The 72089-nt window shown below is 46.2% G+C and overlaps 1 non-coding gene and 2 pseudogenes across 1 annotated transcript; all 3 read right to left on the reverse strand.

Annotated features, from left to right (window-relative positions):
* Positions 1-39490: 39490 nt before the first annotated feature.
* On the reverse strand, positions 39491-39682 carry LOC148516722 (U2 spliceosomal RNA). Its single transcript, XR_015879390.1, has one exon. It is a non-coding gene; the product is annotated as a U2 spliceosomal RNA (small nuclear RNA).
* Positions 39683-41603: 1921 nt separating this feature from the next.
* On the reverse strand, positions 41604-41781 carry LOC148516723 (U2 spliceosomal RNA; annotated as a pseudogene).
* A 243-nt stretch (positions 41782-42024) lies between these two features.
* LOC148516724 (U2 spliceosomal RNA) lies at positions 42025-42128 on the reverse strand (annotated as a pseudogene).
* Positions 42129-72089: the final 29961 nt, after the last annotated feature.

Here is a 72089-nt window from a genome sequence, read left to right on the forward strand (position 1 = left end):
CAGGTGTGCTAAACTCTGATAACAAAGACAGGGGGCACAAGGTGGATGTTTAGTTACATGTGGTGTTACCGGTGTGCTAAACTCTGATAAAGAAGACAGGGGGGCACAAGGTAGATGTATAGTTACAGGTGTTGTAACCGGTGTGCTAAACTCTGATAAAGAAGACAGGGGGGCACAAGGTAGACATGTAGTTACAGGTGGTGTTACCCGTGTGCTAAACTCTGATAAAGAAGACAGGGGGGCACAAGGTAGATGTTAAGTTACAGGTGGTGTAACAGGTGTGCTAAACTCTGATAACAAATACAGGGGGGTACAAGGTAGATGTATAGTTACATGTGGTGTAACAGGTGTGCTAAACTCTGATAAAGAAGACAGGGGGGCACAAGGTAGTTGAATAGTTTCATGTGGTGTAACAGATGCGCTAAACTCTGATAAAGAAGAAAGGGGGGCACAAGGTAGACGTGTAGTTACAGGTGGTGTAACCGGTGTGCTAAACCCTGATAACAAAGACAGGGGGGCACAAGGTAGATGTGTAGTTACATGTGGTGTTACCGGTGTGCTAAACTCTGATTACAAAGACAGGGGGGCACAAGGTAGATGTATAGTTACATGTGGTGTTACCGGTGTGCTAAACTCTGATAAAGAAGACGTGGGGGCACAAGGTAGATGTATAGTTACAGGTGGTGTAACAGGTGTGCTAAACTCTGATAACAAAGACAGGGGGGCACAAGCTAGATGTGTAGTTACATGTGGTGTTACCAGTGTGCTAAACTCTGATAAAGAAGACAGGGGGGCACAAGGTAGACATGTAGTTACAGGTGGTGTTACCGGTGTGCTAAACTCTGATATAGAAGACAGGGGGGCACAAGGTAGATGTATAGTTACAGGTGGTGTAACAGGTGTGCTAAACTCTGATAACAAAGACAGGGGGGCACAAGGTAGATGCATAGTTACATGTGGTGTTACTGGTGTGCTAAACTCTGATAACAAAGACAGGGGGGCACAAGGTTGATGTGCAGTTACATGTGGTGTTACCGGTGTGCTAAACTCTGGTAACAAAGACAGGGGGGCACAAGGTAGATGTATAGTTTCAGGTGGTGTTACCGGTGTGCTAAACTCTGATAACAAAGACAGGAGGGCACAAGGTAGATGTATAGTTACAGGTGGTGTAACAGGTGTGCTAAACTCTGATAACAAAGACAGGGGGGCACAAGGTAGACATGTAGTTACATGTGGTGTTACTGAAGTACAAAATCTACTGAACAAAGACAGATAGTACATAAAAGGTGTTTGACCTGATAACAAAAACTGGAAATACGAGGGTAGTTTTTTGTATTTTTTTATTTTGACAGACGTGTCACAATTTTAAAGTGAAAGAAAAGAGTTAATCTCATTTGTTTTTTACAGGGCAACACCGTCTAAGTACTTGTTAGGGATTGGATAGAGTTCATGTTAGTGATATAGAGGGTTTGAGCAAGTGATTTGAATGTGCAGTGGTTGATTGTAGCCTGCAATAAGCTACATAGTACCAGTGGTGTAACTAGAGCATTTGGAGCCCAGGGCATCGTTTAAAATGGAGCCCCCCTCCTCCCCCCCGTATGCGCGCGGTGAAGGTGCATGCGTCAAAAAATGGGTGTGGTCACAAGGGGCCGAGTCACTTAACAATGGGGCGTGTCAACAGGACACATATACCCCTTTCTCGTCACTCTTAATATTCCTTTCCATATGCACTTTAACCCCTGTAGTGCTCCTTATACTGTCCGCCCTATGCTGTGCCCCCAGTAGTGGTCCCTCTTATGCAGGCCCTCAGTAGTGCCCCTTGTACAGTGCCCACACTTGTGGTGGCTCTTATGCAGGCCCCCAGTAGTGCCCTTGTACAGTACCCCCAGTAGTGGTCCCCCTTGTGCAGCTCCCCATTAGTTCCCCTTATACTGTGCACCCAGTAGTGGTCCCCCTTATGCAGGCCACCAGTTGTGCCCCTTATACAGTGCCCCCAGTAGTAATCCCCTTTATGCAGCCCCTCAGTAGTGGTCCCCACTATCCATTGCCCCTTGTAGTGGTCCTCCCTATTTAGTGCCCCCAGTGCAGTGTCCCTTGTGCCTCCAGTAGTAAGCCCCTTATATAGTGCCCCCAGTAGTAGACCCCCCTTATGCAGTGCCCCTTATATAGTGCCTCCAGTAGCAGTCCCCCCCATGCAGTGCCCCCACTTGTGGTCCCCCTATGCAGTGCCCTTTATATAGTACCCCCAGTAGTAGTCCCCCCATGCAGTGCTCTTTATATAGTGCCCCCAGCAGTAGTCCCCCCTATGCAGTGCCCTTTATATAGTGCCCCCAGTAGTAGTCCTCCCCATGCAGTGTCCTTTATCTAGTGCCCCCAGTAGTAGTCTCCCCAATAGTGGTCCCTGATGGAGTGCCCCAGTAGTAGTAACCCTGATTAGTGCCCCCAGGAGAGGTCCCGCAGTGGTGCCTCCAGTAGAAGTACCCCCAATTAGTGCCCCTAGTAGAGGTTCCCCCCAGTGGTGCCCCCAATTACTGCCCTTAGTAGTAGTCCCCCCGATTAGTGCCCCCAGTAGAGGTCCCCCCAGTGGTGCCTCCAGTAGTAGGCCCCCCAATTAGTGCCCCCAGTAGAGGTTCCCCCCAGTGGTGCCCCCAATTACTGCCCTCAGTTGTAGTCCTCCCGATTACTGCCCCCAGTAGTAGTCCCCCTGATTACTGCCCCCAGTAGTAGTCCCCCTGATTACTGCCCCAGTAGAGGTGCCCCCCCAAATACATAACAAAAAATAAAAATAAAAATAAAACTTACCTGCATCCACACTCCTGCTCCCGCTCCCTCCGCCGCACGTCCACATGTCAGCCCTCCCGGGCTGGTGTGCTCTGCATTATGGGAGAGACGTCATGACATCTCTCCCATTACCCACTGCAGGAGCCAGCTCTTGCAGTGGGTGCTGCATCAGCCAATGAGAGTCTATCTGACTCTCATTGGCTGCTGTTTAACACACACATTTCTGCCAGCACTGGTGGAGATGTGTGTGCAGCAGCAGCAGCCAATGAGAGTCTGTCTCACTCTCATTGGCTGCTGATTAACACACACATTGCTGCCGCGTGGCAGTGATGTGTGTGTTAGCACAGCCTGAGCCTGCCCGCCTCCCACCCTCCTCTTGGCGTTATTGGGCAAGTGCTCAGGGGGAGGGAAGGGGCTTGGCTGTGCAGCACAGGACCGGCGCTGGGAAGCCTAGCGCTGGTCCTGTGTAAATGTGTAGTGCTGACCATCACCACGCCACCCCACCCTACCCCCCCCCCCTGCACCGCTGGTCCCACAGCACCCAGGGCATGTGCCCCGCTCACCCTGCCCTAGTTATGCCACTGCATAGTACGGGGGAAGGGCGTATGAAGCATCTGGATGGTAATGATTGTTTGAAGATGGTGAAGGAAATAGTTTGGTGAAATAGAAAGCTGATAACAGGGTAGTTTACCATAAATTGTAGTGTATCCCACTAACATGCTTTTACCTAGGAATAAATGGTATGTTTCTCATTGCAAGTGTAAGGCTTATTTGAGACTAGGAAGGCAGTGTTCCCATTTCAAGGTCAAGAGATTGGCTATTTGAGAAAAAAAAAAGGAAAGAAAAGTTTTATTTTTGCAGAGAGAAAAAAAAAAGAGAAAGACATTTCTTGTGTATGGCATCGAGTGAGTTGCCAAGAGTTAAGAGGGTAAGAGGGTAGTCATTTAAAAAAAAAATGTTTAGAGCTGGCAGCAGAGGATGGGGAATGAAATTAGCGTAATGCGGGATCTAGGGATAATAATAAATAAAATGCATATGTGATTAGGAATGACAAGTATGTATGCAATTATGAAAGACTTGTATGATGATGAGAGTGTAAAATGTGTCTATAAATGCTCACCAGAACCCAATGTCTGGCACACTTAATCTGTTTTAAGAAGCTTTTAAAGCAGCAACTATTTTATCCAATTTGGCCAAATTTATTTAATCAAACAATTGTAATTTTGTACAGTGTAGCAATAAGAAGCTACACAATGACACCTACAGTACAGTGTGGTATGGCAGTCAGCCAACGGCACCCCCTTGCCCTCATAGCTCTCTCCTCCTTCTTCCTTCCCCTGCCCTCATTTCCCAAACCCCCATGATCTATTTCCTATAGAAATGTTATTGGTCCTGTTTTGTCTTTTTATCCTGTTTATTTCAAGATTTGAACCTCAGAGACTGATGTCTCTGATGATGACAATGCAGACGTAACGCCTGAGCTTATTGCTATATCTATGTTTGCTTATTTTAGTCAACAATTTGTTTATGACCATTCCCCAGAAGTGAACTGTTAGATCTGATGCAGCTGATGCAATTGATGACCATTACTGATGTCGTGTCCTTCCTGCAACTAATCTCACTATCATTAGCAGTGTGTCCTGGATACCTTGTATTTATCTAACCATTTATTGTTTGTGAGTACTTCACAGTTTCCTGATGAAGTGACCCAGATGTTGCCACCGAAATCTGTCATAATGTGCAGCATCATTCATAGCAAAGAAATTGTGCACTAATTTGTGTCCATATATAGTATCCTATGTGTTGTTAAAGTGATAGAGATACACAATTACAGGGAAACACTAACATTAAGTACAAAGTTAGCTAAGGTGGGTGTGGGGACTGCCATGAGTTGGCTGGGGGCTTTACCTCTGGTTTTGTATAGCATTCACACCACTCCAAAACAGCCACTTAACCTGTGCCTTATGAGCTATGTTTTGGAAAACTGCCTATCCTTATTGTAAGTGCAGCAACAGACTTGTCATTGTTATATGATTTAACTACGGACTATGTTATACAATTCTCACAGCATCTGAAGACTTGACAAGAAAAGCAAGGAAAGCTTATGATGAGACTCCCATAGGGACCTTGTCATGGAGTCCAGCCTGGAAACTATGTAATGGTGAGAAATTTCTTATGTTCTGGTTGTCTCATAGATTGATGGCAAGGCCCATTCCAGGTTCTGCTAACAACCTCCATGTGGCTGAAAAGGACAATTGGATTCACGCATCTCACTGCAAGAAGGTTTCCGACCTGGTGGTGAGGTCAGTTAAAGCAAAAGAAGACACAGATAAAGACATTGACTGTGATTTAAATTTAACAAACTTATTTGAGGATGGGCCTGAACAAAGTCAGAGTTCAGACCAAGACAAGGTTCACAGAATCTGGGACATTATTAGTAGTGTTATGCGGATTGTGGACAAAGAAAAAGAAAGATGGCTATGTGTGAACAAGCCTATGTGCATCCATTAATTGAGGCAGTTATTTTTGTTGCATTTTTAAAATTTTTATTTTTTTATAGTGCATAAGGGCTGTCCAGTACTGGTGTCTGATGAGGACGGTGTGGAGAGTTATCCTAGGGGTACTGCCAGGGTCATAGTGGCAGACTCCAATCCTATTTTAAAACCCATAATTATAAGGGATAGGGTATTGACGGTCATAAAAGATGCACAAACTCATTTTACTACTGATGCTCCCAGGTATAGGTACGGATCAGAGGATGGTCAGAAGACCAAGGTGTAAAATTCCTAATAGCCCATATGTAAAAATAATTATAAGGTTTAAAAAAGAAATATATTAAAAGTAACAAAATACAGGTAAATAAGGACTCATACTGGCACTAGGTATAAGATACATCTAGTGAAATATCGGAAAAGAAGAGCCATTTCGGTGAGGCAAAGGTGTGAAGGTTTGCCTCACAATTCCAAGGTGTATATGTGAATATTGTGGTTTAAATCAGAGAAGAGGTGTATACAATGATGCAAAGACAGCACCTCTATACTAACTGACACTTCTTCCCTGGACACTTATAATGCGCTTATAGGAAAAACAATAAGGTTGTTTGTTGGGTATGTAGTCACCATGTCATTCAGGGAATGTTGTGCTAATGTTTATCTCATTGCATTCAAATCAAACAACACTTCACTCACTATGTGGAACTCACACACCTGAACCTAATAATGTCACAGGTTCCCTATGTTTAAAATTAACAAGGTATCCAAGGTATGATCAGGACAACATCATGTGTATTAACAAAACAGTACAGCTGAAGGTACTTATTTGGGAACCAGTATTTGTAATACAATCTTACAGAATGAAACTTGTTTAGGGATCTTTGAGAAATTATGAAATACTATAATGAAGAATGCGTGAGTGCATTAATAAACTGTGTAATAACAGAAGGAGTGTAGGGGTACAATAAAACAGCCATCGTATTGCAGAATGTGACAAGCAAGAAGAAACCATGGATGAAACAAGTGTCCATTGTAATGTTCCTTATAGTGCTTTCTCCCCCGTCCCTAACACCCCAGCACCAGTTATACACTCCCCCCACCCCAGCACCAGTTACACACTCCCCTCTCCCCAACACCACAGCACCAGTTACACACTCCCCAACACCCGAGCACCAGTTACACACTCCCCCCACCCCAGCACCAGTTACACACTCCCCCCTCCCCAACACCCCAGCACCAGTTACACACTCCCCCCTCCCCAACACCCCAGCAGAAGTTACACACTCCCCCCTCCCCCAACACCCCAGCACCAGTTACACACTCCCCCCTCCCCAACACCCCAGCAGAAGTTACACACTCCCCCCTCCCCAACACCCCAGCACCAGTTACACACTCTCCCCTCCCCAACACCCCAGCAGAAGTTACACACTCCCCCCTCCCCAGCACCAGTTACACACTCCCCCCTCCCCAACACCCCAGCACCAGTTACACACTCCCCCCTCCCCAACACCCCAGCAGAAGTTACACACTCCCCGCTCCCCAAACACCCCAGCACCAGTTACACACTCCCCCCTCCCCAACACCCCAGCAGAAGTTACACACTCCCCCCTCCCCAACACCCCAGCACCAGTTACACACTCCCCCCTCCCCAACACCAGTTATACACTCCCCCCTCCCCAATACCCCAGCACCAGTTACACACTCCCCCTCCCCAACACCACAGCACCAGTTACACAATCCCCCCCTCCCCAGCACCAGTTGCACACTCCCGCCTCCCCCCTTACCAACACCCCAGCACCAGTTACACAATCCCCCCACCTTACCAACACCAGTTACACACTCCCCTCTTACTAACACCAGCAGCATCTACAAACATGCCCCCTTAGCAGCACTATTTAAATAAAAAAAAAAACTTCCTTACCTGATGCCGGTCACTGCTGGTCTTCCAATCCAAACTCATCACAACAATGCCTGGAGGCTGAGCCTGAGAGGCTCCACCTCCTTGAGCTCTGCTGGGAGCTTCCCTGCATGGCTGCTTTTGCTCCTGCTATATTGCCAACTGCCAGTAGAAGCAGTTGCCCGGCAGCAATCAAAATAAAAAAAATGGCCTGAATGACAGGAGGGGGGGGGGGGGTCGCGGGAGGGGGCGGGGCCTGCGGTTTGGAGTCGGGGCCTCAGAAGCTCCGGGCAGGCTGCTGCTAACAAGAGTATACAGCACTGAGCCGGAACATCCAGGAGGGGAGGCGGAGCTGTGAGCGTGGCGCTCCTTTCCAATCCTCCCCCTCGGTGATGAGGTTACAGTGCTGGCCCATCATCTGTATGCAGCAAATGGCTGCAGTCAGCTGGTGGCCCCCCTGGACTTAAATTGTGCCGGCCCGGGGGGCAGATGGTACCCTGCCCCCCGGTCCAGTGTGTGGGCATAGGGTTTATAAATGGTTACCGGTGAATTCTTTTGGAATGGGTCATATAAGAACATTGCTACCTGATGCAAAGGTAATACTACAGAAAAATCTAAAAGAAACATATGAAATAATTACTGTGTAAGAACGATAAAAAAAAATAAAGATACAAATGGTATATGAAAAGTACAAGCACCTTTTTACACTGTCCCAAGTGTACAAGGTTGGTTTGGGATTAAGTAACAATAACATTTGGTACATAGGGAATTAATAAACCATATCACAGATATATATATATATATATATATATATATATATATATATTTATACACACATGTGACAGTGTTTTTAGATTGTGGTAAGAGCGTTTCAAGCAATAAAACACTGAATTAAATGCAGCACACACTACCTTACAGCTGCAACTTCAGGATCCTGTGTCACATTACAAACAGTATATGAGTTAAAGTGTTGTACATACATCACAAATTTTTCCTGATACTGAAAAATATAATAAAAGAAAGGTTGAATTAAATTAATTGGGACATTTAATAAAAATGAATTTACTGAATAAATAAATGTGAGGGGTGTGGTTCCTGACAGCTGGTTCACCTGGTCGAACCCCAGTACATGGTTCGCATGGGTTGGAAATTGGTTAAGCGATATGATGCACATATTGGGAAGGTTAATATTTTTTGTCTTGATAATGTTGTTGATTTTCTATATATTAGTGAAATGCTTCAAGAAGATTTTCCAATGCAATAAATCAGACGATGCAATTTATGAGAGATATGAACTTTCTTCGGAATTATATTCAGAATGTTCAGAGGATGGAGCTGATAACACAGAATTATGTGGATGTACATGTTCCGTCAGCAATTCACGAATATATGCATGCTTGTGTATTATACTATTTCTTTTCTTGCAATTAAGAGTATATAGAAGTAGTTGAGAATATATAAATTAGTTTTGTGAGTTGCAAAAGACCGTATTTGTTGAATGGCCTCAGCCTAGAGTGGATAAGGCCTACCCTTTCCCTCTAAAGTAAATAAGTGCATGGCTGATGCAGCAGCCATCTTGTTTAAAATTTTAGTTAAAGGTATGTTAGCCATTTTGTTCTAGCAATAAGGGTCATGGGTTTAAAACGTGTCAGTTTTAGCGTGAGCAGACTAGTAGGCAGCAGGTCTCAGATTTTATAAATAAAAAGAGTTAAATCAAGATAACCTTGGTCTGCACGAAGCAGCAGCTGAAGGCTACATGAGAACAGAAACTGAAGATAACACAGCATAAGTGTCAATATTATGATTAAGACACCCATAACCAATTATGGGTTAGCACGTACGAATATTAAATAAATTAATATTCCCCATTGGGTTAATTGGAGGTATGGACAGATTATAGTATAAAGTATTGAGCAGAGACAGGGGAGCACTCGGAGGAAGGAGGAGAGAGCACACAACGAGGGTGCCAGGTGCCGTTGCCATACGTATGTATGAAATTGGCTGACTGATGCTGCACTGGGTGTCACAAATGTATTTTACAAGTATTCCCTACTGCTGCTAATATAACCTAAAGGCCCCCACACATCAGAATGATCGTTCCAACCAGCCAACCAGCTGGCTGGTTGGAATGATAATCGTCTAGTGTGTGGGAGCAAACGATAGTCAGCAATTTGCTTCCACACGCTGAAAAATGCCCAAAAACGGTCGTTCCAACTAGTTGGGGAAAATCAAACATGTTTGATTTTCACCAACTATTGTTCTAGTGTAGGGGGAAAGTTCCCCTCAACTGAATGATAAGTAGGCGGACACTGGCCGGGAGTGTCCGCCTACTGCTGTCACTCACCTCTGATGACTGCCCCTCGGAGATCCGCCGGTACCGCTGCGACCGCTGTCTCTCTGCTGGGGGGAGACATCCGGGAGCCGTGTGCTGCCATTAGCCGCCCCTGCAGAGGAAGCGCCACTTCAGCGCTCCTATTCTTCCCCCAGTAGATATACAAGCGGCACCATTAAACCTCTCCCCCCTGTGCAGGCGGCATCTCAGCTTCGATCGCCCCCACCAGCAGCACCTCTCCTTCATGTGTTCGGAACACAGTGTTCGTCCTCTTCCCCCCCCTCCCGTGCAGGCGGAACTCCGATCCTCCCCCCTTCTGGTACAAGCGGCACCTCTTCACTAATGTGTCTCGCCGGTGCAGGCAGAGCTCCGATCCTCCCCCCATATGGTACAAGCGGCACCTCTCCTCCGATGTCCCCCCCCTCCCACCTTCTAAAAATGGTGACTCTCCTCTGATCCCCACAAGCAGCACCTCTCCTCCTGTTCCCCCCTACCGCCCCAGTACAGGCAGCACTGCACATCGAATTCCCCCCAGTACAGGGGGCACTGCACCTCAAACCCCCCCTATCAAGACAAGCTGCACTGCACATGTTATACTTCCCCCCATTAAGTAAAGCTGGCACTGTGAACCCCCCTCCACCCAGTTCAGCTGGCAAGTGAGTAGACCCCCCCTGAAGCTGGCGCTGAGCACATTTCCCCCAACCCACTAAGTACACCTGGCACTGTGCACCCCCCTCTGCCAGTACAGCAAACTCAGGAGGGTCATACCGGAATTGGTATTAAATACCGGCTGACGCATGGCCGGCAGTTTGATTCTCGGCAGCGTCAGTCCGACAGATGCAGAGATCCTGACAGTGGCAGCCCGACAGCACTGGAAATCCCGATCGTCCCTAGGTAAGTACAAACTAACCTAACCCCCCTAACCCTAACCCTCCTTAGGGGTGCCTAACCCTAACCTCCCCCCCTTGTGCCTAACCCTAATTCCCCCTCTAAGTGCCTAAACCTAACCCCCCCTTCCCCGCTGCCTAAACCCTAACCTCCCCCCCGGGGGTGCCTAACCCTAACCCCCCCTTCATCTAGCCTAACCCTAACCCTCCCGGGGGGGTGCCTAATCCTAAATCCCCCCCAGGTGCCCTAAACGTAACCCTCCTCCCTGCGGCTGTCCGTTCGCGGCGCCCAGCATCCCTTCGATCGGGATGCTGGGTGCTGGTCTCCCAGCGTCGGAAAGATGACAGGCGTCTAGATTTAGATGCCTGTCACTTTACCCTTGCTGGGATAAAGCAATCGGGAAGCCGGCTGTCGGGCTTACGTCAGCCAGGTTCCCGATTGAATACCATATGAGCCCAAGAGCTTACCACTACCTGACTGTCTTCCAGTACCAACCAGCTCTATCTCCGGCTTGTGGTTGGGGTGGATCCTCCTGCTGCCCCTCTCCCTCTGGTGTCATGGCTGCAATATATATACTCATGAGGTGTAAACATAAACCAGCTGGGCACCCTCCAAAGGTGATCTGTAAATTGTATCCATAAGGTGGCACTCAGTAATAAAAAAAAGACATGTCACCTTAGCTCATATTGCAATATGTCAGCGCTTTAATGCGCGCTTTTATTTGACAAAAGCGCGCATTACAGCGCTGAAATGTTGCATTATGAGCTAAGGTGACTTGTGTCTTTTTTACTACGGAGTGCAACCTTATGGATAATATATATATATATATATTTTAAAAATCAGTCAAAGAGTCCTCGGCACTCCCTTGTATGCAATGGATTAAAAAATGCACTGGTGCCCTATGTGGGTGCAAAACCCTATGTACTCCAAACAAACAATGGTGGCACTCAGCGTCTTAGATAAATGCAGAAAGGTGTCCTTCCTTTATTCCTGATGACGGGTTACAGGCCCGAAACGTAGGAGGAACAAACGACACCTTTCTGCATTTATCTAACACGCTGAGTGCTGCCATTGTTTGTTTGGAGTATATGTATATATATTAGGGGTGAGCGGGTTCGGATTTCTGAAATCCAAACCCCCCGAGCCCCCCCGATCCGAGGCCGATCCGAGACAGGCTCGACTTATCCCGCCTGACTTGGATCTGAAATCAAGGCAAAACGTCATCATCCCGCCTTCCGGGTCTCGCGGGTTTTGAATCCTATATAAGGTACCCGCGTCGGCGCCATTTTCTCACTCGGCTGTGGACAGTGAAGAGGGAGGGTGGGAGTTAGGGCTGGCTGGGCTGTGTAGTGTACTGTAGTGTAGTGTAGTGCAGTGTAGTGCTGTGCTGTGCTGCGCTGTGCTGCTGTTGTCCATAGGGGCTGTGTCCACTCCTTCAAAGTCCATAGGGGCTGGCTGGACTGTGTTGTGCAGTCAGTTGTCCATAGGGGCTGTGTCCACTCCAAAGTCCTGTGCAGTGTCCCAGTCCTAAAGAGGTGCTGTAGTGTTGTCCAGGGGGTGCTCTGTCCATCAGGGGTACTCCCCCCAAGTGCAAAAAAATAAAATATTTTTTCTGTGTTTGTGAGTTGTGTGCACTGTGCCTGCACGTGCATCAACAAAGAAGCAGCGCCAAGCGTGAGCCTGTGTCCCATTAGTAAAGGGCTGGCTGGCTTGTCCGTTAAAGGGTGCTATAACCCCCAAAGTACACTCCAAACAAAAAAATATATATTTTCTGTGTTTGTGTATTGTGTGCACTGTGGCTGCACGTGCATCAACAAAGGAGTAGCGCCAAGCGTGAGCCTGTGTCCCATTAGTAAAGGGCCGGCTGGCTTGTCCATTAAAGGGTGCTGTAACCCCCAAAGTACACTCCAAACAAAAAAATATATATTTTCTGTGTTTGTGTATTGTGTGCACTGTGGCTGAACGTGCATCAACAAAGGAGCAGCGCCAAGCGTGCGCCTGTGTCCCATAAGTAAAGGGCCGGCTGGCTTGTCCGTTAAAGGGTGCTGTAACCCCAAAGAACACTCCAAACAAAATAAAAAAATATTTTCTGTGTTTGTGTATTGTGTGCACTGTGGCTGCACGTGCATCAACAAAGGAGCAGCGCCAAGCATGCGCCTGTGTCCCATAAGTAAAGGGCCGGCTAGCCTGTCCGTTAAAGGGTGCTGTAACCCCCAAAGTACACTCCAAACAAAATAAAAAAATATTTTCTGTGTTTGTGAATTGTGTGCGCAGTAGCCGCACGTGCATCAACAAAGTAGTGCCAAGCGTGCGCCTGTGTCATAAGTAAAGGGCCGGCTGGCTTGACCGTTAAAGGGTGCTGTAACCCCCAAAGTACACTCCAAACAAAATAAAAAAATATTTTCTGTGTTTGTGAATTGTGTGCACTGTGGCTGCACGTGCATCAACAAAGGAGCAGCGCCAAGCGTGCGCCTGTGTCCCATAAGTAAAAGGCCGGCTGGCTTGTCTGTTAAAGGGTGCTGTAACCTCCAAAGTACACTCCAAACAAAATAAAAAAATATTATCTGTGTTTGTGAATTGTGTGCGCAGTAGCCACACGTGCATCAACAAAGTAGTGCAAAGCGTGCGCCTGTGTCATAAGTAAAGGGCCGGCTGGCTTGATCATTAAAGGGTGCTGTAACCCCCAAAATACACTCCAAACAAAATAAAAAAATATATTTTCTGTGTTTGTGAATTGTGTGCACTGTGGCTGCAGGTGCATCAACAAAGGAGCAGCGACAAGCGTGCGCCTGTGTCCCATAAGTAAAGGGCCGGCTGGCTTGTCCGTTAAAGGGTGTTGTAACCCCCAAAGTACACTCCAAACAAAATAAAAAAATATTTTCTGTGTTTATGAATTGTGTGCACTGTGGCTGCACGTGCATCAACAAAGGAGCAGCGCCAAGCGTGCGCCTGTGTCCCATAAGTAAAGGGCCGGCTGGCTTGACCATTAAAGGGTGCTGTAACCCCCAAAGGGCACTCCAAACATAAAAAAAATATATTTTCTGTGTTTGTGAATTGTGTGCACTGTGGCTGCACGTGCATCAACAAAGGAGCAGCGCTAAGCGTGCGCCTGTGTCCCATAAGTAAAGGGCCAGCTGGCTCATTTCTTAAAGCGTGGTGTAACCCACAAAGTGCACTAGTCTCCAACAAAAATAAAAAAATATTTTCTGTGTTTGTGTGCGCCTTAGCCGCACGTATATATCAAATCAATATAACATAAATGGAGGACCAAACTTTCTCCGATAAAAATAAAATAGGGAAAGATCAAGAACCACTTCCTCCTAGTGCTGTAGCTGTTGCCACTAGTCATGACATAGACGATAACATGCCATCAACGTCGTCTGCCAAGGCCGATGCCCAATGTCATAGTAGAGGGCACATACAATCCCAAATGACAAAGTTCAGGAAAATGACCTTAAAAAAAACATTTAAATCATCTGAAGAGAAACGTAAACTTGCCAATATGCCATTTATAACATGGAGTGGCAAGGAACGGCTAAAGTCTTTCCTTATGTTCACGACTAGTGGTTCAGCTTCACATGACGATGGAAGCCCTCCTCCCGCAAAAAAAATCAACGGAGTTAAGCTGGCAAAAGCACAGCGAAGAACTGTGCGTTCTAAGAAGATATCACAAATCCCCAAGGAGAGTCCAAGTGTGGTGGCGGTTGCGATACCTGACCTTCCCAGCACTGGACGGGAAGAGGTGGCTCTTTCCACCATTTGCACGCCCCCTGCAAGTGCTGAAAGGAGCACCCACAGTCCACTTGCTGATATGCAAATTGAAGATGTCACTGTTGAAGTACAACAGGATGAGGATACTGGTCCTGACCATAGCTTTTTTTATCAAATAAGTAAACAAATTTATTTTTTTATATAAAAACACATGTTGACATGACCTCTAGCATGTACTGTGTACAGTGACGCAGACGCCTGGAGGCAAGTTATAATTTGGTGCCCCCCCCGTCACAGCCGCTGACACTGTAATATAGCATTTTGCATGCAGATATACCCGTACACAGAATATAGGTATGCTGCATATCATTTTAATTAGCAGAAGCTGCTTGTGCATCCTAATCGCATTGCAGTACGAATAATATGCATTTGAAGGAGAAAAATCGCACAAAAAGAAGCTTGGCGATACCGAGTCACTCCGCGCTCACACATTATGTGTAACGCGAATTGTAGCGCACAGAGGATAGATGTATGTGGGCCAGCTACTCAGACTCTGCTACACGGCTCTGTGGTTAGAGCTGCCACCAGGGAAGAGTGGGATGGGAAGTTGTGGTTGAGGAGGAGCACTGGGACTGCTTCATGGGTCTGCTAGGGCTGCCTCCAGGAAGGAGTAGGACAGTGAGTTTTTGGTGAGGGGGTGCGCCAGGACTGGTGCATGGTTCTAAGGCTAGGGCTGCCACCAGGGAGAAGTGAGACAGGGAGTTGAGGGTGAACGGGGCTCCAGACATGTCACACTAACATAAGAAGCTGAGGAGCAGCGATACCAATGAGTAGGGACAGGCTATAGATAGATGGAGGCAGCAGCTTGTAGTTTGACATAGAGCTCTCCACTAGTGTATGGTGTTCTCAGGTGCCGGGAAGAGGTGCCATGTATTGGGCGGCCATGACAGTACACTCCGGGTACATAGTTACAGCCCTAAGTGGGGTGAATATATTGTGGGCAATGGAGAAGGTGCCCCTTCAGTGCTAGCACTCGGCGGCAGGTGCCTCCATTGTCTACCATAGTTCTGCTCCTGACTGTGTATCATAGAATTGAAATTGCTTAAATAGTAATGCTTAGTTCACAGACTTTTGATTAAGTTGTGTCACTATAAATGTTGATGTCTTTTGTGTGTTAGTCGGCAACCAAAACTCAGTCCGGAACATACACTATATTAATCTGGAACCAATGCATTATTTTTCATCCCGCACTACATCTTTTGGAGGGGATGTAGTCATGATACCGGCGGCCCCAAGGCTGCCAGTCTCAATGCCGACGCTGGAATCCCACCAAGGGAGTTAAGATAGGCTTCAAAATACCAACGCCTATCTTAATTCCGACGCCAGACTCCAGCAGGACGCGTGCACAAACGAAGGTAAGCCGGGGGAACCCTTAGTGTTAGCCATGGGGGGGAGGGTATAGGTAAATTAGCGGGGTCAGAATTAGGTTTTTTGGGGGGAAGTTAGGGTTAGGCACCCCTAGGGGGGAGGGTTAGGGTTAGGCACTTAGGGAGGCGGGATAGGTTTAGGCACGAAGGGGGGAAACTTAGGTTTAGGCACTAACTGGGCGGTTTAGGGTGCGGGGTGGGGAGGGTTAGGCTACAAGAAGGGAGGGTTAGGGGGAGAAGGGGGAGGGTAATTATACTTACTCTACCCCTGTCGGGATACCAACCATTGGGATGCCGCTGATGGTATTGTGACAAGAGGCATCCCGACAGCCGGCATTACATACCCATTCCCTTTTAAAGTACTAACTCATACCACTTTTAGTTTTGTCCCTGAAAATTTAAGATTAGATTATTAAGCTCATAGTTCAAAATATATATCTTCTGAATGTGACCATGGAATTGCCCAGATGTCCTATATTCTTTTAAACTGCTGTACGTTTGTGATTAGTTTAGCCAGCCATCTCGCTGCAGTCTTTGGCATTTACTGGTGAAAACAATATTGTGAGCTGTGAGGTGGTGAAAATTTACTGAAAATTACTGAAATTACTGAGGTAAATAATACTGTAGGAACAGAAATAGGCCCAAATTACATGATTTTAGCTGTTTTTATACATTTTTAAAGAAGTCCAGATCCAAAAGCGAAACATTTGAGGGTGGTTTTGTCAAAACCAAAACATAGGGGTCCACGCACATATCTAATTTTATATATATATATATATATATATATATATATATATAGTGATAGGATCACTGGTAAAGTGGTCTGTGGCAGGTACATTTGTCCCAGATTCCTGTCTTATGTGTTCTAAACCCCCAGGAGAAAGTCTGCAGTGTAGCAGGCTTGAGTCTCGGCTTTTTGAAAAGCCGGTTTGGGACCTTGGGGTTGTGGGTGATAGGAGAGGGAGGGCTCCACCCACGGCCACTCCAGGTTTTGGTTCTCGCAGCCTGGTAACAGGCTTGTTAGGGTTCCCACCTGAGAGTGGCCAATATAAGCCTAGTATGTTTAGGGCTGAGTGTCTCACCAGGGAGAGCAGGAAGGGAGTTTGCTCAGAGACACTTGAAAACCCATTTGTAAGTGCTGTGCTGTGCTTTTGTTGCTGGCGAGGGCATTAGGCCCTGCCAGGTTCTTGTAGTGAGGGAAGTCACTTGTGAAGTTAGTGCCCTGACAGGGCTAGGATTTATGTTTGTTTTCTTTATGATTATTTCTGACATTGTACAATAAAGACTGGCGCCGACCAGCTTGTACTCGAATCCAGTCTGGCGTACTGTTTCCCAGCTGCTGTGTGTGTAAGGAAGGAGTCCTCTACCCAGGAGAGGGACCCTCTAACCGGACTGTGTCACAATATGGTGGAGAACGCGGGCACCCACACACACTGAAGTTGCAGCGAGAGGAAAACTTTCCATTTAAAAATTAAAGGGACAGACACCCAATTGGTGAGTGTGGAAATAACACTGTGTCCTTGGAGTCCCATAGAGGAGGCATCAGCCAATGCTCAGAGAGGCAAGGTTCAGCTTCCAACCTACACCCCAGGACAAAATGGAGGACATTATTAAAGCCTTGCTCCAAGCTACAGCAGATCAGCAGGAGACAAACAAACTTCAGCAGGAAGCTACCTGGGCTCAGCAGGAATCCACCAGGGTGCAACTGTTGGCCTTGGAGACAGCCCAGAGGCAACAACAGGTCGCCGTCGAGGAAACCCGCCAGGCCTTAGCAGAAAACAGCAAGGCCTTAGCGGAAAACAGCCGGGCCATAAAAGAGGTGGTACAGCACCTGGTCGCCCAGCCCAGAGATGTTACTACTGGTCCTCCCACCACCACTCACTCCATACGAGCCAGTCACTTCCTCCAAAAGATGACTTCGGGCGATGATGTGGAGGCCTACCTCACCGCATTTGAAAGAACGGCCGAAAGGGAGAGTTGGCCCAAGGAGCAGTGGGCAAGTCTGGTGGCACCTTTTTTGTCTGGAGAGCCACAAAAGGCCTATTTCGACTTATGCCTGGCTGATGCCAAGGACTATAAAAAACTTAAACAGGAGATCCTAACTCGCTTGGGAGTCACCACCTTTGTTCGTGCCCAACGGGTCCACCGCTGGGAGTTCCATATGGACAAGCCTCCACGTTCACAGATGCATGACCTCGTCCATCTGTCCTCAAAATGGCTACAGCCCGAGACGCTGACGGGACCACAGATCGTGGAAAGGGTCATGATGGACCGGTACCTGCGATCATTACCTGTGACTCTGCGCAAGTGGGTGAGCCATGCAGACCCTAAGTCCGCGGACCAGTTGGTCGAGCTGGTGGAGAGGTACATGGCTGCTGAGGAGCTGATGAGTATGCCCCACCGAGCCCCGATGGCGCACCGGCGAACTCCCACAGACACTGGTAAGACTGTTCCAGGGGAGAAGGGTGCTGGGCGGTGGAATGTACCTAAGACTGAGGGTGTAGAACCTGGAGACAGGCCTGCTAGGCCAGGAAGGTTCTTGCCCTGTAAACGACTAGACATTAATATGACTCAGTGTTTCCGATGTGGTGGCTTCGGCCATATTGCCGCTAATTGTTCACTTACAACTGAACCTATGCAATGTGATACTGCTCATGTCTACCGCAGGGGGTCTTTCTTTGCACAGACAGCCTGTACGGCTGACCGGCAGGCTGAGACTGATAAGCACATGTGTGCACTCACTGTAGATGGCAACCGAGTAGAGGCACTGTTAGACTCTGGTAGCTTGGTGACACTTATAAAAGCTGAGCTGGTGAACCCCTTGAGGCGTAAGGGGAAAACTGTTGGTGTGACCTGCATACATGGGGATACTCGATATTATGTTACTGCCGAGGTGAACATCGAGACACCATGTGGCTCTGCTATAGTTTCTGTGGGTTTGGTGCATGGTCTGATGTACGATGCAATATTGGGGAGAGACTTTGCTCACTTCTGGAAGTTGCGGGAAAGCCGTTTTGTTCCAGAGGTGAATAACCCCGATCCATTTGAGAAGGTTGTCGATGTAGTGGAGGAGGGAGTTTCTTCTGAGTCAGAGTTATTCCCTTTTTCTACTATGATTGGCGAACTAGAGAATGCGGAGCGTGACGGTGGCCCGCCAACTGATGTGCCTCCCATTGAGGTGGGAAGTGTTGTTGGGCCAGGTGATCATCTGCCTGATTTAGAGGTCAGAAGAGAGGTCTTTGCCGTGGAGCAGTTGAATGACCCTACTTTGGTAAAAGCCAGGGAGAATGTAAAAGTAGTTGATGGTAAACCCGTAGACCCTGATAGTCCTTTGTCCTATCCCCACATGGCAATGTGTCAGGATTTGTTATATCAGGTGACTAAGAAGGGGGAAGATATTGTGGAACAACTAATAGTTCCCAAAGCCTACAGAAGAACAGTGTTGGATCTGGCCAATGGTCATATAATGGCAGGCCATCTAGGGGTAGAGAAAACCACTGAGCGAATAATGCAGAGGTTTTTCTGGCCCGGGCTTCATAAAGAGGTGTCTGACTTCTGCGGGATCCTGCCCTGAGTGTCAGTATCATGCTCCCAGGCCACATTTTAAGGGTCCACTAGTTCCATTGCCTATTATAGAGGTGCCGTTTGAAAGAATAGCGATGGATTTGGTTGGACCCTTAATGAAGTCTGCCAGGGGACACCAGTATATTCTGGTCATAATGGATTACGCTACCAGGTACCCGGAAGCGATCCCGTTGCGCAATACGTCAACCAAAACCATTGCCAGAGAGCTAGTTCATGTCTTTAGCAGGCTGGGTATACCCAAGGAGATACTAACTGACCAGGGTACACCGTTTATGTCAAAAGTCATGAAAGAGTTATGCCGCCTGTTCAAAATTGAACAGTTAAGAACTTCGGTTTATCACCCCCAAACCGATGGGCTGGTCGAGAGGTTTAACAAGATGTTAAAACACATGCTTAGGAAAGTGGTCGACAAGGATGGTAGGGATTGGGATTACTTATTGCCGTATTTATTGTTGGCCATAAGAGAGGTTCCCCAGTCCTCCACCGGGTTTTCACCCTTCGACTTGTTGTATGGGAGACACCCAATGGGGTTACTAGACATTGTCAAAGAGACATGGGAGGGGCAGTCTAGTCCTTACAAAACGGTGATTGAGTATGTTTCTCAAATGCAGGAGAGAATTGCTGCGGTAGTGCCGATAGTGAGAGAGCACCTGGAACAGGCTCAACAGGCACAGCAGAGGGTATACAACCGCAATGCTCGGTTACGCAGCTTTGCTCCTGGGGACAGAGTGTTAGTATTGGTTCCCACTGTGGAAAATAAACTTTTGGCTAAATGGCAAGGGCCCTTTGAAATCTTAGAAAGAGTGGGGCAGGTCAATTACAAAGTTTACCAGCCGGGGAAAAGAAAGCCGGAACAGATATACCATATAAATCTGTTAAAGCCCTAGAAAGATAGAACGGTACTGTCGGCCGACCGAGCCCCTCCAGTAAATCCAGGGCCCTTAGTTCCCAAAGTGACAGTGGCAAAAACCCTGTCGGCAATTCAACAACAAGAGGTCAAGGAGTTTCTGATTAGAAATAGGGTGCTGTTCTCTGACGTACCTGGGAAAACCTCGGTCATTAAACATGACATCATCACTGACCCAGGGGTTAAAGTTAATCTAAAGCCCTATAGGTTACCAGAAGCACAAAGAGAATCGGTGTCGAAAGAAATTAAAAATATGCTAGAGTTAGGGGTTATTGAAGAATCACATAGTGAATGGTCAAGTCCCATTGTGTTGATTCCAAAGCCCGACGGGAGTGTGCGTTTCTGCAATGACTTCCGAAAGTTGAACAGTGTTTCAAAATTCGATGCCTACCCGATGCCAAGAGTGGATGAACTGATTGAGAGACTACGGATGGCAAGGTATTTAACCACTCTTGACCTAACCAAAGGGTATTGGCAAGTACCGTTAACCGAGAGCGCCAAACAAAAGACAGCTTTTTCAGCGCCAGAGGGCTTGTTTCAGTACAAGATGTTGCCCTTCGGGCTACATGGGGCACCTGCTACCTTCCAAAGAATGATGGACAGGATTCTAAGGCCCCATAGACGGTATGCAGCTGCTTATCTGGATGACGTGGTCATTCATAGTCCTGATTGGCAGTCTCACTTACCCAGGGTACAAGCAGTTTTGGACTCCATCTATAAGGCAGGTTTGACAGCCAACCCAAAAAAGTGTTGTCTAGGCATGGAGGAAGTAAAATATCTGGGATACACCATTGGCAGAGGCCTGATAAAGCCTCAGCTCAATAAAGTTGATGCCATACAAAACTGGCCACGGCCTCTGAATAAGAAGCAGGTGAGAGCCTTCTTGGGAATTACGGGGTACTACAGGAGGTTTATACCCAACTTTGCCACCATGGCAGTCCCACTGACTGACCTGACCAAATGCAAACAAAAAGTCATGGTAGAATGGAGTCCTGAGGCAGAGAAAGCTTTTCAGGAGTTGAAAGTAGCATTGTGTTCCCAACCAGTCCTGATGACTCCTAATTTTGAAAGGCGATTCATAGTACAAACCGATGCATCAGAAGTAGGTATAGGAGCGGTCCTGTCCCAGAACAAGGAGGGTGAGGAACACCCTATTTTCTATCTTAGCAGAAAGTTGAATGTACATGAGAGAAACTATGCCACAGTGGAGAAGGAGGCGTTGGCCATAAAGTGGGCGTTAGAGGCTCTCAGGTACTACTTGGTTGGAAGAAAGTTCAAATTGATCACTGACCATGCCCCTTTGAAGTGGATGTCCAAAAATAAGGACAGTAATGCAAGAATTACGAGAAGGTTCTTGGCGTTACAAACTTTTAAATTTGCAGTGGATCACAGGCCAGGAAGCCAGCTGGCCAATGCAGATGCGTTGTCACGTGTTCATTGTTTGGGGGCTTCAGTTGTTCCGCCCCACAGGTCGAAACAAAGGGGGGGATACGTGATAGGATCACTGGTAAAGTGGTCTGTGGCAGGTACATTTGTCCCAGATTCCTGTCTTATGTGTTCTAAACCCCCAGGAGAAAGTCTGCAGTGTAACAGGCTTGAGTCTCTGCTTTTTGAAAAGCCGGTTTGGGACCTGGGGGTTGAGGGTGAGAGGAGAGGGAGGGCTCCACCAACGGCCACTCCAGGTTTTGGTTCTCGCAGCCTGGTAACAGGCTTGTTAGGGTTCCCACCTGAGAGTGGCCAATATAAGCCTAGTATGTTTAGGGCTGAGTGTCTCACCTGGGAGAGCAGGCAGGGAGTTTGCTCAGAGACACTTGAAAACCCATTTGTAAGTGCTGTGCTGTGCTTTTGTTGCTGGCGAGGGCAGCACTGGCGTACTGTTTCCCAGCTGCTGTGTGTGTAAGGAAGGAGTCCTCTACCCAGGAGAGGGACCCCCTAACCGGACTGTGTCACAATATATATATATAAATATATATATATATATATATATATATATATATATATATATATATACAGTCAGGTCCATAAATATTGGGACATTGACAGAATTTTCATATTTTGGCCTCTATTCACCACCACAATGGCTTTGAAATGAAAAAAAACAAGATGTGCTTTAACTGCAGACTTTCAGATTTAATTTGAGGGTAATTACATCCAAATCAGGTGAACGGTGTAGGAATTACAAGGGTTTCTATATGTGCCTCCCACTTTTTAAAGGGCCAAAAGTAATGGGACAAACTAAACAATCCTAAATCTAACTTTCACTTTTTAATACTTTGTTGCAAATCCTTTGCAGGCAATTACAGCCTGAAGTCTGGAACGCATAGACATCATCAGACGCTGGGTTTCATCCCTGGTGATGCTCTGCCAGGCCTCTACTGCAAATGTCTTCAGTTCCTGCTTGTTCTTGGGGCATTTTCCCTTCAGTTTTGTCTTCATCAAGTGAAATGCATGCTCAATCGGATTCAGGTCAGGGGATTGACTTGGCCATTGCATAACATTCCACTTTTTAGCCTTAAAAAACTCTTTGGTTGCTTTTGCAGTATGCTTCTTGTCATTGTCCATCTGCACTGTGAAGCGCCGTCCAATGAGTTCTGAAGCATTTGACTGAATATGAGCATATAATATTGCCCGAAACACTTCAGAATTCATTCTGCTGCTTTTGTCAGCAGTCACATCATCAATAAATACAAAGGAATCAGTTCCATTGGCAGCCATATATGCCCACGCCATTACACTACCACCAGCATGCTTCAATGATGAGGTGGTATGTTTTGGATCATGAGCAGTTCCTTTCCTTCTCCATACTCTTCTCTTCCCACCACTTTGGTACAAGTTGATCTTTGTCTCATCTGTCCATAGGATGTTGTTCCAAAACTGTAATGGCTTTTTTAGATGTTGTTTGGCAAACTCTAATCTGGTCTTCCTGTTTTTGTGGCTCACCAATGGTTTGCATCTTGTGGTGAACCCTCTATATTCACTCTTGTGAAGTCTTCTCTTGATTGTTGACTTTGACACATATACATCTACCTCCTGGAGAGTGTTCTGGATTTGGCCAACTGTTGTGAAGGGGTTTTTCTTCACCAGGGAAATAATTCTTCTGTCATCCACCACAGTTGTTTTCCGTGGTCTTCCGGGTCTTTTGGTTTTGCTGAGCTCTCCGATGCATTCTTTCTTTTTAAGAATGTTCCAAACAGTTGATTTGGCCACACCTAATGTTTTTGCTATCTCTCTGATGGGTTTGTTTTGATTTTTCAGCCTACTGATGGCTTGCTTCACTGATAGTGACAGCTCTTTGGATCTCATATTGAGAGTTGACAGCAACTGATTCCAAATGCAAATGTCACACCTTGAATCAACTCCAGACCTTTTACCTGCTTAATTGATAATGAAATAACAAGGGAATAGCCCACACCTGTCCATGAAATAGCTTTTGAGTTGATAGTCCCATTACTTTTGGCCCCTTAAAAAGTGGGAGGCACATATTGAAACTGTTATAATTCCTACACCGTTCACCCAATTTGGATGTAATTACCCTCAAATTAAATCTGAACGTCTGCAGTTAAAGCACATCTTGTTTGTTTTATTTCAAAACCATTGTGGTGGTGAATAGAGGCCAAAATCTGAAAATTCTGTCAATGTCCCAATATTTATGGACCTGACTGTATATATATAGAAGTCCATATGACCGGTACTCGCTGGAAGATGAGTAATAATAATAATAATAATTTTATGTATATAGCATTTTTCTCCTAAAGGACTCAAAGTGCTTTACATTTACAGTACAAAATACAAAATAAGCTTAAACAAGGGACATTAGTGATATGTGAAATGCTTGGGTGAATACGTGAGTCTTGAGTCTATTTTTGAAGGATTCTAGAGTAGAGGCCTCTCGAACTGTGCTGGGAAGTGAGTTCCAAAAGGTTGGAGCTACAAAACTGAAATCTCAACCCCCAGACAAATTCCGTGAGATTCTAGGTACTGTTAATATTCCTTCGTCACCGGATCGCAGTAATCAAGTGGGACAGTAAGCAATCAGAAGCTGCTTCAGGTACCCTGGGCCATGGTCATGAAGGGCTTTGTAAGTTATTAATCCAATCTTGAAACCAATTTGCCATCTGACAGGCAGCCAGTGAAGGGAGTAGAGAATGGGTGTTATGTGGCTGGAACGGGGCTGGTTGGTTAAAAGCCTGGCAGCTGCATTTTGTACCATCTGCAAGCGGTGTAATTCTTTTGCTGGGAGACCGAGGTAGAGGGCGTTGCAGTAGTCTAGGCGTGATGATATAAATGCATGTATGACTTTAGGTAGATCTTCTGAGGGAATTAAGTGCTTGATTCTGGCTATGTTCCTCAGATGAAAGAATGAGAATTTGATTGTGGCTGATACCTGATGTTTAAGTGTCAAGCCACTATCCAGGACAACACCAAGATTTTGCACATGTTTAGTGTTTTGTAATTCTGAACCCCCAAGCGTAAGTCCTGTTGGTTGGCTATGCTGTAGCCCTGTCCTGTGACCTATCATAAGAACCTCTGTTTTATCAGGGTTCAGTCACAGCCAACTGGCACTCATCCACTCCTGAAGCTCAGCTAGGCAGCCGTTTAGGGTTGTTATTGGGTCCTTTGTACCTGGAGGAAAGGACAGGTACAGTTGTGTATCATCTGCATAGCAGTGGTAGACCAGGCCATGACGTCTGATTATTTCACCCAATGGTAGCATGTATACTGCAAAAAGCATGGGAGATAATATAGAACCCTGTGGGACACCGCATGGAAGTGACACTGGTGATGAAGAGTTTACTCCAGAAGAAACTCTCTGCCAGTGAGAAATGATTTGAACCATCTAAGGACTGTGCCATCCAGTCCACAGAATTTTTTCAGGGGCTCAATTAGAATCCCATGGTCCACAGTATCAAATGCTGCTGAGAGATCCAGAAGGATTAAGATTGAACAATCCCTCTGTCTCTTGCCATCAGAAGATCATTAAGCACACATACCAGGGCTGTTCAGTGCTATGTCTTCTCCTGAATCCTGACTGGAATGGATCATAAATATCATGGGTAGACAGGTGGGTTTCCAGTTGCATTGCCACCACTTTCTCAATGACCTTTCCTAGAAAAGTAGAATTGAAAAGTTTACTTGCCTGGGTGCCCTCCCCGGGTAGAGAAGACTACTCAATGTGTAGAAGCAAATGAACAGCGGCACTTAGCAGGACTTTACAGGTAACCCACAGCTATGCGAGCGTCCAAAAGGCCGCTCCACATTTAAATAGGATGGCCCTGATTTAGAGCGAGCGCTCTGGTCAGAGTGTCCGGCTCTGAATCAGGGCCGTAGTCCTTTACGGGTGCTGTAGTCTTGTCCGGGGGGGTGATCTGTGCATCAGGGGTGCTCCTCCAAAGTTCACTCCAAAAAAAAAATATTTTTTTTTCTGTGTTTGTGAATTGTGTGCGCAGTAGCCACACGTGCATCAACAAAGTAGCGCCAAGCGTGCGCCTGTGTCATAAATCATGGGCCAGCTGGCTTGTCTGTTAAAGGGTGCTGTAACCCCCAAAGTGCACTCCAAAAAAATAATAGTTTTTTTTTTGTGTTTGTGAATTGTGTGCGCAGTAGCCGCACATGCATCAACAAAGTAACGCCAAGCGTGCGCCTGTGTCATAAGTAAAGGGCCTGCTGGCTTGACCGTTAAAGGGTGCTGTAACCCCCAAAGTTCACTCCAAACAAAATAAAAAATTATTTTCTGTGTTTGTGAATTGTGTGCACTGTGGCTGCACGTGCATCAACAAAGGAGCAGAGCCAAGCATGCGCCTGTGTCATAAGTAAAGGGCCGGCTGGCTTGTCCGTTAAAGGGTGCTGTAACCCCCAAAGAGCACTCCAAACAAAATAAAAAATTATTTTCTGTGTTTGTGAATTGTGTGCACTGTGGACCTGATTCTGTGGGCCTGATTCTGGTGCCCATGTGCGCATGCGCATTACAGAGATGGCTCCATTGTGCGCATGCGCGAGACCCGAATAACGGCGGCCAAGCCGTCGTTAAGGGTCTCGCACCAAAGGGGACGTGCTGTCGATGGTGATTGACAGCACGCCCCCTTTGGTGGGCGTGCTGGGGGCGTGGCTGGGAACGCCAACTGTCTGGGTCCGGCCCCACTGACATCACTAGTGATGTCAGTGAGAGTGCTTTTGGCTCTGATAGAGCAAAAAGCACTCCAGGGCTTGCAGCAGCGAGACCCTACCGCAGGGTCTCGTCGCAAGCCCGATGGTCGCGATGGTCTTGACCATCGCGACCATCATTTTGGCCGCTCGCTATAGCTGTGGGTGATCACCCACAGCTATGCGAGCGGCCAGGAGGCCGCTCCAAAAAGGAGCAGGGACGGCCCTGATTCAGAGTGAGCGCTCTGTCAGAGCGTCCGGCTCTGAATCAGGGCCTGTGCCCGGACACGTGCATCAACAAAGTATCTGTAACCCCCAAAGTACACTCCAACAAAAAAAACACATTTTCTTCTGTGCTTGTGAATTGTGTGCACTGTACGTGCATCCTCAAAGCAGCAGCGCCAAGCGTGCGTCTGTCTGTTAAAGGGTGGTGAAACCCTCAAAGTGCGCTCCACAAAAAATAAAAAATTCTTCTTTCTTTTCTCTCTTTGTGAATTGTGTGCACTGTAGCTGCACGTGCATCAACAAAGGAGCAGCGCCAAGTGTGCGCCTGTGTCCCATAAGTAAAGAGCCAGCTGGCTCATTTCTTAAAGGGTGGTGTAACCCACAAAGTGCACTAGTATCCAACAAAAAATAAAAAATAATTTTCTGTGTTTGTGTGCGCCTTAGCCGCACGTATATATCAATATAACAAATGGAGGACCAAACTTTCTCCGATAAAAATAAAATAGGGAAAGATCAAGAACCACTTCCTCCTAGTGCTGAAGCTGCTGCCACTAGTCATGACATAGACGATAACATGCCATCAACGTCGTCTGCCAAGGCCGATGCCCAATGTCATAGTAGAGGGCATGTACAATCCCAAATGACAAAGGTCCTCATTCAGAGCCGCTCGTAAGCGGCAGTACGCTCGTAGCGTTCCGATGTTGTGAAACCACGCATGCGCCGGTGTTACACTGCGCATGTGCGTACGGCTGATTGCGATCTTTTTTTTAGTCGTTCGTCGAATAGCGAACAGGAAGTGACATGTCAAATGTGATTGACAGAACAGGCCGTTTTTGGGCGTTGACGGGAAGGAGATGTGAAAACACAGGCGTGTCGAGGCATTTTTTTGGGCGTACAGAAATTATCTCATGCGAACGGCAAATATGATCGGAACAAGTCATACGTCACTGTCTGATCCACTTTCCGTTCAAACTGCTCGCACAGCTTGTGGTCTGGTATACTCTACCACAATGTTGATGGTTTCGTCCTCCTTCCCGTGCCTCTTCAATGTTTCTTCGATTTATCATTTCTGGCCATAAAAGCAATCAACTTAGAATTGAAATCAAGCTTGTAATGTGTTTAGCAACTAGTTTTTTTTTAGTAGCACAAAACCGTACGCAGGTGAAGTACTCAGCTGCTAATTTCTGGATTAGACAATCAATTAGCGGACCAATTTTTGGATTTTTATTTTTTTTTGGATTTTTATTTTTGGTTTTGTGTTATTGCAACAATATTGTCATCATGTTTGTGTTTTAGCAACATTTTTAATGTGCCTGGAAAATTTGCATCCATAAATGGTTTTTAACCCTTTGGAATCTGAATTAAAATTAATGTTGTTTTTTTTTGTTTTTTTGGGGGGCCGGGATTAACTAAAAACCATTGTTAGAATAATGTCACAATACAATGGAGCACATTTTGAAATGTTTTTATTTTTTACACACATTTTTTTTTTTCATGTGCATTTGCCAGTTTTCAGTTCTGGCTAACGTCAAAAAATTGGAACGAAAAATTACAAACACAACGATAGTGGCATTTGCCCAAAAGAAAATAACACACATTAAAAACAATTCACAAGAAAGGAGAGGGAAGTTTTGGCCCTTAAGGAATATGGGGCAAGCACAGAAGGATTGTGGGAAAATAAGCCAGTGCTGTCATTGCTTTTTTCCCCATTTGGCTGGGGTAGGGTGGGAGCCTGACCGGGTCCGGGATGTCCTTTGGCTGGCCTGTCCAGAGGCAGATGTTGGGGCCTCTGGACTAGGCAGAGGGCTAGGCACATTTGGAGGGATGGCTGTTGTTGTGCCAGAGGTGGAGGATCCTGATGTTCCGGCAGGAAGGGAGGAGCTGCTCCAGGGCATTGGCAATTCTCATGTTGGCCCCGTTATTTTCAGCCAGGGCCTGAGCAATGGTCACGTTGGCCATGGCCTCCGCCACCCGTAGCAGACTGGCATCCATCCTCAGCAGAGCCAGCAGAAATTCTGCGGCCAAGGCTCCCCTCTGGAGCAGACTCATCCGCCTGTGTCTCTGTGAGAAAAATGAGAAAAGAGTAACATTAGAATCTACATATTGTCACAAACACATTTCAGAGTTGGTAACATAACAACATTTACCTGGGTCAACATGAGGAGCCGCAAAGTCTGGCATGTCCGTATCCATGTTGGACATGCCAAACACCTCCTCATACTGCACACACCCCTGTGCCAGCTCTTCCAAGTCATTAAGCTCCAATGACAAAGGGGTGGGACCCCCACCTGTCCCCCTTGCATGCCTAGCCCTATCAGCCAGTTTTTGTTTCAGCCGATATTTAAAATCGGTCCATCTGTGGGTGAAAAAGTTTGCATTATTCCTGCAGTATTTGGCCCTGTAACCACTTTTTATTAAAATGTAGTTTTTACGTACCGGCGTTTGACATCCCGGGTTAGACGTTCAAACTCACCCACCCTATTGACAGCACTGGCTAATTCATCCCACATTTTCCACTTCTGGCTTGCACCCATATTCCTTTCTGCCTGTGGCAGGGTGTCAACACACATTTGGACCAAAACCTCCATCTCCTTTCTTGTGAATTGTGGCTGCCTTTTTTTTTGGTTTCTTTTGTTGGCCTACTTGGCCCAGCAGCCTCTTCCATGGCATCCTCAACACCTTTTTTTCAAAAACATTGTTTAAAATTAGATGTCAAACTTTCTCTAAATTAGGGTTCTAAATAATCCTTTAATCCAAAAGAGACAAATACTTACCGAGCGCCTCTTGGCCATTGTTTTGCTGTTCTGTAGCCATTTTGAGCACAACAACTTGAACTACAGCAGACCGTTTTTGATTTTCCGTGACGTATTTATACATGCGTCCTTATTATTCGTCCGCATCATTGATTGTGCGCTCCTATGATTCGTCCTTAATTTGAGCGGGAAAATAAAGACTATTTATGGCTTGTTGCGACTCGAGTCGAGGTGGCGGGTGATGATTGTTGGAGGTTTCGTTTGTAGGAGTGGATTGTTGGCGGGATTAGTGGTTTGAGGCGGTTTGTTGGAGTTGGTTGGAGTTGGTTCTTGTTGTTTGTTTTTTTGGATTTTACGTTCGCTTTTTTTTTTTCGAGGTTATTTTCTTTGTTGGTTATTTTTTGAGTAAGTCTTTGTTAAAACTCCTTGAAAAAATAATGGATCTACAAACCAAATGTTCTTACTTATTTTTTTGTAATTTAAATTTTTTAACAGTTATTTTGGCTGTGCCCCATTGAAGTTTTTGGACTGTGACTTATTTGTCGCTTTTCGGTAAGTTTTTATTGTTTCATGATTTTCAAATTTTGATGTGTTGGTCTTCGCATATGTTTTGCCCAGTAATGTTTTATTTTTAATTTAAACAATCATGTATTAACACTAAATATAGCGTACTGTTTAGCTAAATATATTTCCTTTTTTTTTCCCCAAAAAATGCGAACTATTTAGCGCACTAATGTTTCCTTATTCCCCATGTAAAAATGCGAACTATTTAGCACACTGTTTCCTTATTCCCCATGTAAAAATGCAAACTATTTAGCGCACTAATGTTTCCTTATTTCCCAAGTAAAAATGCGAACTATTTAGCGCACTAATGTTTCCTTATTCCCCATGTAAAAATGCGAACTATTTAGCGCACTAATGTTTCCTTATTCCCCATGTAAAAATGCGAACTATTTAGCACACTGTTTCCTTATTCCCCATGTAAAAATGTAAAAATCCGAACTATTTAGCGCACTAATGTGTTTTTGAGTATAAATTTGGACATTCTTGTTTGTCCACTAAATGTAGGGTGCATTTTCTAAATAATGTGTGCTCTCCCCTATCTTTTAACGCATTTGCTAAATTTTTTAGATTCCAATCTGACCCCCAAAAATTCTAACACGACTTTCTAATTTTGAAATGTAGGTTGTTGCACTCATGACAATACCCTGGCTTGTAAGCATCTTTGGATTTTGCGGCAAAGATAAGTATATTTTTGGTTTCACATTTTCCTCAAACATTAACTACCTTGCTTACCATTTCAGGTTGATGTTGGTCGTATTATTTTGGCCATGCTTCCGGAACCCGACCAACCTCAACCTCGTCCCAGGCGTAGGCATCGTAGGCGTGCAAGGCCCCAGATATATAGAACACGTGTCACCCTTTTTGGAATGCCCGATGATGAGGTTTTAAGACGATGCCGTCTTCCTCCACAAATCATCATAGACACTCTCTCATTAATAGAGAGTGATCTTGAGCGGCAAATTGTCAGTCCTACAGCAATACCACCACTTATGCAATTAATGGCAGTGTTACATTTCTGTGCCTCAGGATCCTTTCAAATCACGGTCGGAATAGTGGCCGGAATCTCCCAATCCTCCTTTTCAAGGTTCCTGAGGGCAGTGATGGAGGCCCTTTTCAAGCACCGCCATCATTTTATTAAAATGCCATTGGATATGGGTTCCCTTAGTGTGGCAAAGGCCAATTTTTACCAAATAGCTGGCTTCCCACACATCATAGGGGTTGTGGATGGTACTCACATACCACTTCAGCCTCCAGCATGGCTGGAGGCAATTTTTAGGAACCGCAAGCACTATCACTCACTGAATGTAATGGTGGTATGTGATGCCTCCCTCCAGATCCTGTCCCTGAATGCCAAATTACCCGGGAGTGCACATGATTCATTCGTCATCCGGCAATCAGGGATTTGGCATAAATTAGACAACCTACAAGCTGGTGATGTGTGGCTTCTGGGTAAGTGGAGACCTTTAGTTGAAACCAATGCAAAGCTTGATACACAGTGATCCTGATTGTTGTATTTGTTTTTTTACAGGAGACAGTGGCTACCCTTGCATGCCCTGGCTGCTCACTCCTTATTTGGCTCCCACACCAGGGCCACAAAGTGAGTATAATTCCGCACTTCCAGCCACCAGGCAGGTGGTGGAGCGCTGTATCGGCCTTTTAAAAGGCCGATTCAGATGCCTCCACCGCTCTGGTGGCGAACTCATGTATTTGCCGGCTATGGTTTCAAAAATTGTGGTCCTGTGTGGGATATTTCACAACATAGCCATAAGGGGTGGTGTCCCAATGCAGCCAGAGGATGCCTTACCTGAGGATGGCCCCCCCGAGGTTGGTCGGAGGTCAGTATGTGGGGGGGCCATATGCGATGATGTGGTGGCCAGATTTTTCAGGTAATTATTGACAAACATTTACTTAATTGTCCCAATGTCTACATGTACGATTGTAATGTACCTTTTTAATCTTGGTTTTCTTTTTTTTTTCTTGTCTTCCTTTAAAAACCATGTAAAAACGATGCCTACTACCTGATCCACTAAATTATCTACATGTGGCCACATTGGAACTAACTTGGGGAACAATTATTTCATCGCCTCATTTGTGGATTCATGTTGGCCTGCTACTTATTTCAACAGTTCTTGAGTGTTGATTTTGTTTTTTGATTTTGGTGTAGGTTGTTTTTTGTAGTGTGTTTTCACTGTGTGAATTGCTTGTCACAATTCACTTTCTGTTTGTGCTTGGTGTGTATTAAAGTTTTGTTTTCCATTAAAAAGACTGTTTATTTACACATTACAAGCACGTGTAACCTGGCTCAAAAAATGCCACCTTTCATAATGCCGAATCCTGTAATGTGTGAAATGGTTAAGTCTTTGAACATGCTTTGTGGCTTAGAAAAAACAACAAAGGTATTAGGGTGAATCAGTAGTTTGTAAAAAATAGGCCTAAGCAGGTTTCAGTTTCTATTTACATTAGCCACCACAAGAAAAACAACAAACTGTTGGATTTTCTACAAACCTATTGGCATGGTGAGGTGTTTAATGTGGCAGCTTACATACTTACTAGCGCTTTGTACAATCTAATTTACCTTACTTTAAAGAACATGACCAAATAGTGGACTTATGGAAGGTTAAACAATGTAATATTTTCAGTCAAGAAATGAGACTCGTTAACATACAACGCTATTTTATTTTTGAAAAAATACAAAACAGAATAACACAAAAATAAAAAATCAGCTCCGAAGGAGCGCCGCCATGTGGTCCAGGACCACTAGCATGGCAATGACGTGGCAAGGTCCTCTGTTGGTATAAAAAAAAAGGGATCCTTAATGAAATTACACCTTACATTAGAAGTTTAATAAACAAACTAAACAAATAAATCTAGTTGCAAACAAGATCCAGTTTGGCGGAAAAAAAACAAGTACTGGCAAATGCTAAGATGGTATCAATACTAAATTATAAATGAACACACAAAAAGGTGACCCAAAAAGGACGAAGTACCCTTGTTAGGGTAAACCAAAAATACCCAAGAATGAGTGTTTTGACATGTGTGATATGCATCAGTGGAAAATATCCAAGACATTGTATATCCAATTAAAAATTTATTTTTTTAAAAAAGAAAGGGAAACATACCGGTCATTGGGCTTGATGGTCTTGGAGGCCCTCCATCCTCCTCCTCCTCGGAGGTGGGCCAGTGCCGGTGGGTTGAGGGAGCTGGAGATGGCGGAAACGGTTGACGGGGCGGAAAATCGAGGGGGTGGTGGAGGGGAGGGTGAAGAAAAGAGAGGGGGTGGTGGAGGGGAGGGTGAAGAAAAGAGATGGGGGGTGGAGGGGAGGGGGAATTTTGGGGGTGGTGCAAATTGGGAGAGGGAGGGGACTCAGCTATTGGCTGGGCAGGGGTGGAGGGGGAATTGGGGGAAGGTTGGGGAGATGGGCTGGGACTTGTCATCGGCGTCAGGGGCCGAGCCCGGCGACAAAGTCTGCGGCAAGGCCGGCTTCTGCGTTCAGCCCCTAAATAATTATTGACAAATGTTTTTATTTTTTTTGGAGGGGGGGGTGTGGAACACAAATTTACAACTAAAAAAATTTACAAATATTCAAAAAAAGGAAAACATGCACACGCAGGCATGTCATAAAACAACAAACAGGGCTATACTGAAAACATGCACACACAGACATGTCAAAAAACAACAAACAGGGCTATACTGAAAACATGCACACACAGACATGTCAAAAAACAACAAACAGGGCTATACTGGAAACAAACATGCACACGCAGATAGGGCCGCAATAAACAAACAGGGCTATACTGGAAACAAGCACGTGCAGATAGAGCCGAAAACAAATAAAAAACAAAACAATAACACTTACTTGCAGCGATCCGCAGCCGAAAACATGCCAGCAAGCGGGGGGTGCGGCACCGCAGATCCGACCACCTGTGCTCTAATTGCCCGATATTACGGCGTGAGCCGAAGGAGCGCAGGTGGTGGCGAACCTCCGCATAGGCTGATCGCTTTGCCCAGTTGGTGATGGGGGAGGCTGGCTGGTGATCCTCCGGTCCATGACCTCGGTGAGGACCAACAGCTCCCGTGTGGTAAATGCGGAGGCTCTCATGATGGCAATGATTTTTTAACAACAAACAGTTTTAATAAAGGCCAGAGAAAACATTTGATTGGCTAATGTACTTTGTAAATTAACAGTAACCATTGTATTGGTTATTGTATGAGTCATGTGTCCTACAGGCTCCAAAATATAATGTGAGTTATGATAGGCTTCATGCAGTGACATGCGTAAGCTAATTTAAATAAAGAAATTAAAATAGTAAAATAGGCCTATCAGAAACACAGGAAAACAATAGGATAATTGGTTACAACATGTATTTTTGATAAAGTAAATCATTGGTGAAACCGTACGTATTCTGCGGGAAAAATGACACACACGGACAAGAATAAAGTTTATTGAAAATGAAAAAAAAAACGGATTGCAAACATGTGAAGAGCAATTAAGCTAATTAATATATTGATTGGCATGATACGATTAAAGAGAAGGGTTTGTAGCGCCCACCTCCCTGCAATTTATCACGACCAGCAGCCGTCCCAAGGGTCCTCCAGTCCCCTAATCCAAGGAAAAATACAGTAGAAGAAATAGAAACGGCGCATATAGGTCTAACCGGACCCAGAAGACACACTAATAATAAAAAGGTAAATTGTTTAATAAAACATACAAGTGTAGATAGTGAATAGTCGATAATGAAAATGGATTGAAAGGTCAATGACCACAATGAATATACTGCAGAAAATTAAACATAATGATAAAAAGGAAAAAACCTTACATGCATTGTTGAAGATTAGAGCACCAGCTGTGTACTCCAATCACATATATCAGACTAAAGTGCTGTTAATATACACCTCTATTTCATTGAATAAAATCCTCTTCAGGAATAAATGGATAAATGACCTATTATTGGCATAGAAATGATAGTTCCGTTATTAGGAATCCATATTGACACAAATCTTGTATCCAATCATTGGCTGTGAATGCAAAAATGTAACAGAAAATGGAGCCAATGTTACCAAAAATATGTTACTTGCTGAGGTAAAAAAGGGGTGAGTGTTTATGCATATAAATCCTCCTCTAGCCCACCTAGGAATTAGGCTGGGAGATATGATGTAGATAAGTCTCTCACCTAGTGTTCTTAGACACTTGCTGCTGTGCACTGGATCTGTGCCGTGGAGAGTAAAGCAGTGATGCCGTCGATGCACAGTGTAGAGGGGAATAAGTCCAGTGTCAGCGCTGGTTCAATTGGCGCTAGCTGAAATAAACCTGCGACTGTACACCGAAGGATCCTGGGCCGTGATGGGAAGGCTGTGGCTCTAAGGAGGCACTCGCATGGAGTATATCAACTCCGGAGCATAGCGTTGTCTGCGACTCCAGCAGAGAGGATAGAGCTCTATTGGCTGGATTGGAAAAACGGCTCTGCTGTAACTTCACAGGTGCTTCAGCAAGGCAGGAATGCAGGTTAGTTGCAGGGACACCCTTAGCTACGAGCGAACTTACGAGCGAGCGCTTGAATTTACATTTTCTCGCTCGTTCGTCGAACGAGAGATCAGCCACTTGCGTACGGCTCTGAATCAGGCCCAAAGTTCAGGAAAATGACCTTAAAAAAACATTTAAATCATCTTAGGAGAAACGTAAACTTGCCAATATGCCATTTATGCCACGGAGTGGCAAGGAACGGCTAAGGTCTTTCCCTATGTTCATGACTAGTGGTTCAGCTTCACATGACGATGGAAGCCCTCATCCCACAAAAAAAATCAACGGAGTTAAGCTGGCAAAAGCACAGTGAAGAATTGTGCGTTCTAAGAAGATATCACAAATCCCCAAGGAGAGTCCAAGTGTGGTGGTGGTTGCGATGCCTGACCTTCCCAGCACTGGACGGGAAGAGGTGGCTCTTTCCACCATTTGCACACCCCCTGCAAGTGCTGAAAGGAGCACCCACAGTCCACTTGCTGATATGCAAATTGAAGATGTCACTGTTGAAGTACAACAGGATGAGGATACTGGTGTAGCTGGCGCTGAGGAGGAAGTTGGCGAGGAGGATTCTGATGGTGATATGGTTTGTTTAAATCAGGCTCCGGGGGAGACAGTTGTTGTCCGTGGGATGAAAAAGCCCATCACGGTCATGCCTGGGCAGAAGACCAAACATTCCACCTCTTTGGTCTGGCAATATTTCTATCCAAATCCGGACAACAACTGTCTTGCCATATGTACCATAGATAAAGGTGAAATAAGTAGGGGTAGGGACGTTAACCACCTAGGAACATCCTCCCTTATAAGTCACCTGCAGCGCGTTCATAAAAATTTACTATCAAGTTCAGAAACTTTGGCTAAGACCGTAAGGAGTCCAGGGACACCTAAATCCCTTCATCCTGTTGTATCCAAGCACCTGCAAACCACACCATCGACTTCCTACTCGTCAATTTCCTCCTTAGTCAGGATTGGAAGTAGTCCTGCAGGCCATGTCACTGGTATGACTGACTCTCCTATCCGGGTTTCCTCCGGAGGATCCTGCATTGCTACGCCTACTGCTGCCGCTGCTGCTGTTGCTGCTGGGAGTCATTCATCATCACAGAGAGGAAGTAGGAACACCACTTCTTTTACTAAACAATTGACCCTCCAACAGTCCTTAGCGAGGAGGATGAAGTACGACAGCAGTCATCCTGAAGCAAAACGTATAACTGAGGCCTTGACTGCTATATTGGTGTTAGACGTGCGTCCGGTATCTGCCATTAGTGCAGTGGGATTTAGACAATTGATGGAGGTAGTGTGTCCCCGGTTCCAAATCCCATCTAGATTCCACTTCACTAGGCAGGCGATACCGAGACTGTACAGAAACGTCAGAAAAAGTGTCCTCAGTGTCCTGAAAAATGCCGTTGTACCCAATGTCCACTTAACCACGGACATGTGGACAAGTGGAACAGGGCAGACTAAGGACTATATGACTGTGACAGCCCACTGGGTAGATGTATCACCTTATGCAGCAACAACAGCGTCACCTGTAGCAGCATCTCAGAAACGTCAGCTCGTTCCAAGGCAGGCTACGCTGTGTATGACCGGTTTCAGTAAGAGGTACACTGCTGACAACCTCTTAGAGAAACTGAGGGAAATCATCGCCCAGTGGCTTACCACACTTAGACTCTCCTGGGGATTTGCGATATCTGACAACGCCACCAATATTGTGCGGGCATTACATCTGGGCAAATTCCAGCACGTCCCATGTTTTGGTCACACAATAAATTTGGTGGTGCAGAATTTTCTGAAAAGCGCCAGGGGCGTGCAGGAGATGCTTTGGGTGGCCGAAAAATTTCTGGCCACGTTCGCCATTCAGCGACTGTGTGCCGAAGACTGGAGCACCAGCAAACACTCTTGAACCTGCCCCGCCATCACCTGAAGCAAGAGGTTGTGACGCGGTAGAACTCAACCCTCTATATGCTTCAGAGGATGGAGGAGCAGCAAAAGGCCATTCAAGCCTAAACATCCACCTATGACATAGGCAAAAGAGGGGGTATGCACCTGACTCCGTGATTTCCGTGTTGTGCAAGGTTCTCCAGCCGTTCGAACTTGCCACACGTGAAGTCAGTTCAGACACTGCCAGCTAGAGTCAGGTCATTCCCCTCATCAGGCTTTTGCAGAAGCAGCTGGAGAAAGTGAAGGAGGAGCTAAGACTGAGCGATTCCGCTCGGCATGTGGGACTTGTGGATGAAGCCCTTCATTCGCTTTGCCAGGATTCCAGGGTGGTCAATCTGTTGAAATCAGACCACTACATTTTGGCCACCGTGCTCGATCCTAGGTTTAAAGCCTATGTGGTGTCTCTCTTTCCGGCCGACACAAGCCTGCAGAGGTGCAAAGACCTGCTGGTGAAAACACTGTCAGCTGAAGTGGAACGTGACACGTCAACAGCTCCTTCTTCATTTTCTCCTGCAACTGGGGCTGCCAGGAAAAAACTTAGGTATCCTAAGCAACCCCCTGGCGGTGATGCAGGGCAGGCAGTACCAAATTTGGACATCTGGTCCAGACTGAAGGACCTGGCAACAATTTCTGACATGTCTACTGTCACTGCATATGATACTGTAACCATTGACAGAATGGTGGAGGATTACATCGGTGACAGCATCCAAGTAGGCATGTTAGATAGTCCATACCTATACTGGCTGGAAAAAAAGGCAATCTGGAGGCCCCTGTACAAACTGGCTCTATTTTACCTGAGTTGCCCCCCCCCCCTACAGTGCGTACTCTGAAAGAGTGTTTATTGCAGTAGGGAACCTTGTCAGCGAAAGGCGTAGGAGGTTGCTTCCACAAAATGTGGAGAAGATGGTGTTCATAAAAATGAATTATCAACTCTTCCAGGTGCTCTGCATGTCCTGTTTATACAACATTCCCCAAGGACAATTCCATCCTGCACCTCTTTTTTTCTTTGCATTATGTACTATTTGGGGCCTAGTTTTTCAAACTGCCATCCTGTCTGCCACTGCAGTGTCACTCCTAGATGGGCCACGTGTTTGTGCCGCCCACTCGTGTTGCTTAGCATAGTCATCCAGCTACCTCGGTGCAACCTTTTGGACCTAAAAACACTATTGTGAGGTATGAGGTGTTCAGAATAGACTGGAAATCAGTGAAAATTAAAGTTATTGAGGTTAATAATAGCATAGGAGCAGGAAAACCCACAAATTATGTGATTTTAGCTGTTTTTATGCTTTTTTTCAAAAAAATACAGATCCAAAACACAAAACCCAGAACCCAAAACACGGAAGGGTGGTTTTGGCAAAACCAATCCAGATCCAAAACACGAAGAAAGATCCAGATCCAAAACCAAAACACAAAAAGTGGCCGGTGCACACCCCTAATATATATATATATACTGGATACTCGGCACTCGTGCTGCTGGAAACAAATTTCACCGGGTGCCTTCCTTCATGAATAATGTATAGATAGAGGTAATGTGCTGGCGGCACTCACTGTTTTGAAGATTATTAATTGGAGGTCTCTCTCCCCTCAAGTTGAGTTCAACGTTTCAAATTTACTATAATGATGAAAAATGTATATTAGGTTTGAAATGTTGAACTCAACTTGAGGGGAGAGAGAACTCCAATTAATTATCTTCAAACCCGTGAGTGCCGCCAGCACATTACCTGTATATATATATATATATATATATATATATATATAAAAATATATATATATATGTTCATATATTTATCAAATATGGATAACAAAAAATGTCTGTAATGTTAAGTCAATAATTTTCTTGTCTCTAAAATCCTTGCTCCCACCATGTCTAATTATATTTACAGTAACATAAATTAAAAATAAAAAAAAAATATATGTAATATCATTTCAACCAATACTGATTACTGCTCTAATGCAGAAATAACGAGGAAAAATTATCAAACTAATTTGTATGAGATCAAAACGTAAAATCAGCACACCACTCGTGCTATACTAAATAGAGTGTATATATACCAAATCAACTTCCAAGGTACTAAAATTTCTTCTGAACCCAAATATCATGAATGTTCTTCTGACATCATAGTATAGTATCCATATTCAGGGAATATTAAGGGGGCTCATAAAACAAAAGTGAGAAAGAAACAGCCTCCAATTGTGTAGAATAAACAATATACATTTTAACATAAAAATACAGACTTAAAATATAAAAGATAAAATTATGCTTACCTGCCTCAAATAGGAGGAGAAAAGAACTAAAGTTTAAAAAGAAAGTCTATCTTTGGATACCAGAATAGCAAAGGTGCACCAATCCTGTACTGCAATACCATGTTAATGCATGAAGTAGACAGCACAAGTTCTTCCTCCATCAACCTGTTCTAGAAAACCATTTAAAATATGGCCCAGAGAAAGGGAGCGTTTAAAATATCAAACTGATAAGACAAGATACTACACTTGATCTTAGTCCTTCTGGATTACCGTGGTGGGATTAAGATAGGCGTTGGTATTTCAACGCCTATTTTAAGTCCCTTGTTGGGCTTCCCCCAGCGGGATAACTATATCTCAGGAGTTTTTGCCAATGTGTTGACCTGGCAACAGCATGTAAACAGTCAGCTAGCAGCTTATTCTACTGCAACAATATTCTATGATGTCACAATCTATTGCTTATAGTATAAGCTTTGTATTTCTGCTGAACTCCACTAGAGGGAGACACAGACCACGTGATGCATCATATCATTGCTTATCCTTCCAGATGGAGCAAACTAAAGTCTCCAGCTGATCCAAAGCTAAAAAAATTTAAAATAAGTTTGCAAAACATCAACGTTGCTAGAAGGAATGGATTGTAGTTCATGCTTCTGAAAGTTCAATCCATATGGTTTCCCTCACATTGGTGCAAAAAGTATATATGAATTAACAAGGAAAATAAACAAAATGGCATTGCAGCAGTATCATTGGGTAGATAATCAGGAATCAATTAATATATTGCTTTATTCAGTTAACCAATTACTCTTCAACACCAATTATAACATAATTTAAGCTTTCCGTTCTGATTGCCCCCCCAAAAAGACTATAGAGAGAAGCAACTGGAGTCAAGAAATAGACACAAAATCGCACACCAGCGACCAGAGGGCCTGATTCTGAGATTCACGCAGTGCCGATATTTACACAGATCGAGTGATTGTGTACCTACCACACTGCACACGTGCAGCAATTGTATTGCGATCAAGCTCGCACCGAGGATTCACTCGCAAAGTAAGTGACAGGTAGTCAGTGTTTGGGGGAGGTAATGGGGAGTGGCTAGGCAAATGCAGGCATGTTGGTACCATTTAAACTATGGCCCTGATTCAGTGCCGGACGCTCGGACAGAGCGCTCGCTCTGAATCAGGGCCGGCCTTCTGAATTTAAGAGCCGCCTCCTGGCCGCTCGCATAGCTGTGGGTGACCATCGCGACCATCTGGTTTGCGATGAGACCCTTGCAGTAGGGTCTCATTGCTGCAAGCCCTGGAGTGCTTTTGGCTCTATCAGACATCACAAGTGATGTCAGTGGGGCCGGCCCCAGATGGTAGGCGTTCCCATGGGAACGCCTCCATCTGGGCAGCCACGCCCACCAAAAGGGGCCGTGCTGTCACTCACCATCGACAACACGCCCCCTTTGGTGCGAGACCCATAACGATGGCTTGGCCGTCGTTATTCGGGTCTCGCGCATGCGCACGACGGAGCCGCCTCCGCATGCGCACTTGGCCATCATCGACCCGCTTGCGAGTGCTCAGCGCTCGCGAGCGGGTCTGAATTAGGCCCTATGTTTCATAAATTAGCCACTACAATCTCCTTTGCGGCATGAGAGCTCTCTGCGTGTCAGGAATGCCGCACTGTTTGAGGCTAATCCAAAGTGAATTATAAACTGCGTGGCTGCCCGATCTGTGTCAATGTTACCGATGTTTACAGTGTTGTACGTCATCGGACAGATATGAGAAGGCAGCAGCGGGCGTTCCTATGCTCGGCTAAGCTTTGGAAGGTGTTAGCATATTTTACCAATTACTATCCGTAAGAGATGCAGCTATTCATATGTGATTGTATAACACGCAGGCATCATCTGTAATGGTACATAGGGTTATATTTACTAAAATTCGATTTTAATCTATTTAAAAATCAATGAAAATCGATCAACATTGATGTTTTTATGGGCTACATCACAAATTTACTAATAGTTAAAAAACCAAATAAAAAATTATCTGTTAGTAAATATGTGATTTCGCCCAAGAAAAACAAAATTGCTGTTGATCAATTTTGATAAATTTTAAATCGATCAAAATCGACCTTTAGTAAATATACCCCTTAGTGGTGTCTGTGACTAGAAGGAGATAAGAAGTAAAGTTTAAAATGAAAGTCTATCTTTGGATACCAGAATAGGAATGGTGCATCGGCCCTGGAAGTGTTAGTGCATGAAGTGTACAACACAAGCTCTTCTTCCATCAACCTGTTCTAGAAATCCATTTAATATATGGCCCACAGATAGGGGGCGTATCAGATATTAAACTGATAAGAAAAGATACTGCACTTGCTGTTAGCCAAAAGGGCGAGAAGCGTTAACCCATTAAGGGGCTGAAAAAAAAATGCACTTTCTATCAACAATGCTCACACATTCATGGAGTTTTCTCCAACACTACAAATGAACTCTAATGAGCGTCCTGCAGGACCTCCTACAGCTCTGTTCAAGCTCCATCAGATACCGCACTGACGGACAGACAGACTCTTATTTTGCACCTTTTTATTTCTACATAGGCAACAAGCAGACACATTCCTGCAGCTTCTTCCACTGCAACAATATTCTATGATGTCACAATCATCTATTGCTTATAAGCTTTGTTATTTATTGAATTTAAATTGATAAGAAAGATACTACACTTGATCTTAGCCAAAAAGCCCAGAAGTGTTAACCCATTAAGAGGCCGAAAAAAGTACAGTTTCTACCGGACAGTTGGAAACCTTTGTTCACAGTGTCTACGGAATGTTCACAGTGTCCACAGAATCTCCAGGATTGGTTGCCATTGTGTCGAGCTGGCAACAGAATGTAAACAGTCAGCAAGCAGCTGACTGTCAGGAAGCCGACGGTCGAAATGCTGACCGCCGGCTTCCTGGCTGTCAAATCCCGGCAGGGCTCTAATGATAGGCGTCAAAATCCCAACGCCTATCATTATCCCCATGCCGGGAGCTCGACGTCCGGCATACCGTACGAAAGTAAGCCAGGCGGCAGGCGCGGACAGCCGTAGGGGGGAGGGTTAGGTTAGGGGCTCCCGGGGGGGACTTAGAGATAGGCACCCTCCTGGGAGGGTTAGGGTTAGGCTAGGGGAAGGGGGGGTTAGGGTTAGGCACCCCCGGGGGAGGTTAGAGTTAGGGTTAGGGGGGGAGAGGGTTAGTATTACTTACCTTTTTTAGCTGTGGGGATCTTCACTGCTGGCGGTCTTCCGGCGTCGGGATTTCAACCACCAATCATCTATTGCTTATAAGCACTGCATATCTCTGCTAAAGTCCACTAGAGGGAGACACAGACCACTAAATCCATCATATCATTACTTATCCTTGCAAAGGGAGCACACAAAGGACCTGATTCAGACCCGCTCGCTAGATACGATCGCTTGCTCCCAGCGTATGCAAATTCGGCTAAGTGACGGCATGGCATGCGCTCGCTCGGAAAGGCGTAAGCACACCCACTTTGTTTTGGCGAGCGATCACTTTGTATCTATAGACGCCCTTTAGCTTATGAGGAGACTTCCACTAGCGCACGTCATCTCCAGCAAGTGTAATAAAACATTGGTACATCGAGAACAATCGGAAGCAATCGCAGCGCTTGTGGTTGCCTTACCCTAGCGCAAGCACTGCAGGGAATTCAGTGTAAAAAACAGGCATTTGACTTGTACTATGACACTGGCTATTAATTATGCATGCCTCTGAAACGGCGTTGAAACACTCAGGCACACCTGCGTTCGCAACTCCACTCCCCCGTTACTACTGCCCTGCCCCTGCTACCACCCACAAACGGCCTCTCCTGTCACTCATTACACTGGGCTGTCTTTGCTGGGCGAGCTAGCGGATTCCAAATGCTCCGAGTAGTTCGCGCACGCACAAAACGAATCATACGCATGCGTGGTCGCTTACCATCGGACGCTTGTGAGCGGCTCTGAATGAGCTCCTAAAGCCTCCAGCTTTCCCAAAACCTAAACAAACTAGAGATGTCTGTTTTGGATAAAAATTGCTTAAAAAATCGATAAAAATCGATACAAACAGCTAAAATGTTCAAATCCAAAACCTGAGTTCACTTTTTAAATCCGAGTTCCAAACCAGGCCTCAAAAGTGAATCCGAACCTTGACCTTCTTCTCGGAACCCCTAAATTCGGGTGTGTTTAGGTTTCAGAAATACGGACAAGCACATCTCTAAAACAAAAAGCAGAGATATGCAATGCTTATAACCAATAGATATTTGTGACATCATAGAATATTTGTTGCAGGGGCAGAAGCTGTTAGCTGACTGTTTAAATTCTGTTGGCAGGTCGACAAAATATGAGTGTTCCAAAAGCACATTGCTGTCATCCCTAGGATCTAGCCCATCGTTTCATACATACAAAGTTCTAGATTGGTGAGGATTAGTGTTTCTACACTGAGTTATTTTCTTTGAACAAAACATTGTGATACCATCACAGTTATACTAGACAGCTGAGTGGGGTTTTGTAAGAACCTGAGAAGGCTAATAATAACTAGGGGTGAGCGGGTTCGGATTTCTGAAATCCGAACCACCCCGATCCGAGGCCGATCCGAGTCAGGCTTGACTTTTCCCGCCTGACTCGGATCTGAAATCGAGGCAAAACGTCATCATCCCGCCTTCCGGGTATCACGGGTTTTGGATCATATATAAGGTACCCACGTCGGCGCCATTTTCTCACTCGGCTGTGGACAGCGAGGAGGGAGGGTGGGAGTTAGGGCTGGCTGGCCTGTGTAGTGTAGTGTAGTGCAGTGTATTGTTGTGCTGTGCTGTGCTGCACTGTGCTGCTGTTGTCCATAGAGGCTGTGTCCACTCCTCCAAAGTCCATAGGGGCTGGCTGGACTATGCTGTGCAGTCAGTTGTCCATAGGGGCTGTGTCCACTCCAAAGTCCTGTGCAGAGTCCCAGTCCTAAAGGGGTGCTGTAGTGTTGTCCAGGGTGTGCTCTTCCATCAGGGGTGCTCCCCCCAAGTGCAAAAAAAATATATATTTTCTGTGTTTGTGAATTGTGTGCACTGTGGCTGCATGTGCATCAACAAGCGTGCGCCTGTGTCCCTTAAGTAAAGAGCCGGCTGGCTCATTTCTTAAAGGGTGGTGTAACCCACAAAGTGCACTTGTCTCCAGCAAAAATAAAAAAATATTTTCTGCGTTTGTGTGCGCCTTAGCCACACGTATATATCAAATCGATATAACATAAATGGAGGACCAAACTTTCTCCGATAAAAATAAAATAGGGAAAGATCAAGAACCACTTCCTCCTAGTGCTGAAGCTGCTGCCACTAGTCATGACATAGACGATAACATGCCATCAACATCGTCTGCCAAGGCCGATGCCCAATGTCATAGCAGAGGGCACATACAATTCCAAATGACAAAGTTCAGGAAAATGACCTTAAAAAAAAACATTTAAATCATCTGAAGAGAAACGTAAACTTGCCAATATGCCATTTTTTCCACGGAGTGGCAAGGAACGGCTAAGGTCTTTTCCTATGTTCATGACTAGTGGTTCAGCTTCACATGAAGATGGATCCCCTCCTCCCGCTAAAAAAATCAAACGAGTTAAGCTGGCAAAAGCAGAGCGAAGAACTGTGCGTTCTAAGAAGATATCACAAATCCCCAAGGAGAGTCCAAGTGTGGTGGCGGTTGCGATGCCTGACCTTCCCAGCACTGGACGGGAAGAGGTGGCTCTTTCCACCATTTGCACGCCCCCTGCAAGTGCTGAAAGGAGCACCCACAGTCCACTTGCTGATATGCAAATTGAAGATGTCACTGTTGAAGTACAACAGGATGAGGATACTGGTGTAGCTGGCGCTGAGGAGGAAGTTGGCGAGGAGGATTCTGATGGTGATGTGGTTTGTTTAAATTAGGGATGTGCAGGCTCGGTTCTACTCGGTTCCGTTCGTTTTTTTTTACCGAATCTTATTGGCTATCCAAAACTCGTGACAGCTGAAACCCAATAAGATTCGGGAAAAAAAACCGAACGGAACCGAGTAGAACCGAGCCTGCACATCCCTAGTTTAAATCAGGCTCCGGGGGAGACAGTTGTTGTGCATGGGATGAAAAAGCCCATCACGGTCATGCCTGGGCAGAAGACCAAACATTCCAACTCTTTGGTCTGGCAATATTTCTATCCAAATCCGGACAACAACTGTCTTGCCATATGTACCATTGTACCATATGTAAAGGTAAAATAAGTAGGGGTAGGGACGTTAACCACCTAGGAACATCCTCCCTTATACGGCACCTGCAGCGCGTTCATAAAAAGTTACTGTCAAGTTCAGAAACTTTGGCTAAGACCGTAAGCAGTCCAGGGGACACCTAAATCCCGTTGTCCTGTTGTATCCAAGCGGCTGCAAACCACACCATCAACTCCCTCCAAGTCAATTTCCTCCTTAGTCAGGATCGGAAGTAGTCCTGCAGGCCATGTCTCTGGCATGACTGACTCTCCTATCCGGGATTCCTCCGGATTATCCTGCATTGCTACGCCTACTGCTGCCGCTGCTACTGGGAGTTGTTCATCATCCCAGAGAGGAAGTAGGAACACCACTTCTTTTACTAAACATTTGACCCTCCAACGGTCCTTAGCGAGGAGGATGAAGTACGACAGCAGTCATCCTGAAGCAAAACGTATAACTGAGGCCTTGACTGCTATGTTGGTGTTAGACGTGCATCCGGTATCCGCCATTAGTGCAGTGGGATTTAGACAATTGATGGAGGTAGTGTGTCCCCGGTTCCAAATCCCGTCTAGATTCCACTTCACTAGACAGGCGATACCGAGACTGTACAGAAACGTCAGAAAAAGTGTCCTCAGTGTCCTGAAAAATGCCGTTGTACCCAATGTCCACTTAACCACGGACATGTGGACAAGTGCAACAGGGCAGACTAAGGACTATATGACTGTGACAGCCCACTGGGTAGATGTATCACCTTACGCAGCAACAACAGCAGCGTCACCAGTAGCAGCATCTCAGAAATGCCAGCTCGTTCCAAGGCAGGCTACACTGTGTATCACCGGTTTCAGTAAGAGGCACACCGCCGACAACCTCTTAGAGAAACTGAGGGAAATCATCACACTTAGACTCTCCTGGGGATTTGTGATATCTGACAATGCCACCAATATTGTGCGGGCATTACATCTGGGCAAATTCCAGCACATCCCATGTTTTGCTCACACAATAAACTTGGTGGTGCAGAATTTTCTGAAAAGCGCCAGGGGCGTGCAGGAGATGCTTGGGTGGCCCGAAAATTTCTGGACACTTTCGCCATTCAGCGACTGCGTGCTGAAGACTGGAGCACCAGCAAACACTCTTGAAACTGCCCCGCCATCACCTGAAGCAAGAGGTTGTGACGCGGTGGAACTCAACCCTCTATATGCTTCAGAGGATGGAGGAGCAGCAAAAGGCCATTCAAGCCTATACATCCACCTATGACATAGGCAAAGGAGGGGGTATTATGCACCTGACTCAAGCGCAGTGGAGAATGATTTCCGTGTTGTGCAAGGTTCTCCAGCCGTTCGAACTTGCCACATGTGAAGTCAGTTCAGACACTGCCAGCTTGAGTCAGGTCATTCCCCTCATCAGGCTTTTGCAGAAGCAGCTGGAGAAAGTGAAGGAGGAGCTAAGATGGAGCGATTCCGCTCGGCATGTGGGACTTGTGGATGAAGCCCTTCATTCGCTTTGCCAGGATTCCAGGGTGATCAATCTGTTGAAATCAGACCACTACATTTTGGCCACCGTGCTCGATCCTAGGTTTAAAGCCTATGTGGTGTCTCTCTTTCCGGCTGACACAAGCCTGCAGAGGTGCAAAAACCTGCTGGTGAAAACACTGTCAGCTGAAGTGGAATGTGACACGTCAACAGCTCCTTCTTCATTTTCTCCCGCAACTGGGGCTGCCAGGAAAAAACTTAGGTATCCTAAGCAACCCGCTGGTGGTGATGCAGGGCAGGCAGGACCAAGTTTGGACATCTGGTCTGGACTGAAGGACCTGGCAACAATTTCTGACATGTCTACTGTCACTGCATATGATACTGTCACCATTGACAGAATGGTGGAGGATTACATTAGTGACAGCATCCAAGTAGGCATGTCAGACAGTCCGAACCTGTACTGGCTGGAAAAAGAGGCAATTTGGAGGCCCCTGTACAAACTGGCTCTATTTTACCTGAGTTGCCCCCCCTCCAGTGTGTACTCCGAAAGAGTGTTTAGTGCAGCCGGGAACCTTGTCAGCGAAAGGCATAGGAGGTTGCTTCCACAAAGTGTGGAGAAGATGATGTTCATAAAATTGAATTACCAACTCTTCCAGGGAGACAAGTCTCCAGAATGTACAGAGGGACCTGTGGTGGTGGATTCCAGCGGGGACAAGTTAATAGTCTGTGAGGATGAGGATGTACACAACACTGAAGAGGGTGAGGAATCGGTGGATGAGGAGGATGAGGACGACATGTTGCCTCCGTAGAGCCAGTTTGTGCAGGGACAGAATAATTGCCAGCTTGTTTTGTGGGGGCCCAAACGAACTAATCATTTCAGCCACAGTCGTGTGGCAGACCCTGGTGCTGAAATGATTGGTTTGTTAAAGTGTGCATGTCTTGTTTATACAACATAAGGGTGGGTAGGAGGGCCCAAGGACAATTCCATCTTGCACCTCTTTTTTTTCTTTGCAGTATGTACTGTTTGGGGCCTAGTTTTTCAAACTGCCATCCTGTCTGCCACTGCAGTGCCACTCCTAGATGGGCCACGTGTTTGTGCCACCCACTCGTGTCACTTAGCATAGCCTTTTGGACATAAAAACACTATTGTGAGGTGTGAGGTGTTCAGAATAGACTGGAAATGAGTTGAAATTAAGGTTATTGAGGTTAATAATAGCATAGGAGCAGAAAAACCTACAAATTCTGTGATTTTAGCTGTTTTTATGCTTTTTTTCAAAAAAATACAGATCCAAAACACAAAACCCAGAACCCAAAACACGGAAGGGTGGTTTTGGCAAAACCAATCCAGATCCAAAACACGAAGAAAGATCCAGATCCAAAACCAAAACACGAAAAGTGGCCGGTGCACACCCCTTATAATAACTTACTTATACCTTATATAGTCTAATTGAATAAACAAGGATATTCTATATACAGTATCACTATCACTTGTCATATTTTGTGTTTTAAGGAAACAAGACTAAAGCTAGATCACACGATATGTCGTCCACATCGTGCAGTGTGGACCCGCTATGTCGCTGACAATGCACGCTCCCGCATCGAATGCAGCATGGCCTCCGCTGTTGTTCCATTTCCATCGCTGCCAGCATCCGCAAGTGTATATGCACTTGTTGATGCCAGCACCCTGCTGGGACCCGCTGCGGACGACATCATGCTGGGTACACATTGTTAAGTGTGTACCCAGAATTAGGGGTCAATCTATACTTGCCTACTTTTCATAAAGCATTTCAGGGAGATTGTGAAAGAACCACCTATGAGTGCGGCGGTATACTGGACGTGTACTGCTACATCTACTGCATGTCATAATATTGACTTTCATCCAAATTAGAACAAGCCCCAAAGCAGTTAGTAAGATCTACTTGTTGATGTACACACCCTGATACTTTTCAGGCCTTGCTCATGTATTGTGTTTAAAAGGGTTATTATTATTATTACATTTTATTTATAGGGCGCCACAAGTGGTCCGCAGCGCCGTATATACAGTAAAGGGTACACAAAACATTACATTACAATACAGTTACCAAAATATAAACAGAACACAAGTAACAATTAGCAACACAATTCTCCATACACAGTACAGCTCTGAAGGTGAAGGCTGTCATAGAAGTGCTAGAGAAGAAGGTGTGAGACAGTGGGGAGGAGGACCCTGCTCCTAGGAGCTTACAATCTAGGGGTTCCATATAAGTGTCCATGAGAAATCTTATATGAAATACCCCATAGGGCTCGGAGCAAACTTCTGCAAATTCGGGTTTGCAGCGGGCCGGAAAGGGTGCAAAATGAAGTGCTGTCGCCGGCGTTTTAACATCGTTGCAATGGCAACTCGCATCCTTCACGTGATATTGGATTGACCACTAACAATATCTAAAGCTGCATACACACACAACGATTTTGTTACCAATGATTTTATGAACGATTTTATGAACGATTTTCTATCAGATTATCTGTCAGATTTTTTAAAGTGTAATGAACGATTTTTTTGAACTACAAACGATTTTTGCATATTCCCTTAGTGAAAACCGTTGAGTTGACAAGTCTGACTGAACTACAAACTACAAACTACAAAAGTGAACACGCATGAACGATTATTGTTCATCATTTGACTCAGAAAGTGAGCGATTTTTTGAAACGATTATCGTTAAACGATATCGTTTAACGATAATTGTTCAAAAAATCGTTGTGTGTGTATGCAGCTTTAGTCAAGCAGTTGCTGTGAAATTTTTCACTAAACAGATTTTGCAGAGTTGTAAATAACCAAGCAAAAGGGGAAATCCTAAGCACTGGTATAGACAGTGAAAGATAGGATCAGAAGTAGGTAATTCCACAATCTAGTGGAACCCTAGTCTGGGTAAGAAAATGTCACTGTGGAAGTGCACCCATGAGAGTCATATATAGTATAGCAACAAAGAAAAAAACACTTTCTTTTATTGGGGCACTCAATCCACTGTTGTATAAACTTAACATTTAATAATATATATTAAAATAAGACCACATCAGTCAAAGACAGCAAAAACATAAACAAGATAATGCTAAATATACAATTAAAGACCTAAAATTGGAATAAAATCTCAAATCTCACAGTAGACAAACTGTAAAGATACATTGAATATAGCTGGGATACCCAGCGTTGCCCGGGTTGAAGACTGGACCCTGAAGTACACCTGCATCCTTTATTTGTTTACATTGTCTTCATCTATAACCCCATTCCATTGATCCTGAAAAGGACCCCACTAACTAACATGCTTGCAAACAGAGGGCCTGATTCAGACCCGGTCGCAAGTGCTGAGCGCTCGCAACCGGGTCGATGGTGGCCCAGAGCACATGCGCACGACGGAGCCAGCTCCATCATGCGTATGCACGAGACCCGGATAGCGATGGACAATCCGTCACTCCAGGTCTCGCACCAAAGGGGGCGTGCTGTCGATGTTGAGTGACAGCACGCCCCCTTTGGTGGGCGGGCCGGGGGAGTGGCTGCCTAGACGGAGGCATTCCCATGAGAACGCCTACCATTTGGGGGCGGCCCCACTGACATCACAAGTGGTGTCAGTGGAAGAGCTTACGGCTCTGTTTGAGCTGAAAGCTCTCTGGGACTTACGGCCACGAGACCCTACCACAAGGGTCTCGTCGCAAGCCCTATGGTCGCGATGGTCTTGACCATCCTGGCCGCTCACATTAGCTGTGGGTGGCAACTCTGTCAGAGCGTCCGGCTCTGAATCAGTTCCAGTGGCATAACTACCGTGGGTGCAAGGTTTGCGGCTGTTATGGTGCCCGACGTGCCTATGTGGCCCGCAGCTCCCCTGCACCCAGTCACACACACAAGATGGACCGGGCCAGTCAGGGCTGTCGAGGGGGGCCCAGGTGTCAGAGGTGTTAATTTGGTGCTGGCCCACCAGCTGATTACAGCTGGCACAACGGCAGGCCAGGGCTGTAACTAGGCTGCCCCGGACTTTGGGGCAGAGTTATGTATGAGGCTCCGGCCCCTGCACACACCACTCACAGACCAATGTTGTATGACAGGCACTGGCGGCGCGCCAGTGCCTGTCAGCAGCCCGCGGCATGGAGGATCTCTAAGCTTTGGACTTGATGCTCAGATTTAGGAATGAATGGTTGCAAACAGATGCCCCCCTGTTCCATCCAAACCCGGCAACATGCACCTTCCACCTCTGCATCCTGTAAATACCACCCCTGCAACCGAAACCCCCACACCCTGCAACTGCCCCCCCCTGCACCCTGTAATTGGGCTCATGCAAGTGACACCACTGCACCCTGTAAGTGCACCCCTCTAAACCCTGTACCTAACAAACCTACACCATGTAACTCCTACCCCTGCAACATGACCTTCCAACTCTGCACCCTGTAACACCTACCCCTGCTCTGTGTAACTGTTACCCATGCAACTGTCACCCCTGCACCCCCATGCAACTGTACCCCAGCATGCTATAAGCACACCCACCTGCAACTGCACCTCGGCATCCTGTATCTGTCGCCCCTGCACCCTGTAACTGCCCCCAATGCAAGTGTGATACCCCTGCACCCTGCAACTTTCCCCCCTGCTCCTTATAACTGTAAGGTGAATTACTGTGTGGCATAATATGTAAGAGGCATTACTGTGTGGCATAATATGTAAGGGGAATTACTGTGTGGTGTAATGTGTAAGGAGCATTACTGTGTGGCATAAGTTTTAAGGGACATTACTGAGTGGCATAATTTGTTGGGGGTATTACTGTGTGGAATACTGAATAAGGGGCATTACTGTGTGGAATAATGTGCATATAAGGTACTACTGTGTGGTGTAATGTGAATATAGGGCACTACTGAGTGGTGTCATTTGTATTGGGGGTACTATTGTGTGGTCACACCACTTTCCTGTGAGCTCAAGCCCCTTTTTTGGATGTGCCCCACTGTCCTTATTTAAAGTAGGGGGAGCACCAATGTCCTTTCTGGCACAGGGCACCAAAATGTCTAGTTACGGCTCTGTGGCAGGCAGCCATGGAGAGACAGCGCCGCTGGTCGTGAGGCAATCGGAGCTCGTTAACTGGCAGCCAATCAACAGTGGTGGCTCCTGATTGGCTGCTGGTCCACAAGCTCCAATTGGCTCGCGACCAGCCCCAGATTCGAATTGCACCGGTGTTGTCTGTCCATGTCTGCCACTGCCTGCCATTGCACCAGCTGTAATTAGCACACAGGGGGAGGTGAGAGGCTGCTGGAGGGACATGGGGAGGTGAGTTCCTGGGGGGGGCAAAATGTGTAAGAGGCACTACTATTGTGTGGAATAATGTGATATATGGGGCACTACTCCTATGCGGCATAATCTGTAACGGACATTTCTGTATGGTATAATGTGTAAGGGGAATTACTATGTGGTCTAATGTGTAAGGGGCATTACTGTGTAGTGTAAGGTGAATTATTGTGTGGCATGATGTATTAGGGCCACTACTACTGCATGGCATAATGTGTATAAGGAGTACTACTGTGTGGCATAATCTGAATGGGCTCTTTGTGGGGGCAAATGTATGTGTTTTTTTACCTCTGGGGGGCCCTTTAAGATCTTGTCAAAGTTGTAGTTATGCCTTTGCATTCAAACACAGAGGCTCTTAATTTAATATGAACTCATCAAGTATGCTCAGACTGTGGTTAAAAGAATGCTTTTGTTGCTTTTTCACAGGTTTTTGGCAGACTGCCAATTTCCACTAGAGCCAGCCCTGGAACCTGTGTAATTTAAGAATGTCCCCATTTTTAGCAATTGTGTGACAGTGGTCGCAATTCAATTCAAAATGATGCTGAATAGTCCCAGGAGGGAGCTCCTGGAGCTATTCAATTCAGCATGCTGTTAAGTTGCAGAATGCCAGTTTTCGCGACTTAACCTGGGTGTTTAGTCACGAGAACTGTCATTCTCCGACTAATGTGCAGGCTGCGAGGATGTTAGCGTCACGCTAAGTCGGCAAAACGCCGCACAGCCGGCACTTTAGTCGGCTTTCTCCTTGCACCCTAATGCGGGTGTGAGAAGAAAAGCTTTGGACCAAACATCGCGCTGAATGGACAGGCAGAGGCATTTAAAGGGCGGTGTGTGGGCGTTGATCAATGCAGTGTCCTGGGCTGGCAAGCCAGCCAGTCTGAGTAAGCTGAGGCTTACTCAGCTGGCCGTAGGCCTGGTGCCGTCCACCATCGCGACTATTGACCACCAATGGTCGCGATGGTGATCCTAGCCTGAGACCTCCGTCGCAGTGCTGGGATTGCAAATGCAGCAGGGGGTGTCATACACCTCCTGCTGCATTTGTATAATAGCAAGGATCACAATTGCAAAGCTGCCTGCATGCGGCTTTGCAATTGCGATCCTTGCTAAATAAGGCCTTATGAAATTTTCATCTGTTTTTGTAGAAATTAAGTGATGATGAAATTACCCCTAATTCACATAAGGGCCGATTCTGAGATGCACTCAAGTATGGAAATAAATGCGGATTCTAGCTAATATGCAGAGTGACACGCATCTATGCAGCAGCATCAGCAGAACTGCCACTATCAATCCGCTGGTGAAAATTCTGTCATTACTATTAGCATGCATTTGCAACAGCCCTATACCTGGTGCAAGAGAGCCATCCAAAAGAACCAGACTGATCTCTGCATCACACTTACCAACTCTACCTCATTGTCAGGGAGACTCCCTAAAATTGTAGCAATCTCCCTGACTCCCTGAAGAGTTCAGCAATCTCCCTGATTGCACCTTACCCCAATTATGAAGCGGTTATATTAATAAAAAACAGAGATATATACATTCAAATGGGATCATTAGTATAATTTCCCTGCATTGATTATAAGGCACAATGGCCCTCATTCAGAGCCGGACGCTATTTGCGGTCGTTCGTTTAAAAACAAGGGGTGGCTATTCAAATGATCCGTACGCACATTGCAGTCTGTTCACACCTCTAAGTCTGAACGAACGAGCAAAACATACGCTCGTTTATTTGTTAAAAACGCCCCCTGGCCGCACGCATCCTACGTCATGTCCGCTATTTATTAGATTAATCGAGCACATCGACCAGCGTATGAACTGCTCGCTATTCTTGGGGTTGGTGTTTGCTACCACAAATTTGCGTGCAGTTCTGGCTATAAAATAACCCAGTGACGTGGTCAATGACGCTGCTGTTTTAAATATACACACCCATAAAACGCCCGTTTTGACCTTTAAGCACGCCTGCGTTCGGATCTCCACTCCCCATTTTCAAGCACCTTCCCCTGTTACCACCCACATACGCCTCTTTCTGTCACTCAAAATAGCAGGCACTCGCTATATAGCGTACAAAGGATTTTCGGCCGCACTGACTGGTTCGCGCATGCGTACTAAAAAGCGTACGCATGCGCAGATGTGCAAACATCGCTCGGAACGAGCGTACTGCCGCTAACGAGCGGCTCTGAATGAGGGCCAATGATCCCTATGGCTACTAGGGGTGTGCACCGGCCACTTTTCGTGTTTTGTGTTTTGGTTTTGGATCTGGATCTTTCTTCGTGTTTTGGATCTGGATTGGTTTTGCCAAAACCACCCTTCCGTGTTTTGGGTTCTGGGTTTTGTGTTTTGGATCTGTATTTTTTTGAAAAAAAGCATAAAAACAGCTAAAATCACAGAATTTGTAGGTTTTTCTGCTCCTATGCTATTAAACTTTCTATCGTCAGATGATAGATGTGACCCATAAACTTAAACTAAACTTAACTAAAATAAACACAGGAGACCAAGTTATGCCGTTTAAATTAATTGGTCAGCTTTATTTGGTTACAAGGTAGACATGGTGGCAGGAGAAAGAACGGCAACTAACCAGCGTCCACTTGTCTTAGGCCGGAAGTAGATCACAACTTGTGAGGGCCAACTATCCCAGACAAGGGTAGGGTGATCTTAAAACTTGCAAGGGCCAACTATCCCTTTCAGAGCAAGTGATGCGGCCCCAACACCCATGCCAATGCACCATTCATCCTGCTCGGTCGAGAGGTGCCGCTGACCCCAAAAGGGTGAAATCAGCCTATCAGTGCATTGAAGGGGTGCGCACCGCTATTACTGCTGCAAGATGGACACTTCCATATTGCCGGTCTTTCCCTGCTAATGAAATAAAGCCGACACAAGACACAAGAAGGTAGGGAGGCTGGGAGATCAATTCAAAGAGGCATATTTTCCACAGTAGATTCACTACACCCTCTCACTCACCCCGCCCCTAACCTAACATCCTATCACATCTGCCTACTACTGTCAACAAACATTTTTAACTTTATTAACCCCTCTATCCCTGACTAGAAGTTTATGTGCCGTCGGCTCTATTCCTAACCTCCGTTATATTAAACTTTCTATCGTCAGATGACAGATGTGACCCATAAACTTAAACTAAACTTAACTAAAATAAACACAGGAGACCAAGTTATGCCGTTTAAATTAATTGGTCAGCTTTATTTGGTTACAAGGTAGACATGGTGGCAGGAGAAAGAACGGCAACTAACCAGCGTCCACTTGTCTTAGGCCGGAAGTAGATCACAACTTGTGAGGGCCAACTATCCCAGACAAAGGTAGGGTGATCTTAAAACTTGCAAGGGCCAACTATCCCTTTCAGAGCAAGTGATGCGGCCCCAACACCCATGCCAATGCACCATTCATCCTGCTCGGTTGAGAGGTGCCGCTGACCCCAATAGGGTGAAATCAGCCTATCAGTGCATTGAAGGGGTGCGCACTGCTATTACTGCTGCAAGATGGACACTTCAATATTGCCGGGCTTTCCCGCCACAGCGGCTCTCAGGAGAGAAGCAGCCCGCCACCATGCTAACAAACCAAACCCTTAAAAACTGCAAAAATATCTTCTAGAAACAAAAAATTACCCTCCTCAGTAAGATGAACTCCATCCCTGAGGAAAAGGTGGGCATCCTAAATCCGAATTAAAGGATGGTGCACCACCAACCCTCCCAATTCCAGCACGTGCCTAGCCACCCATTTGTTAACCTTCCTCCTGGACCTGTCCAAAGCCACACTATTATAGCAATATCGCCATGAAAGCCTGGCGATGATAGGGGACCACACCAAAAGGCAGTTAGGCAATAACCAAACCACCTTTCTCAAGTCACGAACAATCGCATGGCGCAACTCTAAGGAAGTTTGCTGGCCCAAATCATTGCCCCCGAGATGTATAATTAACACTAAAGGGGAACCAAATTCAGCTACTGACCTGTGCAAGTTGCGCAACAAAGCTTCCCAAAGCATGCCCCTCTGCCCCAACCACCTAACACTCTCCCAACGTGGGAACACGGAGGCATCTACAGCAAAGCGCGACTGCTCAGCCCAAAAAATAAAAGAGTGACCAATGAGCCAAATGGGCCTAGTGTCCTGGACACCTGCAAATATACAGAAATAAAATAGATAAGCATATATGCAGCATGTAAATCACAAAAGAGGAGTGGGAGGGTGGGAGGGGGGGAGGAAGACTTGATCCGAGGTGAAAACCTACAAAAAACCTGCTGGATCATTTCTATATTTCATTCGTTCACATTAATATTATATTAAGCTAAACGATCAATGTCCAAAGCAGGGCAAAAAACAGGGCAAAATCTCTCGGGACCCCCACCGGAAAGGCAGCGAGTTGGCCAAGGCACTCAAGTCCAAACGAATAAAGTATAACAATTTATGATTCCAGACGAACATAACTTCTGTAGGCATTGGACTTCCATCTTCCGAGAGCCTGGATCTCCTGTGAAGAAAGACCCGAGGAGGCCGCAAAAGTGGCGGCACCTATTCTAAAAGAATGGGTGCCGTAATCCGAAGGGGAAAGCCCAAGGTGCCGTATGTAGCGATGGAAGACCGATCTAAATTGGAATTTAGCCAAAGGACTTCCGTCCTCATGCATAAGCCAAGCCCCCGGCCGCATTGGCCTGCAAAGAGTATATTGGGAGGCCAAGTGAACAGGACAAATCCCGTCATCAGGACAGGACTTCAGGGACACCCAGCGACCTCTACCCAACTGATCGGTCTTGGAACGCCGAACACGGCACAACAGCGTATCACGCAGCAAAATGTGACAACGAAGCAGGGGGGGCTGAGCGCGGCGCGAAGACGCTACCAGCTCGCTGATGCGAAAAGCCCCATGAAAGGCCATCGCAAAAGCGATGCGAAATAACAGAACCTCGAATTGCGAAGAACAAATGCCCGTCAAACTTTCACCTAGACGCGCTAACAAATCAGGACCAATAGGACGACGCTGGTCATCCGTGGCAGGCCTGATGCGAGACCAACCCCTAAGGGCCCTTTGTATTAAAAAAACCCTTAGTTATGTCCCTCCGCCCCGCTAGGCGCAAAAAGAACGAAATCCCAGCAAGCCTCTGGGCAACATAAGCCCGTGACCTGCCGAAATCGAACAAGAAACAAACAAAAGCAACCGTATTAGTATCACGAGAGCTACCTGACGAACTCCGTCCTTGCAAAAACTTCTCCCACTGTTGCCAAGATGTCTGGTAGGCCGTCAACGTCCGTGGGGCCACGGACCGACGTGCGAGATCTTCCATTCTGGCTTGATGATCTGCCAACAATGAAATGGACAAAGCTCACCTTTTAATGCCGCGTACGGGGCCAATTCGCGGAACCTTCGCCAATCCTGTCTGGAGAGCGCATCAGCAATGGAATTATCAGTACCCGGCACATGACGAGCTGTGAACAATATGTTAAACTGCAAAGCGCGCAGAACCAGCCAAGCAAGCAGCCGCAACACTGGCAGCGACGACGATCTTTGGTTATTGATCGCATGTACTACCCCCAGGTTATCGCACCAAAAAACTATGGAACGGTCGCGCAACCGCTGACACCATAGCTTTAATGCCACCACTATGGGAAACAGCTCCAGTAGGAGCAAGTTCTTGGTCAATCCTGCCTGTACCCATTCCGCCGGCCAAACTGAAAAACACCAAGCTCCTCCCAAAAAAGATCCGAAACCTGATGATCCAGCCGCATCCGTGAAGAGCTGCAGGCAAGCATTAGGCTGAGGATCCGCAGGCCAGATGCGCACTCCATTAAAATCGACCAAAAATGCATCCCAAACCGCCAGGTCCAGCTTTAGTTCAGACGACAGTCGCAGAAAATGGTGCGGGTGACGCAGCCCTACCAAAGCCCTCTGTAGCTTCCGACAGAAAATCTTCCCCATCGGGATAACTCGACACGCGAAGTTAAACAGCCCGTGCAGGGATTGACCTTGACGAAGAGTTACCTTTCCTCCGGCCAACGCTAGGAGGATAGTATCCTGCAAATGACGAATCTTGTCCGGCGGCAGCCGGCAAAGACCCTCCAAGGTATCAATTTCAATACCCAAGAAAACCAGCTTAGTGGCTGGGCCCTCAGTTTTATCGTGCGTGATAGGTACACCAAATTCCGAGAAGAGTGCTTGCAATGAAAAAAGGAGACGATTGCAGCGACGCGAACCAGCTGGACCTACGCACAAGAAGTCATCCAAGTAATGGGCTATGCTCGTCTCCCCAGACCCCACCGCGACACACCAATGGAGAAAGGAACTGAAACGCTCGAAGAACGCGCAGGAAATAGAACAGCCCATCGGAAGACATTTGTCCAGGTAATAGCCATCCGTCAACCCATGAAGCGAATGATTCAGGATGCAGGGGCAACAATCTGAAGGCGGACTCAATGTCCACTTTCGCCATGAAAGAACCCGGACCCGCAGCGCGAACCAATGCTAATGCAGATTTGAATGACTGGTACTGTACGCGGCAGACCTCAACATCTATGGCGTCGTTAACCGATGTGCCTGACGGATGTAACAGGTGCTGAATTAAATGGTAACTCCCGGGGGCCTTCTTGGGGACAACACCCACAGGGGAAAGGACCAGATCAGGTATCGGAGGCTGCGGGAAAGGTCCAATCATGCGACCCAGCCCGACCTCCTTCATAACCTTATCCTTTAGCATGTGAGGTAAATCGCAGACCGAGCGTAAATTCCTAGGGGACCCGGAACCGACAGGCCGTATTATTGGAAGTGAAAATCCCTCTGCAAAACCCTTACGCAAAAAGGCGGCGTCATCCCGCACAGGATACCAGTCCAACCATTTTGCCATGGCATCCAGACGAATGGGAGTCGACGCTTTACTTCGAAGTCCCGGCACCTGACCGTTTGGCAGAGGGTGCTGCAGAGGAGGCCTGAGCTCCTCCTGGACCGCAGGAGCAGTCCTTACTGGGGTGTGCCGCGCCACAGCGGAGGCACTGGTGTCGAAAGCGACACCTGTTACCAATGGTGCAATTCCCATTGTTGTATGCGTAACACTTCCGCTTGTTTTGCCCTCAATTGGCTGTCCTTGGTGCCGAGGGGGACGAGGGTTGAACTGGCCGCCCAGGGGACTGATCAGCAAGGACGCGTGTAGGCTGTGTCACCTCCATCCACACTTCAACATCTTTACAACCCAATTCCATGACATTAACCCGATCTTGCTTTCGACTAAACTCTTCGTCGTATTGGCGCCACGCCGTACTGCGTGAGGCCTTGAATAGGCCATGTATCAGGTGTAAGTATCTTATCACATTAAGGTACTCGGAAGGCCTGGTTTTGAGATAGCAAGTTGAGAACACGCAGAACCCAGATAACCAATTCGTGTAAGACTTAAAGGCCTCCAGACCAATACCCCCTTTTGCCTTTGCGGTCGCAGCAGCTTTCTTCGCCGTAGCTGTAAGGGTGAACATATCTACGTAGCGCCCTTTTTTGATCCGCTGCTTAACCCTGGTACGCATACCTCGAGTGACCGCTGTATTAGCGCAGTGTACAACATCCTCCGGACCCGCTCCGCGATCTACACTGGTACTACTGCCAGAGGACCGTTCGCTAGAATGCCTGTGACGACGTGAGCGACGTCTGCGAGACCTCCTTGCCCTTTTACGCCTAGCCTTCTGTGAACTATCGCTTGAAGAGGAGGAGGAAATGGAAGTAGACCCGCAGTCAGATGTACTGTCACATTGACCAGTAGCACTGGCAAGGGCATTGGTAACTCCAGCGCCTGCGTTAGCTCCGACTTCCGCCGTCGCGCTTCTCGTCGGGGCTGCGACCACTGTTAACTCCTCCAGACTGTCGTCTGTAAAAGAAGAGACTGAGGCGGCATTGTGCGCATTGTCTGTGTCCGTAGCCTGATTGGCCTGAGGAAGGGAGATGGCAGAGGGAGAGAAAGAAACGGAAGGAGCTGCGGGCATGGGAGCGAGGGAAAGACCGCAAATCCTGCCTAATTGCTGCACCAGAGGGCCAAGCTGCGTCTGCACGGCAGACACCGCCGACGCAGAAGGGCCTCCAGTGTCAGCGTTTTCGGGCCGCTGGGTCAAAAGCGGTGTCAGTGCACCCACCACAGACACCAGCAGTCCGGCTATGGCACCAGCATCCAGCAACGGAGCACTCCCTGGTGCCGCAGGCCCTGCGGGCATAGCAAACGCCGGAGCAGCTGCCACCCCCACAGGCCTGGAGGAGCTGGCTACTGCAGACATGGGGGACCCCATGTCTGCATCATTATATACAGAGGGCAGCAGAAGAGGGGGCGGATTAACATGCCTGTCACTATGCAGGCGTTGGCTCCGCCCCCTTCGTCTCCGCCCCCCGCCTGAAGAAATATTGGCCTGCGTGCAAGCCGGCGCCATGACAGGCATCCGGCCTGCACGCTTATGTGGCCGCTTCCGCCGCCCTTCCCCCCGGACTTCAGCCGACTCACTCTGAGCGGCCATTGGGGGAGAAGGGACGGGCGGTGTAACTGAGCGCTGCTGGCCGCGGGAACGGCCGGAGCGCGCGCCCGCTACTCACGCGGGCGCTGTATTATGCCCGGCCGCCCCCGATCCCCGCCTGCCCTGGTCCCCAGTCACACTAGTACTGGTGACCAGCGGGGAACCAGGGGCAGGCGGAGGCAGCAACTGTGGTGCCTCGCGGGACCGGCGCGGCCGCGTGCACGGGACCGCAGCGTTGCCTGATAAGGGGCCCGCTGTACCTGACCCTCCCGAATGCCGGGAGGGCAGGGCCTGCGGGGAATAAAGAGCGCCGGGCCCGACACCGTCTGACAGACGGGCGGGTACCGAGCGCGCGCGCTGGGGGCGGCTCATAGTGCTAATGCAGGTTAGCAAGATAGGTAGAGCAAAGAAAGAGAAAGAAAAGTTAGATAAGAAAAAAGAGTGTAGATATAGGGAAAGTATGGAGAAGAGAGTAGGGAAAGATATAAAGTAGGGAAAGAGAAAGTAGGGATGAGTACAAACGATTATCCCAACAGACAGATCTGCTAAGAAGGAACTGTACTTCCCTGGTCGCAGATCAATTCAAAGAGGCAGATTTTCCACAGTAGATTCACTACACCCTCTCACTCACCCCGCCCCTAACCTAACGTCCTATCACATCTGCCTACTACTGTCAACAAACATTTTTAACTTTATTAACCCCTCTATCCCTGACTACAAGTTTATGTGCCGTCGGCTCTATTCCTAACCTCCGTTATATTATTAACCTCAATAACCTTAATTTCCACTCATTTACAGTCTATTCTGAACATCTCACATCTCACAATAGTGTTTTTATGTCCAAAAGGTTGCACCGAGGTAGCTGGATGACTATGCTAAGCGACACGAGTGGGCGGCACAAACACGTGACCCATCTAGGCGTGAAACTGCAGTGGCAGACAGGATGGCAGTTTGAAAAACTAGGCCCCAAACTGTACATAATGCAAAGAAAAAAAAGAGGTGCAAGATGGAATTGTCCTTAGGCTCTCCCACCCACCCTTATGTTGTATAAACAGGACATGCACACTTTAACAAACCAATCATTTCAGCGCCAGGGTCTGCCTGCTGAATTTGCAATCCCAGCACTGCGACCAAGGTTGCAGGCCAGGATCACGTTGCGATGGTGGATGGCGCCGAGGCCACCGGCCAGCTAAGTAAGCCCTACTCAGGCTGGCAAGATTGCGAGGCCAGGAAACTGCGTCAGTTCAAACTACTCATTTTGAAACTGTGGTGTGTCTGCCCCGTTTTCCGGGAACGCAGAACATCCCCGCACCTGTACCGCCCCTTAAATGCCACTGTCTGTCAGTCAAGCAGAGAAGCGGCTGCATGCGATTGCATAGGACCCGTTCTACACATTCGCAGAGCGAGTCCTGCGCATGTGCAGATTCCCAATAATCGGGAATCTGCTTTCAGCATTACCCATACATGAGCAACATACCAAAATAATCGGTAACATCGAGAACCATCGGACCCATATGCACAATAGTGGCTGACCAGACCTTACTTCCTGTGTGTATCTAGAGCTCAAGATGCGTCTTCTGTCGCAGTGGCTTAATTATGCACGCCCTAGTAACGGCGTTCGAATGCACTGGCATGCCTGCGTTTCACTGACCATCCCCTCAACTCAGGTAAAATAGACAGGGACCTCCAAATTGCTTCTTTTTCCTGCCAGTCTGACATGCCTACTTGGATGCTGTCACCGATGTAATCCTTTAACAGACAGACGCACGCTTGTCGCTGCTGCTTTGAGGATGCAAGTGCGGCTACAGCCCACACAATTCACAAAGACAGAAAAAAAAAGAACAATATTTTTATTGTTTGTGGAGCGCACTTTGAGGGTTACACCACCCTTTAACAGACAGACGCACGCTTGTCGCTGCTGCTTTGAGGATGCAAGTGCGGCTACAGCCAACACAATTCACAAAGACAGAAAAAAGAAGAATATTTTTATTGTTTGTGTAGCACACTTTGAGGGTGTCACCACCCTTTAACAGACAGACGCATGCTTGTTGCTGCTGCTTTGAGGACAGTATCATATGCAGTGACAGTAGACTTGTCTGAAATTGTTGGCACGTCCTTCAGTCCGGACCAGATGTCCAAACCAGCCCTTGACTTATGACACAGACGCACGCTTGGCGCTGCTACTATGTTGATGCACGTGCGGCTACATCGCACACAAGTCACAAACACATTGAAAAAATAGTTTTTTAATTTTTGGAGCACTTTGAGGGTTACACCACCCTTTAACAGACAGACGCACGCTTGTGGCTGCTGCTTTGAGGATGCAAGTGCGGCTACAGCCCACACAATTCACAAAGAGAGAAAAAAGAAGAATATTTTTATTGTTTGTGTAGCACACTTTGAGGGTGTCACCACCCTTTAACAGACAGACGCACGCTTGTCGCTGCTGCTTTTAGGATGCAAGTGCGGCTACAGCCCACACAATTCACAAAGACAGAAAAAAGAAGAATATTTTTATTGTTTGTGTAGCACACTTTGAGGGTGTCACCACCCTTTAACAGACAGACGCACGCTTGTCGCTGCTGCTTTGAGGATGCAAGTGCGGCTACAGCCCACACAATTCACAAAGACAGAAAAAAGAGGAATATTTTTATTGTTTGTGTAGCACACTTTGAGGGTGTCACCACCCTTTAACAGACAGACGCACGCTTGTCGCTGCTGCTTTAAGGATGCAGGTGCGGCTACAGCCCACACATTTCACAAAGACAGAAAAAAAAAGAACAATATTTTTATTGTTTGTGTAGCACACTTTGAGGGTGTCACCACCCTTTAACAGACAGACGCACGCTTGTCGCTGCTGCTTTAAGGATGCAGGTGCGGCTACAGCCCACACATTTCACAAAGACAGAAAAAAAAGAGCAATATTTTTATTGTTTGTGTAGCACACTTTGAGGGTGTCACCACCCTTTAACAGACAGACGCACGCTTGTCGCTGCTGCTTTAAGGATGCAGGTGCGGCTACAGCCCACACATTTCACAAAGACAGAAAAAAAAAGAACAATATTTTTATTGTTTGTGTAGCACACTTTGAGGGTGTCACCACCCTTTAACAGACAGACGCACGCTTGTCGCTGCTGCTTTAAGGATGCAGGTGCGGCTACAGCCCACACATTTCACAAAGACAGAAAAAAAAGAGCAATATTTTTATTGTTTGTGTAGCACACTTTGAGGGTGTCACCACCCTTTAACAGACAGACGCACGCTTGTCGCTGCTGCTTTAAGGATGCAGGTGCGGCTACAGCCCACACATTTCACAAAGACAGAAAAAAAAAGAACAATATTTTTATTGTTTGTGTAGCACACTTTGAGGGTGTCACCACCCTTTAACAGACAGACGCACGCTTGTCGCTGCTGCTTTGAGGATGCAAGTGCGGCTACAGCCCACACAATTCACAAAGACAGAAAAAAAAAGAACAATATTTTTATTGTTTGTGTAGCACACTTTGAGGGTGTCACCACCCTTTAACAGACAGACGCACGCTTGTCGCTGCTGCTTTAAGGATGCAGGTGCGGCTACAGCCCACACATTTCACAAAGACAGAAAAAAAAAGAACAATATTTTTATTGTTTGTGTAGCACACTTTGAGGGTGTCACCACCCTTTAACAAACAGAAGCACGCTTGTCGCTGCTGCTTTAAGGATGCAGGTGCGGCTACAGCCCACACATTTCACAAAGACAGAAAAAAAAGAACAATATTTTTATTGTTTGTGTAGCACACTTTGAGGGTGTCACCACCCTTTAACAGACAGACGCACGCTTGTCGCTGCTGCTTTAAGGATGCAGGTGCGGCTACAGCCCACACATTTCACAAAGACAGAAAAAAAAGAACAATATTTTTATTGTTTGTGTAGCACACTTTGAGGGTATCACCACCCTTTAACAGACAGACGCACGCTTGTCGCTGCTGCTTTGAGGATGCAAGTGCAGCTACAGCCCACACAATTCACAAAGACAGAAAAAAAAGAACAATAATTTTATTGTTTGTGTAGCACACTTTGAGGGTGTCACCACCCTTTAAAAGACAGAAGCACGCTTGTTGCTGCTGCTTTAAGGATGCAGGTGCAGCTACAGCCCACACATTTCACAAAGACAGAAAAAAAAAGAACAATATTTTTATTGTTTGTGTAGCACACTTTGAGGGTGTCACCACCCTTTAACAGACAGACGCACGCTTGTCGCTGCTGCTTTAAGGATGCAAGTGCGGCTACAGCCCACACAATTCACAAAGAGAGAAAAAAGAAGAATATTTTTATTGTTTGTGTAGCACACTTTGAGGGTGTCACCACCCTTTAACAGACAGACGCACGCTTGTCGCTGCTGCTTTGAGGATGCAAGTGCGGCTACAGCCCACACAATTCACAAAGACAGAAAAAAAAAGAACAATATTTTTATTGTTTGTGTAGCACACTTTGAGGGTGTCACCACCCTTTAACAGACAGACGCACGCTTGTCGCTGCTGCTTTGAGGATGCAAGTGCGGCTACAGCCCACACAATTCACAAAGACAGAAAAAAGAGGAATATTTTTATTGTTTGTGTAGCACACTTTGAGGGTGTCACCACCCTTTAACAGACAGACGCACGCTTGTCACTGCTGCTTTAAGGATGCAGGTGCGGCTACAGCCCACACATTTCACAAAGACAGAAAAAAAAAGAAGAATATTTTTATTGTTTGTGTAGCACACTTTGAGGGTGTCACCACCCTTTAACAGACAGACGCACGCTTGTCGCTGCTGCTTTAAGGATGCAGGTGCGGCTACAGCCCACACATTTCACAAAGACAGAAAAAAAAGAACAATATTTTTATTGTTTGTGTAGCACACTTTGAGGGTATCACCACCCTTTAACAGACAGACGCACGCTTGTCGCTGCTGTTTTGAGGATGCAAGTGCAGCTACAGCCCACACAATTCACAAAGACAGAAAAAAAAGAACAATAATTATATTGTTTGTGTAGCACACTTTGAGGGTGTCACCACCCTTTAACAGACAGAAGCACGCTTGTCGCTGCTGCTTTAAGGATGCAGGTGCAGCTACAGCCCACACAATTCACAAAGACAGAAAAAAGAAGAATATTTTTATTGTTTGTGTAGCACACTTTGAGGGTGTCACCAATCTTTAACAGACAGACGCACACTTGTCGCTGCTGCTTTGAGGATGCAAGTGCGGCTACAGCCCACACAATTCACAAAGACAGAAAAAAGAAGAATATTTTTATTGTTTGTGTAGCACACTTTGAGGGTGTCACCACCCTTTAACAGACAGACGCACGCTTGTCGCTGCTGCTTTAAGGATGCAGGTGCGGCTACAGCCCACACATTTCACAAAGACAGAAAAAAAAAGAACAATATTTTTATTGTTTGTGTAGCACACTTTGAGGGTGTCACCACCCTTTAACAGACAGACGCACGCTTGTCGCTGCTGCTTTGAGGATGCAAGTGCGGCTACAGCCCACACAATTCACAAAGACAGAAAAAAAAAGAACAATATTTTTATTGTTTGTGTAGCACACTTTGAGGGTGTCACCACCCTTTAACAGACAGACGCACGCTTGTCGCTGCTGCTTTGAGGATGCAAGTGCGGCTACAGCCCACACAATTCACAAAGACAGAAAAAAAAAGAACAATATTTTTATGGTTTGTGTAGCACACTTTGAGGGTGTCACCACCCTTTAACAGACAGACGCACGCTTGTCGCTGCTGCTTTAAGGATGCAGGTGCGGCTACAGCCCACACATTTCACAAAGACAGAAAAAAAAAGAACAATATTTTTATTGTTTGTATAGCACACTTTGAGGGTGTCACCACCCTTTAACAAACAGAAGCATGCTTGTCGCTGCTGCTTTAAGGATGCAGGTGCGGCTACAGCCCACACATTTCACAAAGACAGAAAAAAAAAGAACAATATTTTTATTGTTTGTGTAGCACACTTTGAGGGTGTCACCACCCTTTAACAGACAGACGCACGCTTGTCGCTGCTGCTTTAAGGATGCAGGTGCGGCTACAGCCCACACATTTCACAAAGACAGAAAAAAAAGAACAATATTTTTATTGTTTGTGTAGCACACTTTGAGGGTATCACCACCCTTTAACAGACAGACGCACGCTTGTCGCTGCTGCTTTGAGGATGCAAGTGCAGCTACAGCCCACACAATTCACAAAGACAGAAAAAAAAGAACAATAATTATATTGTTTGTGTAGCACACTTTGAGGGTGTCACCACCCTTTAACAGACAGAAGCACGCTTGTCGCTGCTGCTTTAAGGATGCAGGTTCAGCTACAGCCCACACAATTCACAAAGACAGAAAAAAGAAGAATATTTTTATTGTTTGTGTAGCACACTTTGAGGGTGTCTCCACCCTTTAACAGACAGACGCACGCTTGTCGCTGCTGCTTTGAGGATGCAAGTGCGGCTACAGCCCACACAATTCACAAAGACAGAAAAAAGAAGAATATTTTTATTGTTTGTGTAGCACACTTTGAGGGTGTCACCACCCTTTAACAGACAGACGCACGCTTGTCGCTACTGCTTTAAGGATGCAGGTGCGGCTACAGCCCACACATTTCACAAAGACAGAAAAAAAAAGAACAATATTTTTATTGTTTGTGTAGCACACTTTGAGGGTGTCACCACCCTTTAACAGACAGACGCACGCTTGTCGCTGCTGCTTTAAGGATGCAGGTGCGGCTACAGCCCACACATTTCACAAAGACAGAAAAAAAAGAACAATATTTTTATTGTTTGTGTAGCACACTTTGAGGGTATCACCACCCTTTAACAGACAGACGCACGCTTGTCGCTGCTGCTTTGAGGATGCAAGTGCAGCTACAGCCCACACAATTCACAAAGACAGAAAAAAAAGAACAATAATTTTATTGTTTGTGTAGCACACTTTGAGGGTGTCACCACCCTTTAAAAGACAGAAGCACGCTTGTTGCTGCTGCTTTAAGGATGCAGGTGCAGCTACAGCCCACACATTTCACAAAGACAGAAAAAAAAAGAACAATATTTTTATTGTTTGTGTAGCACACTTTGAGGGTGTCACCACCCTTTAACAGACAGACGCACGCTTGTCGCTGCTGCTTTGAGGATGCAAGTGCGGCTACAGCCCACACAATTCACAAAGAGAGAAAAAAGAAGAATATTTTTATTGTTTGTGTAGCACACTTTGAGGGTGTCACCACCCTTTAACAGACAGACGCACGCTTGTCGCTGCTGCTTTGAGGATGCAAGTGCGGCTACAGCCCACACAATTCACAAAGACAGAAAAAAGAAGAATATTTTTATTGTTTGTGTAGCACACTTTGAGGGTGTCACCACCCTTTAACAGACAGACGCACGCTTGTCGCTGCTGCTTTGAGGATGCAAGTGCGGCTACAGCCCACACAATTCACAAAGACAGAAAAAAGAGGAATATTTTTATTGTTTGTGTAGCACACTTTGAGGGTGTCACCACCCTTTAACAGACAGACGCACGCTTGTCGCTGCTGCTTTAAGGATGCAGGTGCGGCTACAGCCCACACATTTCACAAAGACAGAAAAAAAAAGAACAATATTTTTATTGTTTGTGTAGCACACTTTGAGGGTGTCACCACCCTTTAACAGACAGACGCACGCTTGTCGCTGCTGCTTTAAGGATGCAGGTGCGGCTACAGCCCACACATTTCACAAAGACAGAAAAAAAAGAGCAATATTTTTATTGTTTGTGTAGCACACTTTGAGGGTGTCACCACCCTTTAACAGACAGACGCACGCTTGTCACTGCTGCTTTAAGGATGCAGGTGCGGCTACAGCCCACACATTTCACAAAGACAGAAAAAAAAAGAACAATATTTTTATTGTTTGTGTAGCACACTTTGAGGGTGTCACCACCCTTTAACAGACAGACGCACGCTTGTCGCTGCTGCTTTGAGGATGCAAGTGCGGCTACAGCCCACACAATTCACAAAGACAGAAAAAAAAAGAACAATATTTTTATTGTTTGTGTAGCACACTTTGAGGGTGTCACCACCCTTTAACAGACAGACGCACGCTTGTCGCTGCTGCTTTGAGGATGCAAGTGCGGCTACAGCCCACACAATTCACAAAGACAGAAAAAAAAAGAACAATATTTTTATGGTTTGTGTAGCACACTTTGAGGGTGTCACCACCCTTTAACAGACAGACGCACGCTTGTCGCTGCTGCTTTAAGGATGCAGGTGCGGCTACAGCCCACACATTTCACAAAGACAGAAAAAAAAAGAACAATATTTTTATTGTTTGTATAGCACACTTTGAGGGTGTCACCACCCTTTAACAAACAGAAGCATGCTTGTCGCTGCTGCTTTAAGGATGCAGGTGCGGCTACAGCCCACACATTTCACAAAGACAGAAAAAAAAAGAACAATATTTTTATTGTTTGTGTAGCACACTTTGAGGGTGTCACCACCCTTTAACAGACAGACGCACGCTTGTCGCTGCTGCTTTAAGGATGCAGGTGCGGCTACAGCCCACACATTTCACAAAGACAGAAAAAAAAGAACAATATTTTTATTGTTTGTGTAGCACACTTTGAGGGTATCACCACCCTTTAACAGACAGACGCACGCTTGTCGCTGCTGCTTTGAGGATGCAAGTGCAGCTACAGCCCACACAATTCACAAAGACAGAAAAAAAAGAACAATAATTATATTGTTTGTGTAGCACACTTTGAGGGTGTCACCACCCTTTAACAGACAGAAGCACGCTTGTCGCTGCTGCTTTAAGGATGCAGGTTCAGCTACAGCCCACACAATTCACAAAGACAGAAAAAAGAAGAATATTTTTATTGTTTGTGTAGCACACTTTGAGGGTGTCTCCACCCTTTAACAGACAGACGCACGCTTGTCGCTGCTGCTTTGAGGATGCAAGTGCGGCTACAGCCCACACAATTCACAAAGACAGAAAAAAGAAGAATATTTTTATTGTTTGTGTAGCACACTTTGAGGGTGTCACCACCCTTTAACAGACAGACGCACGCTTGTCGCTACTGCTTTAAGGATGCAGGTGCGGCTACAGCCCACACATTTCACAAAGACAGAAAAAAAAAGAACAATATTTTTATTGTTTGTGTAGCACACTTTGAGGGTGTCACCACCCTTTAACAGACAGACGCACGCTTGTCGCTGCTGCTTTAAGGATGCAGGTGCGGCTACAGCCCACACATTTCACAAAGACAGAGAAAAAAAGAGCAATATTTTTATTGTTTGTGTAGCACACTTTGAGGGTGTCACCACCCTTTAACAGACAGACGCACGCTTGTCGCTGCTGCTTTGAGGATGCAGGTGCGGCTACAGCCCACACATTTCACAAAGACAGAAAAAAAAAGAACAATATTTTTATTGTTTGTGTAGCACACTTTGAGGGTGTCACCACCCTTTAACAGACAGACGCACGCTTGTCGCTGCTGCTTTGAGCATGCAAGTGCGGCTACAGCCCACACAATTCACAAAGACAGAAAAAAAAAGAACAATATTTTTATGGTTTGTGTAGCACACTTTGAGGGTGTCACCACCCTTTAACAGACAGACGCACGCTTGTCGCTGCTGCTTTAAGGATGCAGGTGCGGCTACAGCCCACACATTTCACAAAGACAGAAAAAAAAGAACAATATTTTTATTGTTTGTGTAGCACACTTTGAGGGTGTCACCACCCTTTAACAAACAGAAGCACGCTTGTCGCTGCTGCTTTAAGGATGCAGGTGCGGTTACAGCCCACACATTTCACAAAGACAGAAAAAAAAAGAACAATATTTTTATTGTTTGTGTAGCACACTTTGAGGGGGTCACCACCCTTTAACAGACAGACGCACGCTTGTCGCTGCTGCTTTAAGGATGCAGGTGCGGCTACAGCCCACACATTTCACAAAGACAGAAAAAAAAGAACAATATTTTTATTGTTTGTGTAGCACACTTTGAGGGTATCACCACCCTTTAACAGACAGACGCACGCTTGTCGCTGCTGTTTTGAGGATGCAAGTGCAGCTACAGCCCACACAATTCACAAAGACAGAAAAAAAAGAACAATAATTATATTGTTTGTGTAGCACACTTTGAGGGTGTCACCACCCTTTAACAGACAGAAGCACGCTTGTCGCTGCTGCTTTAAGGATGCAGGTGCAGCTACAGCCCACACAATTCACAAAGACAGAAAAAAGAAGAATATTTTTATTGTTTGTGTAGCACACTTTGAGGGTGTCACCAATCTTTAACAGACAGACGCACACTTGTCGCTGCTGCTTTGAGGATGCAAGTGCGGCTACAGCCCACACAATTCACAAAGACAGAAAAAAGAAGAATATTTTTATTGTTTGTGTAGCACACTTTGAGGGTGTCACCACCCTTTAACAGACAGACGCACGCTTGTCGCTGCTGCTTTAAGGATGCAGGTGCGGCTACAGCCCACACATTTCACAAAGACAGAAAAAAAAAGAAGAATATTTTTATTGTTTGTGTAGCACACTTTGAGGGTGTCACCACCCTTTAACAGACAGACGCACGCTTGTCGCTGCTGCTTTAAGGATGCAGGTGCGGCTACAGCCCACACATTTCACAAAGACAGAGAAAAAAAGAGCAATATTTTTATTGTTTGTGTAGCACACTTTGAGGGTGTCACCACCCTTTAACAGACAGACGCATGCTTGTCGCTGCTGCTTTGAGGATGCAAGTGCGGCTACATCGCACACAAGTCACAAACACATAAAAAAAATAGTTTTTTATTTTTTGGAGCACTTCGTGAGTTACACCACCCTTTAACAGACAGACGCACGCTTGTCGCTGCTGCTTTAAGGATGCAGGTGCGGCTACAGCCCACACAATTCACAAAGACAGAAAAAAGAAGAAGAATATTTTTATTGTTTGTGTAGCACACTTTGAGGGTGTCACCACCCTTTAACAGACAGACGCACGCTTGTCGCTGCTGCTTTAAGGATGCAGGTGCGGCTACAGCCCACACATTTCACAAAGACAGAAAAAAAAGAGCAATATTTTTATTGTTTGTGTAGCACACTTTGAGGGTGTCACCACCCTTTAACAGACAGACGCACGCTTGTCACTGCTGCTTTAAGGATGCAGGTGCGGCTACAGCCCACACATTTCACAAAGACAGAAAAAAAAAGAACAATATTTTTATTGTTTGTGTAGCACACTTT

The sequence above is a fragment of the Taudactylus pleione genome, unplaced genomic scaffold (genome assembly GCF_031769625.1).
Source record: "Taudactylus pleione unplaced genomic scaffold, aTauple2 ptg000242l, whole genome shotgun sequence".
Taxonomy (NCBI): Eukaryota; Metazoa; Chordata; class Amphibia; order Anura; family Myobatrachidae; genus Taudactylus; species Taudactylus pleione.